This window comes from Benincasa hispida, chromosome 3 (assembly GCF_027475165.1).
Source record: "Benincasa hispida cultivar pf3 chromosome 3, pf3_genome.v1.1, whole genome shotgun sequence".
NCBI classification, from domain to species: Eukaryota; Viridiplantae; Streptophyta; class Magnoliopsida; order Cucurbitales; family Cucurbitaceae; genus Benincasa; species Benincasa hispida.
Genome location: NC_143480.1, coordinates 49,862,308 through 49,933,940, shown reverse-complemented (window position 1 = coordinate 49,933,940; position 71,633 = coordinate 49,862,308). Strand labels below are relative to the sequence as shown.

General features: G+C 33.7%; 5 protein-coding genes across 9 annotated transcripts in view; all 5 read right to left on the bottom strand.

Moving 5' to 3' along the window:
* Positions 1-1,302, bottom strand: part of OPS (LOW protein: UPF0503-like protein, putative (DUF740)) — a 2,440-nt gene extending 1,138 nt beyond the window's left edge. The window contains exon 1 of the mRNA XM_039027369.2: positions 1-1,302. This exon is cut by the window's left edge and continues 1,138 nt beyond it. Within this exon, the coding sequence (XP_038883297.1) occupies positions 1-1,128 (1,128 nt within the window). The 5' untranslated portion in view covers positions 1,129-1,302.
* A 19,149-nt stretch (positions 1,303-20,451) lies between these two features.
* Positions 20,452-38,189, bottom strand: LOC120074744 (Transducin/WD40 repeat-like superfamily protein). 3 transcript variants are annotated; one of them, XM_090312344.1, is made up of 22 exons: positions 38,014-38,185; positions 37,674-37,892; positions 37,038-37,146; positions 36,605-36,949; positions 36,462-36,517; positions 35,792-36,038; positions 35,664-35,719; positions 35,289-35,514; positions 34,956-35,119; positions 34,670-34,812; positions 34,500-34,601; positions 33,965-34,103; positions 33,741-33,827; positions 33,514-33,675; positions 26,002-26,349; positions 24,422-24,597; positions 24,233-24,351; positions 23,025-23,326; positions 22,420-22,611; positions 21,526-22,215; positions 21,015-21,055; positions 20,452-20,831 (listed from the first exon to the last, which is right to left on the bottom strand). In XM_090312344.1, exons 1-20 carry the CDS (start codon positions 38,056-38,058, stop codon positions 21,733-21,735), a joined length of 3,720 nt encoding a protein of 1,239 aa, XP_090168470.1. In that variant the 5' UTR covers positions 38,059-38,185; the 3' UTR covers positions 20,452-20,831; positions 21,015-21,055; positions 21,526-21,732. The 3 variants fall into 3 exon arrangements, with proteins under 3 accessions (XP_090168470.1, XP_038883898.2, XP_090168471.1); XM_039027970.2 differs by having other exon boundaries at positions 24,233-24,330; XM_090312345.1 differs by lacking the exons at positions 20,452-20,831; positions 21,015-21,055 and having other exon boundaries at positions 21,653-22,215; positions 24,228-24,351; positions 38,014-38,189.
* A 1,551-nt stretch (positions 38,190-39,740) lies between these two features.
* Positions 39,741-46,681, bottom strand: DEX1 (defective in exine formation protein (DEX1)). Of its 2 annotated transcripts, none has more exons than XM_039027972.2 (13): positions 46,061-46,681; positions 45,727-45,837; positions 45,493-45,575; positions 45,210-45,327; positions 44,930-45,090; positions 44,230-44,774; positions 44,062-44,132; positions 43,414-43,670; positions 42,577-42,758; positions 40,984-41,267; positions 40,765-40,882; positions 40,501-40,683; positions 39,741-40,376 (listed from the first exon to the last, which is right to left on the bottom strand). In XM_039027972.2, exons 1-13 carry the CDS (start codon positions 46,198-46,200, stop codon positions 40,059-40,061), a joined length of 2,571 nt encoding a protein of 856 aa, XP_038883900.2. In that variant the 5' UTR covers positions 46,201-46,681; the 3' UTR covers positions 39,741-40,058. The 2 variants fall into 2 exon arrangements, with proteins under 2 accessions (XP_038883900.2, XP_038883901.2); XM_039027973.2 differs by having other exon boundaries at positions 45,493-45,591; positions 46,061-46,518.
* A 1,509-nt stretch (positions 46,682-48,190) lies between these two features.
* Positions 48,191-59,897, bottom strand: LOC120073197 (mRNA capping enzyme family protein). The gene is made up of 19 exons (XM_039025879.2): positions 59,498-59,897; positions 59,334-59,373; positions 58,982-59,206; positions 58,377-58,512; positions 57,902-58,053; positions 57,473-57,556; positions 57,311-57,373; positions 56,806-56,937; positions 56,469-56,675; positions 54,670-54,792; positions 53,551-53,600; positions 52,550-52,712; positions 52,300-52,437; positions 51,313-51,435; positions 51,128-51,226; positions 50,153-50,242; positions 49,984-50,068; positions 48,929-49,056; positions 48,191-48,845 (listed from the first exon to the last, which is right to left on the bottom strand). Exons 3-19 carry the CDS (start codon positions 59,108-59,110, stop codon positions 48,702-48,704), a joined length of 2,046 nt encoding a protein of 681 aa, XP_038881807.1. The 5' UTR covers positions 59,111-59,206; positions 59,334-59,373; positions 59,498-59,897; the 3' UTR covers positions 48,191-48,701.
* A 4,534-nt stretch (positions 59,898-64,431) lies between these two features.
* Positions 64,432-69,677, bottom strand: CAC3 (acetyl Co-enzyme a carboxylase carboxyltransferase alpha subunit). Of its 2 annotated transcripts, none has more exons than XM_039026130.2 (12): positions 69,206-69,677; positions 68,538-68,899; positions 68,370-68,444; positions 68,158-68,265; positions 67,894-68,054; positions 67,605-67,719; positions 67,374-67,528; positions 67,161-67,212; positions 67,002-67,070; positions 66,395-66,472; positions 65,159-66,311; positions 64,432-64,847 (listed from the first exon to the last, which is right to left on the bottom strand). In XM_039026130.2, the coding sequence occupies exons 2-11, from the start codon at positions 68,862-68,864 to the stop codon at positions 65,160-65,162; spliced, it is 2,292 nt and encodes a 763-aa protein (XP_038882058.1). In that variant the 5' UTR covers positions 68,865-68,899; positions 69,206-69,677; the 3' UTR covers positions 64,432-64,847; position 65,159. The 2 variants fall into 2 exon arrangements, with proteins under 2 accessions (XP_038882058.1, XP_038882059.1); XM_039026131.2 differs by having other exon boundaries at positions 68,538-68,967; positions 69,206-69,631.
* Between the last annotated feature and the right edge of the window lie 1,956 nt (positions 69,678-71,633).

Here is a 71,633-nt window from a genome sequence, read left to right as displayed (position 1 = left end):
CATTCTGGTGAAAGTACGGCTTACTAAATAGCCATCCCAGGAAGCTCGTGGTTCATCAAAGGAGTAACGAGGATCGTCGAAGGACATTCGTCCGGCGTCGAGGGAGAATCTCGGATCGGTATCACAGGACCGGCGACCATAGCCGTAATCGGCGATTTCCGACTGTGTTTCTCTGAATTGACGGCCAATTGGCTTCTCCACCGGCAATGTAGCGGAGATACCGCCATTTCTGCGCTTCTTGAGCTTCTGCTTGTCTCTCCATTTCTGCCATTTCTTGCTGAAAACAGAAGCGGCCGACCAGAAACTTCCGGCGATCTCCTTGAAATCCCGACCGGAGGGTTTCTTGGGTTGAGAATCTAGATCTATGTGATCCTTTATGCTCTTGAAGTCGTCTTGTACAAGCTCGATTTCAGGCCTAATTTGTTCTTCATTCTCCTCTTCCTCTTGTTCTTCTTCCTCTTGTTCTTCTTCCTCTTCTTCAAGAATTTCTTGAACTCTATCCTCCACTACATTACCAGCATTGGATTCCTCAGAAATCTCAACTTCCGGTTCAGTTTCGTCGTCTTCTTCGTCTTCTTCCTCAGGTTCCAAAACCGGACCTCGAACAACAGAAGAAGCAGCAGCCAAATTTCTAGGTTCATCCTCAATGTGAACACCACCGCCATTACTAACCCGAGGAGCTTCATTCCTCAATGGATTCCGTTCATCATCCTGAGTGAAAAGAGTCCACAGAGTATTCCGAACCCTCACGTCACAGGATTTCCTCTGAGGCTCAAACACACCGGAAAACCCTTCATTCTTAGACGCTGAAAACGACTTAGTCCGACGAAGCTCAGGAAGAAACGCAGACGGTTTATTCCGACCAGAGGCAGCGGAGGGTCCTCCACCTCCACCAGCAGAAGGTCTGAAAATAGCCTTGAGAGCAGCGGCGGCGGCGCTGGAGTTAATCGGCGGCTTTCGAGAAGAGGAAGAAGTTGAAGAAGAAGAAGGTTCGAGAACAGCGAGACGCTCGCAGAGACATGAAGGACAGAAACCAGTGAAACGCTCTTCTGGGTGACGGTCACAGGAAGTTGAAGGACGGTGGGGTTGCGGCGGCAAAGGCGGTAGCGCCTCCGTGACAGGATTCATTTCCGGTGAGAAAGATTGAAACAGGGGATGTTCATGTTACAAAGCAGAGAAAAAAAATGAGTGAAAGAGAGAGAAAGAAGAGAGAGATTGAGTGTAACGGACAGAAAAGAAAATAAGGTTAAAAGCATCCGCAAAATTTTAGAGAGAGAAATTCTTTGAAAGGAGTGGGCCCACAAGCTGCGTGTTGCATCCCTTTTTTTTCATTTTTTATTTTTTTTAATTTCTTTTTTGTTTGTTAAAAGAAGGGAAAATTACTCTTCTAGGGACATGCGCCACTGTGAAATTACCATTTTGTACCCTTCTTCTGTACTCCCCTTACCCCAGGCCTACACTTTCTAGGTTCTGTTTGGCTAACTTTTCTTTTTTTCTTTTTCTTTTAAGTTTATTTAATGAAAAAGCAATTCATTTTTTAACAAACATTTTCTTCCTCATTCAAATTAATAATAATAAATAAAATCGATGATATATGTTTTAATTAATTAAACGATATTTTTTCTTCGAATTTTTTTTAATTAAACCATGTTTATAATACTAGAGACTTGTTAAATTACCCATGTAATTTTGTGTAGAGATTTACAATATAAGTTAGAATTTTAATTATTGTTAGATAATATATAATTAAATTTATCTTCATCAATTACCTTAAGTTTTTGAATTCATCATTGATTTAAGATGATATCAGAGCATGTTACTTAATGATATCTTAGGTTTAAGCATTACACTATTATTTACTTTCCATATTAATATCAAACCTCTTAAAATGTGGAAATGTCATTAACATAAATATAGATTAATGTTAGAAAACAACTTATATATCAATTAGGTACACATCTTATATTCAAGTTGTAACTAGGGAGAATAATTACTTTCTTGTAAATGATTATTTGGAGGTTAATTTACAAGTTTTTTTTTTTACATCCGTGAATATCGGAGCCAACAACATTTGAGACTAAATTACAAGTTCATTTTAATGTTTTGTTGAATCGTGAAGGTTTCGTTTGATAACCGTTTTGTTTTTTAAAAATTAAGCATATAGATACTACCTCCAAATTTCGTACTTTGTTATCTATTTTTTTACCAATGGTTTGAAAAATAAGTCAAATTTTGAAAACTAAAAAAAAAGTAACTTTTAAAAAGTTATTTTTGTTTTTAGAATTTATCTAAGAATTCAATCATTGTACTTAAAAAAATGCAAATTATTGTAAGAAATATGAATGAAACATGCTTAATTTTAAAAAACAATAACTAAAAAAAAAAAAACCCTAAATGGTTACCAAATGTATCCTATGTTGACTTTCTATTTTGTCTCTAATAAGTTTTAATCGTTTGGGGCACTGAGTTGAGATATGGTGTTTGGGGTGTAGAGTTGAACTCATATGTTTAGTGTTTTGAAACTTTTTTATTCAAAAATTATACTTATCTTTTGTTTGAATGAAATATGGATTGCAATTTTTTTCTTTTTATTGTTAAAACTTTTCTTTCTTTCTTTCTTTCTTTCTTTTTTTTGGGCAATGAACAACAACTAACTCATTTCATTTCTCGTAGAAATATGGTTAAATAAAATGAAAAACTAAAGCGAAATCAAAACTTTTGATCCTAGCTTAATTTTCTCCATGAGTTTCATTATCATCTTCTTCTTTTTATTCTACTTCTTATTGTTGCTCTATATTTTTACTATGTCATGAATTTTTTAAAATTAAATCTCCCCCATCATCGTAACAACCAATGGAATGTCATCACATTTCTTCAACCGTTGCACTTTCATTTCCCCTCAATTTGGAGGATCATCAGAGAACAAATCTCTATTTTTCACTAATTCTTGCTATAAAATGTTTCATGAAAAAAAAATCAATTTATGTTTTTTTTTTTAATATGTTACATACTTTTCAACTACGTATATATTTTTCATTAAAATATTCTTAACACTCATTTAATATGTGAATTAATAACGTATAAATATTGCACTTAATGTAGACAAGATAATTTATATATATATATAATCAACAACCCTACAACATACTTTAACCGTCATCAGTCTTTTAGTAATTGGAAGTGGTTGTTGAAGTTGATTATCGAAAATGATTTTTGCTGGAGTTTTTAGTCGGAGGTCGTTATCGGAGCTTGAAGTTGGTCACATGAATGTGTATTGGAGTTGGTTGTCGAAGTTTGTCATCGGAGGTGGTTTTCGAATACTGAAGTTGGTCTGACAAAAGTGGCTGTCGAAGTTGATCATCGAAGATGGTTTTCGTTGGAGATTGTAGTTGAAGGTTACTATCAGAGCCTGAAGTTAGTCGCATGAAGGTGGTATTAGAGTTGGTTGTCGGAGTTTGTTGTCAAAGATGGTTGTTTAAGCCTCAAGTTAGTCATCGGAGTTGCTCGCTTAAAGATGATTTTCATTGAAGTTTGTAATCGGAGGTGGTTGTCGGAGTTAGTCATTAAAGCCAATTGGTCGTCGGAGTTGGTAGCAAGAAGGTAGTCGTCGGAGTTGGATCACCAGAGGTGGTTGTTGGAGGCCATAATTGGTTATCGGAGTTGGTCACACGAAGGTTGTCGGCCGTTGGAGTTATCATCGTAGGTGGTTGTCGGAGTCAGAATTTCGTCATCAAAATTGTCATCAGAGGGGGTTGTCGAAGCCCGAAGTTGGTCGTCGAAGTTGTCATCAGAGGTGGTTGTCAGAGCCCAGAGTTGGTCGTCGAAGTTGTCATCAGAGGTGGTTGTCGAAGCCCGGAGTTAGTTCTTGAAGTGTGACAGTGGCCGATAAGTGAAGCCATTGAAAACATAGGAAGAAGGGAGAGTTGAGGTGAGTTGATAAAATATACCAACTCAACTCCACCAACATTTAAAGTTGGTGGGGCAAACAATGAGTTGATATATAATACTAACTCAACTTAACTCATATTGGTGAGCCAAACACCCCAAAAAATGTTTAATAGATTATTAAATATTCAATTTCTATATTTTAAACTCCAAAAATCTACTATAAACAAAAATTAATTTAATCTATAATTCTTAAATCACCGATTATTGACCCAAAAACTTAAGTTGAGGTGAAGGTAAATTTAATCATATATCATCTAATACTCCCCTCACTTGTGGACTTGAAATAAGAAGAAGACGCAACAAGTGAAAATGAATATTGATCGAGGAGGAAATAACAATGCAGGGGCTTGAACACAGAATCCCCTGAACCAACATGTTTTGATACCATTTTATCGATGTTTTCATCAGTATATTTGTAAAATTGATTCATCGATGCCAAAATGAGCTTGGTTAAGTGGTATTTACATGTGTTCTGTCTCTAGAGGTTAGAGATTCAATCCCCTATCCCATACAGTTGGTGCGCAAAATCTTTGTAGTCTTGGGTCCATGGATAAAATTCCTTTGTGCTTGTGAATGCATTTGAACCAACATGCAAGAGAACTCGCATCGATGTGGTTCGAACGTATTCCTTGAGCTCAATAGGCATTTGTATCGACGTAACATTTTTTATATCGAAGGATTGAGTTTCTCATGGACAAAAAGATAATAATAAAAGATATTAATCTAATATCAAATATAAATTTTGCTCCTCTCATGTTATATATATTATACAAATTCAAATATTAAATAATAAATTCCTTTCCATATAGATTTATAATATATTATTTATAGTGAAGTTATACTTTTCTTTCTAGTACAGAGAAGTTATACATAATGTTACCAAAAGCAGTACTAAAAACATAATTAACAAATAAAAAGGGAAAAATGATCATCAACTTTAAGAAAAACAAGAAAAATGAAACTTGGGGAAGGAAATACTGTACTTTCTTTTAATTACTTTTATTGTGAATTTTCCTTTTAAAAAGATTCCTGAGATAGGATGATAACAAAGGTGAAAATTTATTTTTTTTAAAAAATTAAAAAGTAAATAAAAACTAGAGGGTTGGGTTTTGAAGAGGAAGGGTTTTATTTTTATTTTTTATTTTTTATTTTTTCACATGGTTTTCTTACCTTTTTCCCTTTATTTCTTTTCCCACATCCTTTTTCTTTTCCTGTTTTAGGATTTTCTTTTTGGTTTTTATGGCTTTCTCAATCTTTTGCATTTTTTTTTTAAAAAAATAATTTATTTTCATTTTTCCTCCCAAACAAATAGGGTTGCTTCCCAAATCCCAATCTCCATTTTGGTTGTGTTATTCTTTGTTTCTTTTGCTTTGTTTTGCAATAACAAGTAAGAATTTGATGTTTCACCCTTAAGTTTTGCATAGCCATTCCCAAAGTACAAATCCCTTTTTTATTTCTCTCTTCTTTTTTAGTTCTCCTATTTTGTCACTTGTCATGTCCAAATAAATTAAATTACATATCTTGATAAGTATTTAAATGACCGTCTTTGCTAATAGGTCTTTAAAGTTTAAAAAGTATTTAATAAGTTTTGAACTTTTGATTTTGTGTCTAATTTGAACCTATTCGACTTTTTAATAAAATCCATGTCAAGGATTGTTATATTAAAATTTTAATGCTCTTTTAGTCACAAAATAATTAGTTAATTTCTTTATTGAAAAAATGTTGAAAATGGCAATGACTTCGTTTCAAATTTTAGCTTTTTTTTAAAAAAAACATTTGTGAAAAAAATAAGTATTAGGCAAGAAAATTATAGGCGGTTTACCAACTTAATTTTTAAAATAAAAATAGTTATTAAATGAAATCTAAAACATGAATAAATAAATAAATAAGTGAATATAAGTTTATGGTCATCTAAACAAATAAGTTTGTGATCATGTAAACATAATTACATAAGTATTTCGACGGTTCATTTCTCTAGCTCTTCATCTTGGTATTTGTGTTGGTGTGTTATCCTTCATGCTCGGGGATGGTTTGTAGCCCTTGGTTCGTTTTCTTTTTTTTTTTTTTTTTTTTCATCTTCTTCTTCTTCTTCTTCTTGGAGATGGGTTTAGTTGTTTGATTTGGTTTAATTTTTCATTAGAAAGGGGTGTGGTATAATGGTTATTTTAAATGCACCATAGTTTCCTTCGCACTAAGGTGTATGAGATTTCCTCTATCCAGTTGGGATTTGGGTTTTACATTCTAATTTTAGAGCAAATACGGTCTATAGTAGCTGGGGTTGAGAAGGAGGATTATGTGACATGTGGCTCTCTTATCAGTCAAGAGTATTTTCAGTTACTAATGATTGGGAGTTCATACGTCCTATGCATCTTATGATGCCTTGGTCTAGTCTCCTTTGGTTTGGAGGTAACGTCCCCAACATGCTTTCATTATTTGGCTTGTGATTCACAATTGGCTTTTAGAAGTGTGATCGTATTGGCAAGTTGTGTCCAAATATCTCGAGTGTATATGTTGCACTGGTAAGGTTGAGTCTCGAAACAATTTATTATTTGATTGCCCTTTTAGTTGGGTTATCTAAGGGGATGGTTCTCTTTTGAAGAAGATGTCGTCGTAGGATAACTCAATGGGACATAGGACTTGATTGGATTTGTTATATGAATGCAGATAATAGGTTGCAGTGTAAGGTCTGAAACGTAGCATGGTGGGCCAATTTATCATATGTGAGAAAGTGTAATCTTTTTATTAATGAGTCTAACTTACGACCCCAAAGGATTACTCAAATTATGTGGTTTGATGTTTTTTTCCCTATCGTTCTAAGTGGCTTGAAGCTTTTTATAAGATGATTGGCTTATCCTCTTGGAACCTATTTTCTTGAGTTGTATGAGCTTTCCAATGTAATGGGTATTTCCTTTGTTCTTTTTTTTTTCCCTTCATATCTTCTAGGGGTGTACATTGTTTGAGATAATTTTTTGGACCTACTCGAATGACCCAAATAGGATATCCAACCTAACCCAACCAAATCCTTAAAATTTAGTTTGGATCAGGTTGAATTGTCAAATTATTTAATTTTTTTTCTTTTTTATTGCATTTTTTTATCAACTTAAAATACTTAAATTTAGGTACAACACATATTAATAATTAAAATTTCATAAAACTCAAATGTTAAATACCAAAATCCAAGATTTCTATTACAAACTTCATGTAAATATTATAGAAATATATATGATTACAATGTTTATAAGTTATTATATATATATATATTTATATATATATATTTATATATATTTATATATATATATATTTATATATATATTAGAATTTCAGGTTGGGTTGAGTCCATCCAAATTTTTAAAAGTGTAACCAGACCCAATACAATACAACTCAACCATTACAATTTGGGTTGGGTAGTCCGAATTGTTTGGATTTTCTGGTCATTTGAACACCCCTAAATCCTAATATACTCTTATTGCGTTTTGATTGTATAAACCTTAGGTTGTGAGGTCTCTTGTCCTTATTACAACTCAATACCTTTGCAATATATATACACACACATATGTATAATCTTTTTAGTACAAAAATTGTAAGGGTAAAAATTAAATATTCGACTTAGGGGAGGTAATGCAATTATAATCGAGCTAAAGCTCACTTTAAATTAGGGTTGACAACAAGACCGAGGCCGAGGAAAGGAGAGGGGGATTCCCCATCCCAATTATATAAATATATAAATATTTGTAAAATTAATATATATATATATATATATATATATATACACATACATATTAAAAAAATAAAAATACAATCAGGGTCAAGCTCGAAGACGGGAATACCCTCCCTGTCCCCAACTGAAAACCCGATTATAATCTCGATTTGACTCCATCTGATTTTTGTCAATCCTACTTTAAATATGTTTGGGAATAATTTTCACGTAGCCATAGTCACTCATGGCATTGGCAAAATCACTTTCTTTCAAAAATCGATATTTGGCAAATGTTAAAATTGTTTTTTAAATGGATATTTGGGAAATGTTAAAATTATTTTTTAAATATAAAATATTTTAGAATTGACTTTTCAACAAATGTGCTTTTAGTGGGGTGATAAACTCGGGAATCACCCCACACATCTTGCCCCACTTTCTTTTCCTTTTGTAACTAAAATTTGCTCCGCTTATGTATTATTGATTAATTTCTTTAAAAATAATAAAAAAAAAAAAACTTACGATGATTGATAGTTTTAAAAATTACTTTTGAAATCAAACGTAATAATTCAAAATCACAATTAAAAAATTAGAACCAAATATCTATATAATTATATGAAAACCAATAGTACATAAATCTCTTTTTCTAAGATTACTATACATACACTATTGTAGATAACTAATAAACGTACTTTGATATTTAGTAATCAATTTTAAATTTTAAATTGTAAACAAATATTGAGGTAATGTAAAATACACTTTGCCTATGAGATTTGAACTTATCTTATATTTGGTGTGAGGTTTCAAACCTAATGCATTTGATTTTTTATATTTAAATTTAGTTTTTATTTAGTTCTTAAAATTTTAAATTGGACATTTTTTGTCCTTAAAGTTTTAAATTAATTTTTAAATTTTCCCTAAAAAAAGTTCGCCATTTGATGATATAACAAAATGAAGACATATCAATTAATGCACGATAATTTGTTATGTATTTTTAAAATAGAAAATGCCAAGGGACCAATAACTAAATATCATTTTCAAACATCAAGAACAGATTAGAAATCAAATTTAAATATTGAAAGCTACGATCACTTTTTAAGTAAACTTTACTCACAAAAAATAGAAATCAAATTCAAATTAAGCTCTGAAAACTTCATAGATTAAACTAAATTTCATTTCAATAGTCTAAAAAGTGCATTTATTTTACCTTATGATGATTTAAGAGGAAATCAAAATGTCTATTCTAAAACTAACCAAAATAAAAGACATGAATCAACCCACAACGTTTTTTCTTTTTTTTTTTAAGTACAAATGAAGTTTGACAGATTCGAGCTATGGACCTCATAATTTTTAACATACTTAAATATCAATTGAGTTGTACTCGGTATAATCATCTTTCTTATATTTAATTGTTTGTGCTAATATATTCTCTTTATAAAAAAAAAATAATAAAAAATCAGCTCACGACGTGATTTTGTTTCCAATAATTGTTACTATTAGTTTTACCATCAAATGAAGAGTTACAATTTTTTTTTAAAAAAAATATATATATATATATATTATTTATTATTTTTGGCTCCTTAGTCGGTGTTTAGATGGAATAGAGAAAAAGGGTAGTGTGGTCTTTTGGCTTTGGCATGCCTTTCCATATTCTACTGACACTACCCTAAGTTTTCTTTTACTTTTAAAGCTGCATTTAGGATTGTTATACGTTTCAAAATAATTTATGGCAATTGTGTTTTTAGAAATATCAATTATTTAGTAGACTATTATTTGATAAATTTTACATTTAAAATAAAAAAATAGATAATAATATTTGATAAATTTGAATTAGATTTGATGTGACTTAATTATAAAGATTAAATTAAATATATTACATAATGTATAAGTTGATATTTGATATATGGATTTCGAGTTAAGATCAAGTATATTATATGTTTATAAAGAAACGACAAATATAGGGTAGTTATGAAAAAAAATGATTTTAATAATATTGAAAAAAAAAACAATAAATTTGTGATTTAAGGTGGGATCTTAAAATATTGACAAAAATAAGTAGGAAACTCGTATACCAGGTACACGAGTTCATTCCCTTCGAAACATTTTTTCATGTTGTTGTCGGGTTATTGACCACGTGGAACTCGTGTACCAGGTACATGAGTTTTCTATTTTTTTTTTGAAATATTCATAAATACAATAAATAAATAAATAATAACCAACGTTAATTTTAGCTTTATGTTAAATCCATTGCCTTCACATGTAAAGCACCGTGTAGACATATACTAATGCCAGATATTTTCCTTTCTTAAAAGTATATTTTCTTTATCAATCACCTTACCAAATTTATATTTTTACTTATGCAAATCAAAGAATAAAACAAGTTGTAGTCCCCTCTCTCGATTATTCAAATACAGAAAAAAGTCATTCATAAATCTTCAAGATTTCGAAGAGAGAAAGGAAGAAGAAGAAACGTACATAGCAATTATGTTTGGCATTTCGTCTACATCAATTATACATAACCTTCGAGACTTCATTAATTTAGAATTACAAGATGAGATAGATAAAAAACTAAGTTCCCTCAATTCCTTGAAACAAAACACAAAAATTTATTGATCGAAAAAAGTTGAAGACAACATAATTTGAAAAAGAAGAAAAAAAGATAAATTTGGAGGGATTGAAATAGTAGACATGTATTACATATCATATTTGATGATTAAAGTAGTGGGAAAATCTTATAAAATCTCTCCAAATTCTCTATAAAATTAGATTTTAGAGATTGAGATTAAAAAAAAAAAATCCTTATAAAAGGGGCAAACAAAAACAATTTCTTTTATTCTAAAATCAAATTCTCTCTCAAATTTCTTTCCACAAATTGTGGACGATGTCCACGATTTTGCATGATTTTGACGTGAATGTCCGGTTTGTTTATTTGTTTGTTTTTTTTTATTTTTGCTGGGTAGTTTTTTGCTAGGGTGGCACCTAAATTGTGTATCCCGTACACGATTTATCCAAACATGGACAGGGGTTACATTAACACTAAATCGTGTATGGGGTATGCGATTTAACAACTCTAAATTTGTCAATACTTTTCAACCTACCCTATTTTTGTCAATATTTGATTAAATTATATTATTTTAAAAAGATCATGAATTTTCCAAGTTAATTATTTATAATTTTATAGTTTAAATAAAAATTTATATATTTATATTTCTTTAAATTGTATAATAAAAGTATAGAAAAATCATTGCTAAATAAATTGAATTGAAGAAATATTATTTCAATTTAAGTATTTTAATATAAGTTCATTTTTTAAAATAAAAATTACATGATGTAAATTGTAAGATGTTTTTTTTTAATATAAATTATTTGTACAAATTTAGGAAAATAGTTGTTATAAAATGTTCATTCATTCAAAGTTTTATGATGAAATAGATGCGAAAGAAAAAAAAAATATATATAAAAGGATGACATTTTAATTTTAAACATTTGGTCAGATACACAATTTTTTAGCAGAGCTAAAGTTTGGTTTAGAGGTGATTTTGAACGTAAGAAAAATTGAAAAATATTTTCTTAAAAAAATTAAAAAAAAATGTCTATTTAACTAAACATCTGAAACCAATTCCTTTAAAATTGTTTTTAAGAAAATTATTTTAAATAGAATATTATCAAATATAACAAAATGTCAAAGTCTATCAGTATCTATCGATAATTGTACGTGATAGATGATAATAATCTACCAATGTCTATCGCTGATAGATAGTATTTTGCTATATTTATGAACATTTTAGTTATTTTTTTATATTTCAAAACAACCCTTACTTTTAACTTTTCAAAAGTAATTTGAAACGGAGCCTTAGACTTTTAACAAATTTCTCTAATGAGAAATAATAATAATAAAATTATTTAAAAAAGAAAACTCTAACGGATTGGTCTTTTAAAATGGAAAAAGAAGTTAAATTGTAAATTTGGTCTATATAATTTGAAGAAATTTAGAATTAAGTCTAATATAGTTTTAAAAGTTAAAATTTAATTCCTATAATTTTATAAAACCTTATGAAATTTTCATATGGTTTAATAAAATTCTCATAAATAGTTTCTACAAATGGATCTCTATTGCAGAGACTATTTATGAAACTTTTATCGAACTTTAGAGGCTAAATTCTAATTATAAATCATAATAGTTTTATTATAATTTTCTTCAAATTATAGAGAGGAAATTCGTAATTTATCATATATATATATATATATATATATAATGTTCTCCCCTAGATGCAGGAATAGCGACATGGACTAAAATGTTACGTACACAAAAACGTATTCATTTGTTTTTTTTAATCGTTTAAACTTTTTTTTATATGTAAAAAAGCTTTAATTTCGGTCATTATAACTATTTAGATCTCATCTAGTAACATTTGAAATTAATGTTTACTTCTTCTCAAATTTTAAATTATAATTTTTACTTGAAATTTCTCGTCAAATTCTAAAATTTAAAACAAGTTTTTGAAAACTTTTTTTTAATTCTCAAAATTTGGTTTGATTTTTTAAAATGTTAATAGAAAGTAGCGACAAAATATAAAAACTTGTATGTGGAAGTAATATTTATAAGCTTACTTTAAAAAAAAAAAAAACATAAAATCCATGTCTCGTTTGATAACCAATTTATTTTCCATTTTGGCTTTTGAAAATTAAGTTTATTTCATCTCAATTTCTTACTATTATTTGCATAATTCTTAAGTACAACAATTGAATTTTTACCTAAATTTTAAAAACAAACACAAATTTTAAAAACTATTCTTTTAATTGAAACATTGGTAAAAAAAATAGATAACAGATAAAAAATTTTAGACTTGAGAAACATGTTTATAAACTCGTTTGGTAATCATTTGATATTTTGTTTTGTTTTTTAAAATTAAGCTTATAGACACTAATTTTCTCTCTAAATTTCTTCCTTCATTATTTACTTTTTACCAATGGTTTAAAAAATCAAGCTAAATTTTGAAAACTAAGACTCATTTGGTAACTATTTCGTTTTTAGTTTTTAGACAATAAGCTTATAAACGTTACTTTCACATCCAAATTTTTTCATTTCTTATCATCGTTTTTACCGATGGTTTAAAACCAAATCAAAATTTGGGAACTAAAAAAAGTAGTTCTTAAAAATTTGTTTTTGTTTTTGAAATTTTATTGAGAATTCAACCAATGTACTCAAGAAATATGCAAATTGGAAGTAGTTAGGCTTAATTTTCAAAAAAAAAAAAAAGAAAAGAAAGAAAAGAAATGATTACCAATGTGATATAAAAAAGTAGCTTTTGAAAATTTGTTTTGTCTTTAAAATTTGGCTAATAATTCAATTATTGTACTTGAAAACTCAAATTATAGTAAGAAATAAAGAGAAAACATTTAAAAAACCAAAAACCAAAAACGAAATGGTTACCAAACGAGTCCAAATGATTATCAAAGGAAGCTCAATTTTTTACTTTTAGTTTTTATAAAATTAAGTTTATAAATACTATTTTCCCATAAATTTTTGTCTTACCTTTCATTTTCTACTAATTTTAAAAAACCAAACCAAGTATTAAAAAAAAAAAAAAAAACTAATGTCTCGTTTAATAGCTATATGGTCCTGGGTTTTTGGTTCTTGGTTTTTTAAACTTATGCCAATAAATACCATTCACCTTAAAATTTTTTGATCTGTTATCTATTTTTTATCCATTTTTCAAAAATCAAGCAAAATTTTAAAAACAAAAAAAAAAAGTCTTAAATTTTCTTTTTTTTTTTAATTTGATTAAGAATTTAACCTTTTTATTTCTATAATAAAAAGTGGAGAGAAAATAAGTCTAATTTTTAAAAAAAACCAAAACCAAAGATAAAATTATTGTCAAATAGACCTAAAATTTTTTTTTCTTAAAAAACTTATACTTGTTTTTAGAGTTTGATTAGGAGTTCTAACAACTTGATTTCTAAAAACGAAAATGTTATAAAGAGGACCTTTATATATATATATATATAGTTGTCAAAATTATTGAATACAGACATAACTTTAGACTACACGGCCAAAATATAGCTTAAATGATTAGTCATTAGTTCCTTCCTTTAAAGGTTGTTAGTTGAATTATACAATGCTTATTTCATAGCAATTTTGATATTAATTATTAGCTCATTAGAAAACACACATTTTCAAAAAAGATTGGCTGAAAATTTAAAATTTTATTGAAAAGAAAAAAACAAAAACAAATGATATTGTTAGGTAATAAATTTAACATTATCAAATCGAGTTTTAATTCGTTTCCCATGATAATTTAAATCTTCATATTTTACAATAGTTATACAAATAAATTCCTTTTATTTAAATTTCATATTGGTCTTTTTTTTTTTTCAGATTAAATATAAATTTGGAATTTATTTTATGGGTATTAAAATTGGCCATTTTGGCAAAACTAGTTATAAATTAATTTAAAGAAAATCCTTTTTTATTACATTTGTAAAATGTTAATGTAGCTTTTAAAATTGATTTTCCAATGAATCAAATGCCTTCAAGGAAAAAAAAAAACCAAATCCAAAAAAAAAAAAAAGTATTTTTTTAAACAAAAAAAATATAATTGTGCTATCCTTGAGGAAGTGTTGCTCTATGCTTGCTAGGACTGTTGTGAACTTTCCTTCTTTTGTCGGTCTTTTTCATCCATTCTCTAGTTTTTTACGTTTCATTTTAACAATATATATTACATATATTACTCTATATAAAAATTAGTTTTTCTCCAAATTCATCAACGAACAATTATTTTAAAGTTGTATAAGCCTCAAACTAAGTCTAAAATTCAGGAATTCGTTAACCTATTATGAAAATAAATTCAGAAACAAAAAGTTATTATACTTATCATAAATCATAACAACAATAACGTGAACTAAAAAAAAAGATAAAAAAATGATAATTAATTTATAAATAATAATAATGATCAAATGAAAGCACACGTGCATACGTAGGGATTACGTATGATTATACAAGGTGCGGTGGCAAATATAAATTTCATGAACACGAGATCTCAGATTTTGGGCCCACATTACTCATATCTTATTCCATGTACCTGACCGCACCCGACTTTTCTTTGTTATTTTTTATTTTTTATTTTTGTTTTTCTATTACCTTTTGAAAAAATTAGATAAAATAGGAAGGAATGATCTCACGTGTGGTGGATATATACGTGGCATATCAAGAGAATATGCAGATTCATTCGGGTCACCTATATTATTATTAATATGTGACATTCTAAGTTGTGGTAAAACAATGAAATAATTCTCATTCATAATTACGAGTTACTACCAATATTGTTTTTTCCCTTAAAAAAGGGTTAATTTTAAATTTTTTAACCTGCATGTTTTGAATGACTTAAAAAAATATTTTTCAGTAATTTATTTTTTTAAAATATTTTTTTAAATAAAAACTCCTTAAAATAAAAATGCACCGGTTTTGGCAACTTTTTTTTTGAAAAGTTTTTTTAATATATAATAGAAATGTTTTTGTTAATGTCAAATAACTATAAAAGAATTTTCAGATAATGGTAGTGGTCAGCGACGGTCATCGGAAGTGATAATTGGAGGTTGGCCGATGATGGTCGTTGAGGTGTGGTCAAAGCTAGCCGATGATGGACGCCGGCGATGGTGGCAAGAATTTCTCATATAAATTAAAGAAAGATTAACTATTAAACACTTAAAGTTCATGTTTTTAAAAGTTGGTCTCAATGTTTAACATAAACCAACTTATTTTGTAAACTCATTTTTCAAAAGTCAATTTGAGGGGCTGTAAATATGTACATTTTTTTTTAAAATGACTTATTTTTTAAATGAATGAAAAGACATGCCAAACACATCTTAAATCTTTGGTATCTTATGTTTAAGGAAGCTCACCTATTTAATTAAAATCAACTTCCATTTGCAATTAATCAAATGCTTACAATACTTTTCTTTTTAGAATTTCTTTAAATAGTCAAAGCAACGACCAAGTGATATGTGGTTCACATCTTTCTACTCCGGTTGTATTAAAAAAAAAATCCTTTAAATGAAAGCTTAATAAAAGGTAACAAAAATATCATGGAAATCTAATTTGATGAAAATCATACTTCATATAAAGATTGACTCAACTTATTAATTCAAGGGTACGTTTTGGTTTTTATTCTTAAAAAGATAGCAAAATATATTAAATGAAACAATAAATAGAACAAGAATATATTAAATAATTTGTTTCTTTTTTGCTAACAAGAGCGTAGCTTAACTGGCATAGTGCTTATACTATCGATCTCTGTGGGTTGTATTAATTTAAATCTTAAATTAATAATTGTATCGATTTAAACTATAAACTTTGGTAAGTATTATAATTGATATTTACTTTTTTTTTTTCTTTGAGAACCAAAAAATACAGTCATATCAGCTTACCACGATAACCAACCATAAATTATAAGAACTCAAACATCAAGTCTCCAATTCTAATATTAAATCAAATCACTAGTAAATTTAAAATGGTTAGAGTAGATGGATGAGTATGACAAATGTAATTTTAAATTAAAGTCATTGTTTATCATTGAAAATGAAAAAAATAAAATTTAAATTAGTTGAAAAGACCTGAAAAGAAGGTGGCATAAAAGAAAATGAAATGAGAAGAAAAAAAAGAAGGGAAAAACAGTGAAATAAAATAGCTTTTTAGCACCGCAAAGTCACGAGGAAGAGGTGGCGGTTGGGGCAGCCATGGCGTAATACTCTTACACCGTTGGAGGCAATCACATGAAAGAAAATTAAATTTTTTTAAAAAATATAAAATTGAAAAAAAAAATATATTTTGTGAGGCTCAAAGGGGAGGGGTATGATGGTAATTAAGACCGACTTTGTGTGGGTGTATGTGTAAATTGCTAATTTTATGGGGGGTGGCTGGAATATATGAGGCGTAAAGTGTCTTAGTGTCCTCAATCTTTAACTTTTCCTTTATTAATAAAGCAAGAGTTTTGTTCATAAAAAACAATAATGATGATAATAATAATAATAAATAAAGCAAGATTTTTTAAATTTTTTAGGGGGAAAAAAAAAAGAAAAAAAAAATAAAGGATTAAGAGTTTGTCTCTCTCTCTCTCTCTCTCTCTCTCTTTCTTCTGTGTAAGTGATCTGTCATTTAGGGTTTTTTTTTTTTTTTTGGGGGGGGGGGGGGGGGGGGGGGGGGTGTGCTATGAAAATTATTCTTATGTCCCATAAGGATATATTTGCATGGAGATCTAGAGAGAGAAAATTTACAATTTGGGACCAAAATTCTTCAACTTGTGGGGATGATGGCCCACATCTTACAATAATCAACCACATTCCCATCTATGCTCCACTAAGATACAATTAGATTTTTCTCTCTCATTTCCAAATTTGTTGGTCTTTTGAAATTTAACAATCCCAATGATTTGAGTTCTCTTTTTTGGCATAAATGTATAGATTGGATGAGAAAAATTGAGAAGTGGATATAAGGTTGCCTTCCAATTGAATTTTCACTAAGATGAATTATATGATCTAATAAGATTTTTTTCATATTTTTTCAATGAAAGTTGTTGATTTTATTTTTTCTTAAAGAAGATTAGTATTAAGATGAAGATTAAAATTTTATTATGCTTCTTTTATATCTCCAATCAAGTGATATTACTCACCATTTTGAAGCCGAATCTTCACTACATTCGACTAAAATTGATTCATAAATTATTCAGGACATTTTCTAAAAAACATCTAGATACGAGAATGAGGTTCAGGTATTTCTTAATCCCATACGTGATCTATTGGTTAAGTCGAAAGAACAAACTCTATTACACATGCCTTAACTGTCTATGCTCAATGCCAAACCTTGTTTGAATTTTTGATGCGGAAAAAAAAAAAAAGTCAAGTCGGATCGAATGAATAAATGGATAGAGCATATAGTTTTTGAGCAATCATCAAGCTTGAAGACACTCCCCATGGGGACTTATGCTCTATGTTCTAATTTGTTTCCTCCTTAATTTCCTTTGATTTTTGGTTATTTTATTGTATTAAAAAAAAAGAAAAATCAAAGGATATTATTTACTTTTTCTTCTTAAAAAATCTTAATTAAAAGTATAGAAACCTGGAAATGAACATATAAAACTTGGTTAACCTTAACCTTTCATGTTATATTCAACAGATTAGTTCTATAAACTAGAAACTCTCTAACTTCCACAGTATATCTTTTTTTCTTCTCTATATTAATTAATTAATTAATGAGTATAATAATAATAACAATGATGAAGAAGAGTTTAAAATTGTCTTACATGGATCTTAAAAGAGTATTAAATGAACTTAATCATTTCATTTTGTTTTCTTCTTCTAGGGTAATGGACAGCAAAAGAATCTTGCAAAGATTTTTCTCACACTACAATCTATTGGAATTATTATGATCCTAAAAACAATATTAAACTGCCCAGAAAACACCAAAATAATAATAAATTCATGCATGCCTATGGATCCACACCAAGGCTGGAAAATTAAAAAAGAAAAGAAAATCAGCACAAAGAGAGAGAGAAATTAAGCCATAGAAATATAGCTAGCAGTCACATTTGTAAAAAAAAAAAATGTTTGACATGAAAAGAAGTTGAAAATATTTTTAAGTATTCAAAGCCTGCAAACTGAGATTAAGAAGATAGCAGATTTGGATTTGGCAAAAGAGAGGGGCAGATTGATTTAGCTTTGGTTTGTGTTCTTTTGTGAAGGGAACTGCAGATTCTAATGATCAGAGTGTGTGCAGTTTTTGTCTCTCCCGTGCTGCTTTATGCAGTGAGAATGAGCTTTCTTCATTTCTTTAATTCTTTGTCATTTTCTCAATGGAAATCACATACAGATTGGAACAGTTTCCCAGTTTTGAAATATCCACCCCCCACTCAATAATATATTCCAGTTGCAACCCTCCAACTCCAAACAACATATATATAATTTCACCTAACAACAAACCTATGGTTTTTCATTTAAACCCCATAACTCAACTAGTTAATACATATATTTTCAATTAAGAGTTTCAATTAATATATATATTTTCAATTAAGAGATAAGATATCCAATTTTTTTAAATATTCGTAAATATTTGGACCATATTACCTGTACTTCAACTAATCTCACAAAACAACCTGCCGGATCTTACAACATTTGAGTGTCAAGGAAATTCGTAGGTAGGTGACCACCTCTCAATCCTTTTATCAAATTCAAGCTTTTTATGTAACACTATGTCAACCTATGATGGTTAAGAGATTCAAATCCTCTAACCCTAAATGTTGTTAAGCTCGAAAAAAAAAAAAAAAACACAGCAGTATAATCAGTCCATTTTCTAATCAATGGGGCACACAAAGGCTTCATTTTGTCATAACTTTTATGATCTGTGGGAATTAACAGTAAGAGATAATGAATGCAAAGCTCTTTTAGAGCCATCAACTAAAGAATTAATTAGTTGATTGAAAGGGAATATTATTCTGAGTCCAATAGAGACCAATGTTATATCTCCTTTTTTTTTTTGGGTGTTCTTAAATTTTGAATTTAATCAACACGCCAAAGTTGGAAGAGGCTAAAAGGATAATAAGTAGAAGAAAATTAGTTGGCTCCATATTAGTACCTAGGATACCTGATTCTTGATGTGATTTAATTTTATTGGACTATATATATATATAAATTTGAGTAGAATCTAATTATTTATTAAATATAATAAAGTGAACTACATAGAAAGATATCTATAAAGAGTCCAGTTGTGTTGAAAAAAATGTAAGAGTGTGTTTGAAATATATTTTCAAGTGTTTAATTTAAAAAATAAGTCATTTTGGAAGAAACTAAAGTATTTGATAACCACTCGAAATAACTTTTCAAGTCTATTTTAAATAAATTTTTATCAAAAGTATTTAAATAAAAATGATTTTTTTTTTAATTTTTAAAAACACTATTTTTCGAAGTCAATCTAAACAGACAATGAGAAATCTAAAACTGAAAAATAGAAATGAGGCTCTGGCACAAGCTGAATCTATCAATAATTAGTGCATAAAAGATTTCACAAAAGAAACAGTCATAGCCTGATTGCATGAATCTATAGCAGACTGAAAACAGTATAATCAGAATACTAGGTAACATAATCTTGGGCTTATGAAAGTTACCTTTTCCGGTTCATAATGAGGGTAAAATGGTGTGGAGCACATATTACAGCGACAATCTGCTAGTGGTAATAAAAACTAATGAGAAGCAGATAGAGCATAAACATGCGCCTCTAAAGATTCCAAAAACTTCTCCATAGCTATAATATCAAATAATGTTGTCTAATTTAATGCCTAGATTATTATTGCCCATAATTAGGCAAGGCAACCCATATCACTCAAAAAGTGAGTCCCAAGTGACAGTTCCAAGTGGAATAACTTCTTTTCCCTTGGCTATTTTTGATGTTTATTAAGTAAAGAGAAAATGGCATACAATAACAAGTCTAGCTGTGAAACAAAAGAAGGGAAAAGGGAAAAAAAAAAAAAAAAACCATCATTACAAGTGAAAAATGAACACAAAAGGACAATCAAATGAAATCCCTTTACCCCATTCCTTTACCCCACATTCATACAGCTCATATAAATCAGAGGCTTTTTCCTTTCCCATTTTGCTTTCTGATTAAAAACAATGTATAAATGATAACCCACTTTAACAGAGAGCCTCCACATTGGACCCCATATACATGTGAAAATTTTCAATTTACAGAGAATGAGGCTTATTGTGTTGAAAATATTTGTTAATGAAGTTGTAAAAAGGAAATTCTGGAAGGCTTTAGGTTGTGTGAACCGTTTTCTTTTTTCCCTTTTAAATTTAAAACGGGAAGGAATAAGAGAAACAGAGATAAGTACACTCAACAGATTTTAATCCTATACCCCCAAAAGAGGAATTGAGTATGTCATACTCATTCACATTCATATCTTTCAATGCCTGGCATAATGCGAGGGATTTTCCATCTTTTGGCCCATGAAGATTAGGTAAATAATAATAAAAATAATAACAACGACTAATTAAAATAGTAATTATTGATTACTGATCAGAGTGTGTGTGTACGGGGGGAGGGACGATAACCACTAGAGGTTTTCTTTTGAGGATATGCTTTCATGGTCCCTATTGGTTTGTTTATAGTGCCTGAAATGGTCATGATGAGCCCAAATTCCTGCATTACATGAAATGGATAGACCTCTTATTGCCACTTCCTCGAGGCAACTACTATGATAGGCTTATTAAAAAAAACTACACGATTATACGAGGGGAGTGAAGGAATCCCAAGATTGGCATGTTACAATGGAGAGAGAAAGGCAAAGGAATGAGCATACTAGAGATTAGTTTCTAGACATACCTTCTTAGGGATTTGTATATATTCCAACAGGCCTTCGGTATCTGTAAGTTATTGGAGAGAGAATTATTCACTAGCATACCTTGAGATTCACAAAAAAAAAAGGTGCTTCTAAACAATTTAAAATCAGAAATACATGAAAATCACAACTACGAAACGTGTTAAAAGTGAAGGGGGAGAAAAAGGAAAGCTTTTTTTTTAATAATTTTTATTCAGGGGGAAAAAAGAAAAGTTGGTCTTTGCCTTTTCCTTTTTCTTTATTTTTTTTAATTACCCCTTCATTATTAAATGTTATAAAGTTTGGAGAACAAGAACTATGCCTACAGAAAATGAAAGAAAATAAGGAATTATACAACTAAAAATGAAAAGAAAAGAAAAGGAATAACGCAGTTCATTTTCCTTTTCTTTTCAGGGAAGTATGGTTCCTCTTGCTAATAACGACTAACGAGCCCAGTAAAACATTTGTAAATTAGTCCCTCTTTAAAAATTATATACTATTATTCAGAGTTCTCACCGTTGATATCATTGCTTGGCAATAGGAAGTGGCATCTTTGGCAATATTCTGAAGGGCTCCGTCCTAAAACACGAACTCAAGGCAAGTGCGATAAAACAAGCGGAAGAAGATTTTAACTGCCAAAAGCTTGAATATCCAAAGAATTACCTTTGAATTTGTTTACCATAATTAGGCGGAACTTCATTGTACAAAGGTATTTATAGAAAACTATGAATTCCTACCAAGATTCTTCCTCAAAATTTCAACCTTTTCAGAAAGATTCTTAGCAAATGTTCCGAACAGAGGTTCAAATCCTGTAATAGTAACATCTTTCGTACTTTCACATTTATCTTTGTTCTTGCATTGCGCCAATTTGGCAACTGCATTAATTTTCTCTATAATTGAGGGAAGTAATTTGGCTGCTTCATCATACAACTCCAATCCAGATTCATGTAAACTATCTTCATGACAAGCGGGGGCAACTAATCTTGAGAAGAACTGAACTGCATTCTCAGCTGCAGCATCCAAACCAAGTAGAACTTCCCTACAACTAGTTCGTTTCTCCTCCAGTTCACTTGGAGCTGGAGAACTGCCATTATTTCCTTCTGTCAGCTTTGCTCTTTTTGACTCTTTTTCACCTGGATAGCTTTCATTTTGTGAAAAGTGCAATGACTTTGAGCTTAGCAAGGTCTCTGTCGTTCTTGTAAAATCCTGCACAATTGGCAACTCATAACATGAATATTGGTCCATTGAAGTCATTTTCAAACTAAAAGAATTAATTTCTGAGAAATGAGAATCTTGATCGGCCGAAGTCCCTTTTACTCATTCAGAGCCTTCTTTCTTTTCTTTTCTTTTTTGTTATAATAATAACAATAATAAGAACAATAATTTTATTGTTAGTTAGAAAGAACCTACCAGTTCTTGCTCTGCCAAAACCTGACTTGGCATTATCTCTGATGGAGAATGATTAGTAGCTTCGTCAACGTAATTCAAAGTTGTACAACCATAGTCATAAGGCAGCATTCGAAGTCTTTTGCTGCTTCCAAGACAGTCCTTCTGCACAACATATTTGGAAGAGTATCTTCTCCTTGCTGCTGATTCATTCTTCTGCATAATAAACACCCATCAATTAAATGATATAATTCGGATTAGAAGTAATAAAAAATTCAGTTATATTATGAAACTGGTGAATACGTGCATTCCAGGTTCGTTAAAATTCCTCTTCCCATCTACTTTGTGATTAGAATTTGTCACTTATCTTTAAACAAGATAAGAAAATTAGTTGACGTTATAAGACAATTTCTTTACATCCGGAACATTTATCTGAAAATATCTTCAGCTATGAAGAACTATTAGCTGTTGCAGATATCTTAGACTAATTGAATGCTTTAGTTTGTCTGAGAAGAGAACAGAGATTTAGGAACAGAAGTCCCAACATACTTGACAATACAGCTTCCCTATTTTGGTTGAATTCCCAAACCATGACTCGATTATTTTTACGGACTCAAATTTCCACTAACCTTATGTGACGTTGACAAACTGCCATAATGTAGCTTGAATAGATCACCATCTTCAGCCTTAATGCGGCACGGAATACTATCTCCAATTGCTTGCTTTTCACTTTTCACATTACTGGAAAGCAGCTCTTTCATTTCCCCAGAATGAACCTCATTCATTCTCGTGTGAAATTCACGCTTACTAGGTGAAGAATTATGAAAGATGGCAATCTTACTAGAAGTCAACTCTCCCCCAATATCTATATCATTACTAGCTTGACCAGAAGAGCATCCGTTAAAAGCTGGTAGCTTTGCTGCATCTTGTACTGCAAAGCACAATCCCCATCAGAAAAAAGATAAACAAATTTCACTGCAATGACTCGGCATAATAGTAAATAAATACAAGTGAAATTATGTATAAGAAGACTTTCTACTGTCGGATGATTGAATTTGTAACCTAGTCTGCTGTTAAAGACCGTCATGTCTAGACCATAAGAGTCAGCTTGCAAACCAAAGCAAACAAAACACAGATAAATGAGAAAAGGCATTCAAACTTGACGGTTGTGTAACGGTTCTTATCACGCAAAACATTGAACAAAAGAAGTAAGCTCAGAAGCATTTTAACAGAATGAAAAACACCATACGCCTCACTGCTATAACCATTCCTTCTGGCTGTTTTCTATTGACTGGAGGTTTTTTCCTTATAGAATACATCTACATTAAAGGAAAAATAGCATCTTATCTTCCAAAAAACAGTTGATCGAGGAAGTAAAAAATCAACTATCCCACATACCATACAAGATCAGCGTATTTTTGTTGTATTTCCAAAAACATAATTGCCTTCTAATAACATTATCCGGGAATCTCTTGCATTGGAGAAACTGATTGCCTTAGAATGCAACTCATGCTTCAAAACGATTGCTCTTGGTTTAGGGTCAGAAACTAGTCCCTCCCTATTACCCTCTATATTGCACACTAAGATAAACCAAACTATAAAAACAACCAACTCAAGTAATTAAAAGTAACAAGCCCAATGACATGTGAAAGCAACTGATCCTTAAGAAAAACCATCCAGATTTTTAAGGGTTATAGGTTATAAAGCATTTCTCCTAATGATAGAAGCTGCAAGTATCTTTTCATGCAAACATTGAAGTCATTTACGTCCAAGTGAATGAATTTTCAAGATAGTCTTACACCAATCAATATTAAGCAAAAAAGGGATGTGACCTTACGTCCATTAGTGGAAGACGCCGATTTTCTGTCCATAAAATTCTGCATTTCAGGAGAACTTGGTAGATCTAGACACACGTTATAAATGGAGAGCCAGCGGCTTTCCATGGCAGGATGGCCACTGAAGTCAGACATCACTGTAAGCATGGAGAGTAATAAACAGATTCATCCAAAGTTTATTGAACAATTACCTAAAAGTTTCTTGAGGCACATGAGAATCATTAGTATTGCTATTGTCAGAAGAGTTTCCGGATAAGCTGCTGGTGCAGGAGTTAACAGATCCAAGGATGTGGTCAGAACAAATTTGAAGTTCTGGAAGTAGAGGTGCATTTCCGTGATCATCAATAACCAAAGAACAGCAACTTTTCTGTTTATGTCACAGAAACAGAAAAATTAGACTGCATGAAGATAGGCCAGATTATATACTTATGCAGGGTAGCCAATAAACCACAAAGAGTTACTAAGTGATTTTACATCGGACATGCAATCATACAGAGATCAAGGTTGATTCTAGATGGTGAGACAACCATCCTGAATCATTGAGAGAACTTTCCTATGTGGTACACCTATGAATTGAACATGACTTAATAATGAAACTCATCTATGAAAATAGAACTCCAGTAATATGATATAATTACCTCTGAAAGGCTGTGTATCCCATGTTCAAGGACAAGTACATTATGCACAAATGTTGGATAGTATGTGCATGTCCATTGCAGGAAGTATTTATGTGAATGGAAAAAGCATTTCTAATATTAGATATTACATTAATATGCATTCCGTAGATAGACATATTTCACATCTATAAGAGATATAAATAATACTGTACGCAATGATATTAACATCTGGATACTGAAGCAAACAGGCCAGTGATTGGAAGTGACTCTGGACAGAATGACTGCAAAAAAATTTGACCACAAAAATCTAGCATTCACAAAGTGTGGACCAAAAAGACAGGGCATTCCTTAGTGAACATATTGATGGCTCTCAAGGATCTAGGATTAGGACATATTTGAGAGTAATTTTTAAATGGTTAAAATTACTTTTGCATGTACTCCAAAACATGTCTTTAATCATTCGAATTTAATTTGATGTTTATTTTATACTTCTAAAAATGGTTTTCAAGCCATCAAAATTAGTTTAAACTAAAGCATGTTTTAGAGTGATTTTGAAAATGACAAAAGTGATTTTAACATAACTCCCAAACATGCTATAAATTGAAATTTGAATAAAAATTACATATGCACACTTGTTCGTAAAAGGAATGAGAATGACATATTTATCAACTTATCCTTCACATCAAACTTTGAAAAATAAATCAAAAACAAAACACAAACAACTACATGCAACACATCCATGTTGAATATTCGTGCTTTTGCTTGCTAGATTATGCTTAACAAAAAATAGGTATAGAATCTCCACAAAAGAAGAGAGAAATCCAAAAAACCATAGGCAGAACTTTTTAACAAAAGAATTCGAGCATATTTATTCCAGCATAATAGTTACTACCGTAAGATGACCAGAGGAATGTAAGCCAACAAATGTTAAACATGGCAGAATGTTAGTCAACAAGTATTGATGTAAACCATCAAATGCTAACAAGTCCTTAGGAATTCAAGCAACAGAATATATTCGGGAAAACACGGCTCAATCTCCTGATATGTTGAACAAATATATCTCAGAAAATCCTAAATTCTTATTAAACAAAATTGTGGCTAGTACTTTATTATGTCATCCGACATTTAACTAAAGATTTTGGAACTCCACATACCTGCAAAGGTGTGGACTCATGATTTATTTGGGCATTGTCAGAGTTTGTTACTTTATATTGTGCCCATCTGGGCAGTCTTGAAATGCTAAATCTAAATGTTGCCTCCGGAGCAGCTTCTCCTTGATGAAGCACTCGAAAACCATCTTGCTTGGAATCATCACCAGAATTGGTTGCATGTTGCTTTGCTTCATCTCCATCCTCTTCGTAAATCATGATTCTACTAAAAGGTATAGGCTGAGTCATGCTTCCTGGAGACAATGGACCAGAACCTTCATTCATTTTCTGATGCATACTTGAAGATAAAAATGCAGGAAGTCTCCATACAAAAATGCAACCATCTCCCCCTATCTGTGTGCATAACCAGAGTAAGAAAAATAAGAAAACATTTCAACACTAAAATATTTAAATGATTTTATTGTAATCTCAATTAGTATGTCTAAGAGAGTTTAACTTGCATACAATGGTGAAAGTTCATACTATAAACCGCTCAAATATGATAGAAGTTCCAATTTCACGATGCATATGGTTGTTCTAAATTGACTATCCATCTTTCCAAGGACAAATTTGAGACTTTCAAGAAGAAGTTGGACGAACCAACTGGAGTTCTGTCTATGTAGCTTCTTATCTGCAGTTGAACCTTTTTTCAGATCCCAGACTAGAAAATAGGTAGAAACCTCTAAATAAATGTTATAATATCCAGTTAAAAGAATTTAGGATAACTAATCTAACAAAGAAAATGAGCGATCAAAAAAGTTTTTGTTTAATACTGAGACCTCAATGTGGTCACATGGTTCTAAGTACGAAGGAAAAATATACCATTGTTAATTGAAAATTTAAGGTTCTTGATTTACAGAGATATCAAAATAAAATCTCTTTGGCCACCCTTCCCTATTCAACATGCTCTACATCCCCTCCTCAACTTCCGTTTACAAAGAAGGAAACTGATTCACGAATATTTGTGATCTTGGCAACATATTTCTAATGCTTCACAGTATTGACTGTAATTCTGAAATTTCAGCAGTATCTACTTGGAGTGGGGGGAAATTTTCTTATTCACGCACTCAATCATCACTATGATGTAAATCAGTCTGTACGTTGGTGTCTTATGGTTTTTAGTTTCTGTTTTAACATTGCCTTGTTTTTCTATGTTTTTATCTTGGTTAAAGGTTAAGTTACTGTTTAGTATAGTTACGGTTAGTAAAGGAACAAAGGCTGGGTTTGTAGCCTTTAAAATAGGGGTTAGTCCCTAGGATGTAAGAGGTATCTCCAAAGATTAATACGGAGAACTCTCCATGAATTGTCTCATGAAAATTAGTTTGTGATGAAAAATAGAAGAGAAAAGAGAAAAAATGGCACACACAGATTTACGTGGAGAACCCTAGAACAGGAAGAAAAACCACAATATAGAATTTTATTATTAGAACTGATATACACTGGATACACAGAGGCTACACATATAAATAGGAAAGTAGGAAACCATAGAGTATAGTAAAAAGACACAAATGCCCTAGGGTTAAATCCTACTTTCAATACAAATTGGGGCGTAGATATCAGTGAGGTCCAACTTGCTAATATAGGAGTCAAAGGTCTGTCTGGGAAGTCCTTTTGTAAGAACATCTGCTATTTATTGACTGGAAGGAATATAGGGAACACAGATGTTGCCACTGTCAAGTCTCTCCTTGATGAAATGTCTATTAATTTCCACATACTTTGTTCTGTCATGCTACACCGGGTTGTTTGCAATGCTTATCACAACTTTATTATCACAATAGAGTTTCATCGGACGATCACTATCTTGATCGAGATCAGTTAGAACCTTTTTCAACCAAATTTCTTCACATATCCCTAGACTTATGGCCCTGTATTATGCCTCGACACTGCTTCTGGCAGTATCACCTTATTTCTTACTCCTCTAAGTAACAAGGTTACCCCACACGAAGGTACAATACCCAGATGTCGACTTTCTATCTACCACAGAACCTGCCCAATCAGCGTCCGTGTATGCCTCAATGCACCGTTTGTCAGACTTCCTGAACATCAACCCTTTACCAGGAGAAGTTTTCAAATATCTCAAGATGCACTCCACCGCTCTCATATGTTCTTTATAAAGAGCTTGCATAAACTGACTGATCACACTGACAACATAAGATATGTCTGGTCTGGTATGAGAAAGATAGATCAATTTCCCAACAAGCCACTGATATCTCTCCTTGTTGACCGGAGCACTATTATTCAAGTTACTGAGTTTAGCATTAGCTTCCACAAGAGTATCAACTGGTTTATAGCTCGTCATACCTGTCTCCTTAAGTAAATCCAAAGCATATTTTCGTTGAGAAACTGAAATTCCTTCTTTCGACCGAGCCACTTCCATTTCGAGAAAGTACCTCAACTTTTCAATGTCCTTAATTTCAAATTCCTCAACCATTTTCCTCTTTAACCTGGTAATTTTTGAAGCATCATCACCTGATATGCCAATGTCATCCACATACACAATTAGAACTGCAATTTTCCCTGATACTGATTTCTTCGTAAAAGGGTGTGATCTGAATGTCCCTGACTGTACCATTGTGATTTTACAAAGGTAGTGAATCCGCCAAACCAGGCTCTTAGAGACGTTTCAACCCATACAAGGACTTCCTCAGTTTACATACTCGGTGATTAAACTGTTTCTCGAACCCTAGAGAAGGACTCACGTAGACTTCTTCTAATTCTCCATTAAGAAAGACATTTTTCACATCAAACTGGTGGAGAGGCCGGTCTTTGTTAACTGCAATTGAGAGAAGAACACAGACAGTATTTAACTTCACTACCAAGGAGAAAGTCTCGGAGTAATCTATTCCGAAGGTCTGAGCAAAACCTCTGGCAACCAATTTTGCCTTGTACCTGTCAATCGATCCATTGGGCTTGTATTTAACGGTGAACACCCATTTCCACTCAACCGCCTTGTGTCACCTTGGAAGAGTAACCCGGTCCCAAGTGTTATTTTTCTCAAGCGCCCCCATTTCCTCCATAACTGCAGCTCTCCATTCAGGAATCTCCTTCGCTGCATGTATACTGCTTGGCATCGTAATTGTGTCCAGGCTCTTAGTAAGGGCCTTGAACCCAGAAGATAAGTAACTCTGCAGTGAATACTTTGTGCAAGATCTCGTACCTTTTCTCAAGGCAATAGGAAGATCAAGAGAGACATCATGACTTTTCTTCTCCTCTAATTCTCCACTGCATTCAGCCTTCTGCTCATGAGTCTTATCTTCTAAGAGATCTCTTCCACCTTCAACAATGTTATCTGCTGGAGTAGATTTTTAACAACTATCATCACTTGCATCAACGTCTTCATCGTATACAACGTCCTTGGTACAACTGTCGGTACTTTCACCATTTTCTCTGTCTTTACTTACATCATCTTCAACACAAGCATCATTTTCAACACAAATGTTACTATAATTAGGGGTAGGAATACTAGTATCTGGAACTGATGTCGGTTCTGACTCATGGACTGGAGTCAGAGAAGTGATAGGCGACACTATTTCCTTTTGAAGATTCTTCCTATAGTACGTGATCCATGAGACTTGTTCAGTAGGAAGAATGGGTTCTTTGACACTTATGACAGGTTCAGGAAGGATGCTTCTGCTCCCAGTTTCAGGTAATACTGACGAACTTGGACCCCAATTAGTCTCTTCACTAGTACTCTCCCCCTGAAGATGACTAATGGGAAAGAAGGATTGATCTTCTAGGAAGGTCACATCCATTGAGACAATATTTTCGTGAGGAAGGATGGTAACATTTGTACCCACGGAGGATACCCCACAAAGACGCATTTCTGAGCACGAAGGGTAAACTTGGTACGATTGGGACCATGGGTATATACAAACACAACATACCCAAAAACCCAAAGTGGAACATTAGAGATAAGGCGATTATCGGGATAGGACTCCTTGAAATATTCTAGGGGGGTTTGAAATTTTAAGACCCGGGAAGACATTTGGTTTATCAAATGAACTCCTGTCAAAACAACATCTCTCCATAAATAGGGCGGAGGTGAGGCTGACAACATAGGGGAGCGAGCAACCTCGATAAGGTGACGGTTTTTCCGTTCAGCTACCCCATTTTGTTAGGGAGTATATGCACACGAGCTCTGATGGACAATCCACTTAAAGACTAAAAATTCTCGGAAAGAATTATTAAAAAACTCCCGACCATTATCACTTCAAAGGATAACTGAATAATCGACCCGTGTGCCAAGCAGAGTCTCCTGAAATCTTCCCCCTTTGCCTTCAATTACATCGGAAAACGACTTGTAAACCTTATTTTGGCCATCCCCCCTCATTGGTTGTCTGCAGATTCCATTATCAAGAAGTGTATCCACGGCTTCTTGTACCAATTTCTCCTGACACATTTTCTCCCCTCCTGGCGTAGATCTACTTGTTGTTAATAGATCAATAAGAGTATTGTTCCGATAGCGATTTTTGTGTTAAACTGGGTTTCTACAGTAGTGTACAACTGTTGGAAAACCGTCGAGACTTCAAACTTATCGGTGAGAAGGAAAACCCAAGTTAGTCTAATGTGGTCATCAATGAAGGTTACAAACCAGCGTTTGCCAGTGGTGGTAGTAACAAGTGATGGACCCCAAACATCGCTATGGAAGAGGGTGAATGGCTTGGAAAGGTTATAAGGTTGAGAGCTCAGCGAGACATGAGGTTGTTTAGCCCGAATACACACACACAAGTCAAGTTAGAGAGATTAACATAGTGAAACAGATGGGAAAATAAATATTTCATATAATGAAAACTAGGATGTCCGAGACGATAATGCCATAACATTTAATCACTTTCAGAAGTAGAAAACATGATGAAAATAAACTAGTCCTATCACATATCCTAGAAGAAGCATCTTCAGTAAGGAAATAGAGCCCCCCATCATGTTGGGTAGTGCCAATCGCCGTCCTCGAGTTCAGATCCTGAAAAACAACAGCATCAGGTGAGAAAGTAACTCGACATTTCAAATCTCTTATAATCTTGCTAACAGATAATAGGTTATAAGAAATTTTAGGAACATGCAGCACATCTTGTAGAGTTAAACCCTTAAAGAGGGAAAGACGGCCTTTCCCAATCACAGGAGCAAAAGATCCATCAACAATTCTAATTCTCTCATTTCCAGCACTTGGACAGTAAGAAATAAACTGGTTGGAGGAGCCAGTTAAGTGATCTGTAGCCCCTGAATCTAGAATCCACGGCTTGCTACCAGTTATACTAATAAGGCCAAAGAGGATTGAATTGTACCTGACTAGGCAATCACGCTCACACCCACTGTACTAGAGTTGTTTTGGCTAGTCTCCTAATTCTGAGGTTGAGGACCTCCATTTGTTGATTCACTTGCCAGTGCTCGTCCAAAACCTGACTAACACCATTTACCATTAGGTGGACGACCATGCAGCTCCAGCACTAGTCTTTGGTGCATCAGGGCTTCTTGCAGTGTTCACGCCGGGGGGGGCTTGTTCATAGCACTGGACTTGGCAAAATCAACGTATTATTCATAGCACTGGACTTGTCTTCCTCGAGGCGGATTTCAGAGCAAACTTCTATCTGGGATGGTATTGGACGATGTCCCAGTATCCAACTCCGTACAACGTCAAACTTAGAATTCAGCCCCGCAAGGAAATCATAGACTCGGTCGATTTCCTCAGACTCGTAATGTAAGACTTCCCCCATAAGAACAGTTCCAAACCATCTCGCGACATAAGTCCATCTCTTGCCAAAGAAGAGACAACTTGTTGAAGTAAGCTGTAACATCCATCGTTCCCTGCCTGTATTCGTGAACTTGTTTGCGTAAAGTATAGAGTCGGGAAGTATTCTGTTGTTTGGAGTACAACTTTTGAATAGCCTCCCAAATATCTCACACAGTGGCAGCATACAGTAGGGGTTTTCCGATCTGAGGTTCCATACTACCTACTAAAATAGACCGAAGTAAAGAATCCTCTCCCTTCCATATACGTTCTTGAGGGTCACCAGTCTCGGTTTCGGTATTTCACCCATTAGGTATCCGAATCTATGACGACCCTCGAGGGCTATTTTAATGGATTGAGACCATGAAAAGTAATTATGACCATTTAATTTCTCCCCTACAATAAAGCCTGCAGAATTTCCCATTGCCCCAAAAAATAAATTTGTTGTAGGTAAAGCAAGGAAAGAGCTTACCGAATTTCCCGAGTAAATTGGTAGATTTAAAGGGAGGTCCGACTGGATATTTGAGGTCATTCCAAGCACTTCTCCGAGAACAGCTATCTGTTGCTGAACATACTTGTTCTACTGTTTAATCTGAAGTTGGAGTTGAGTAAATTGGTCTTGGACTGTACCGCCTTGACCTCGAGGGTAGTGTGATGACAACTCCCCAACCTCAAATCTGCTACCCATAGGAGCTTTTTGACTGAGTCTGCCACCCGAGCTCGGCTGAAACGGGGGCATGGTACGGTTGGGATCAGTGGAAACCGGTCGGGATTGGGCATCCGGGATCAAAGTGTTGCGGTTGGAATCGGCTAGGTTATGGCCAAGGTGATCCACGTGCGCGCGGCTGAAACTGGTCTAGGGGGCTCCGACAGGTTGAGTGCCGGACGGATCGGGCTGGAATTCTACGATCGGCGCGTGGCTGTGACCGGTCCAGAGGGTTTTGACAGGTTGAACGTCGAGCGGGTTTGGCTGGGAGTCGTCAACCGGCTGAGGAATGCTCGTGGATGGCTCGGCACGACGCTGGAAGCCACTAACTGCCTGGCTCTCGTTCGTCTAAGTCGCGCGCTAGGGTTCGTCCGATAGCCATCCCAATCGTCCGATCGTCGAGGGTTGCTGTGCACGTCTGGTAGGGTTCGTCCGGTAGGCTGGTTGCCGCGTGGATCTGTCTGGCGGTTGTCCCAATCAGCTGGCTGGTCTCCAGGTTGGACTGCTCCAATTGGCTGATGAAGATGGGGTAGGACTGTCTGAAAATACCACTTTATAGTGTTTTGTACAACAATGGTTATGTCGGTGGTTGTGGTGCCAGATTGCACTTGTGATTCTCCTGTTTGGTTTTCCTCAATGGTGGCCAGGGTTTTGTCTCCATTGTCTGATACCATGATGAAAAATAGAAGAGAAAAGAGAAAAGGCACACAGGATTTATGTGGAAAACCCTGGAACTGGGAGAAAAAACTACAATATAGAATTTTATTATTAGAACTGATACACTGGATACACAGAGGCTACACATATAAATAGGGAAGTAGGAAACCCTAGAGTACAGTAAAAAGACACAAATGCCCCTAGGGTTACCCATTCAACAATTTGCACTACATTATCAGGTAACTCCAATATCATCTTTGGAAATATTGGCAATAATGTTCTTTCGTCCCTTCCTATGGTTAAAATCACAAATAAAATGAGAACTTAAAAGGATTAAACAGAAAAGTAGTCAGAGTCAAGTGTTGAACTAAAAGCATGTAAAACAGGCTTTCTAGAAGAAGTTGCACAAGACCAAAAAGATCGAACGTACAGAAATAATGCGTTTACAGTCTGGTGTGAAAATAACGCCAGTAATAACTTCACCGTGCCCCATTGCCTGTACAACCATTTCCCCAGTAATGAAATCGTGCATGCATATAGACTTGTTCGAATAGGAACAAACAAGGTAACTGCAACTTGGATCCATTGCAACCTGTACACAATTTTAAGTTCAGCACAACACCAAGACGAAAATCTGACAAACATAATTGAACTCACTTTTATTGGTTCTCCAAAATCTTTCTCGAGCCTGAAAGATCTTATTAGCTTCCCAGAAGCAACATCAAATGTATTGATCTTCTTGTCCTACACGTTGGATAACTAACGGAGTCAATCTAGTCCCCATAAATGGTATTTATTGACTATGAGAAATCCTTGCTGCACATTATCTGATCAACGGATAATCTCAACAACTACCACTGCAATGTAATTAACATGCATACCTGCCCAACTGTAACAACAACGTCCTTTTTAGGATCTATAGCCATATCATAGACAGTACCCTGAGATGCCATTTGGTGATGACTGCGGGAAATCATATGACCACTATCTGTTGTCGTGAAATCACGGAAAATCAAAGACCTGCATGTAAGAGTCAGTTATGGATGGTTGGTGAATGCAGTTCAGTTTTGTGCTTTCATTGGCTCTTGAATCAAGTCAATTATTTATCTTATATTACGGAGAGGGCATAAGAAAAAATCTCTGAAAGAATGAAACATAAAACACTACATAATAGAGATTAGAGAATAGTGATTATAACAGTAGATGAGGGCTCTCAAATTTCATCCGTATTCTATGAAATAATTTCTTTATTTTAATACAAGTATCGATTTGGTACTATCAAGTATCAAAAATGTCAACAGCAGGCCCAGGATGTTCAGTAAACAAATAGTTAAGTAACTAGCAGCAAGTTATAACAATAAGCTTCCTATATTAAATAAGTATTGTGTGCACAAAGTAAAGCTTTTACAATTACACCTGTCAGCACTGCAGCTTATAATTTTGTGTCCATTGCAACTGATCTTTACTGAAGTTACAGCTGCTGAGTGATCAACAATAGTATCAGTGAGATCAAAATTCCTGACATGAAAAAAAAGTAGCATTAAGAATACAGATCGAAAACTAGGAATATCAATAAAAGAAATTACCTTTCAACATTGTAAAGATGGATAATTCGATCTCGACTTGCTGAAGCAAGGTAGTAATAACTTTGTATAACTTCTTTAGATATAGCATCATTTCTACTCAACAAGCTAAAGCTTAATGATAGGACCTCTGCATCATGAGCACCCTACAAGAATGAAACATATTTCTTATTTAATTGATTAATTCATAAAGGACATGGACGCCTGCCACCCAAGTAGTCAATGTTGGGGGGTTTCTACGAACTTCGTTCACTAAAGAAATCAATAAATTACGGTTCCAATGGCTTGCCTGAAGACATGTATAATCAGAAGTTAGCAGGTTAAATATGTGAATGTTTCCATCACAGTCACCAGCAGCAAGGTATTTTCCATCTGAACTTGCTGCCAGAGAACGAAAGCCTTGAGTGCTACAACCAGCCTCCACAGTTTCTCGTTCAAATATTCCAGCACTTTCTGTTACCAATAACCCAATAAAAACAATTTAAAAAAATGTGACAACCTTGACTTAGTATTTAGAAAATTCACAAAATAAAACATTGCGTCGAAATTTAACGCTTAATAATCTTTAAATCTTCTTTTATATATGTGTTAACAACTTATGGAGGGTTAAAATAGATTCTACCAAAGCGTGTAGTGCTTTGATTGTCTATTGCATCTTCTGAATCCGGTTCCAAAGCTAGATCCCACAACCTTATAGTACCATCTGCCGAGCATGTTGCAAAAGACATTCCTCCTGAACAACCTCTAGCAACACAAGCAAGAGACGGATCGTGCATGTTCTCACAACAAAGAACCTTGATATCCCATATGCAAGCAGAATGCGAAACTAACACACAAGACCTGGTAGCCTGAGAAAATGTACAAAAAAAAAAAAAAACGAACGAACTTAAAAAACTCCGACACTACTCTGGAACCCTATAATAAAATTGATGCTACAATTAGTAAGTTAAAAGTTGTCGACCTTAATTCAAGTCTCAATGTAATAATTAATAAGCACCTGCTTTGGATCATGGATGTCCCATATGTTAAGATAGTGATCTCCATAAACAACCACTGCAAAGCAGAATCATCCGTATTCAAACAAGGGGAATTCGATTACACTGAATTCATTACTTAAATGCTCACCAAGCTTTTCTGAGGTTGAAAAATAACATGCAACTGCATCAGGAAGGGCAGGTAAGTTTTGTGTAACATTTCCGTCATCTTTAATGGGATAAACAATATTGCTTGCCCCGACGAATTGCTTGGATCTTGAATAGACTAAACTTCCACCATACTGAAGATTCTCAGCGTCAAAAAGTTGTACTATTCCGTTGCTGCATGCACAAGCAATTAACTTGCTAGATGCAGATACAGCGAAACTTTTATCGACCTGAAGGATATCATGCTTCAAAAAAGTTAGGAAGCAAATCAGATGTGAGTTCAAACATGCATCCAAAAGATATTTTTTCCTTCAGATGTCAACCTCAAGAAACTTGTATTCATATCACATACATTCTGATTCATGGATGCTACTGCAACTATTATGCAGGTGTCAATTTAACACCCCATTTTATTACCGCGGTATATAGCCAGTAGGTTTATATAAAAACGGCAGGCTACTCTACTTCGTGGGACCAAAAGTGCAGATTATTGGGGGATCATTGATCCTCCACAACTGAGCACATTAGCCTCTGATGGTAAGTTCCGTCTTTTAATTTTGAAAGAATTGTAACCCTTCACAAGTAATCCTTCCAATTCTGAAGATAAATAGGAAGCTGAAATCTTTAAGATAAGATGCAGAAGCCCCACGTACCTTTAAATTGACGGACTTTGTTACTGAAAATCCAGAGTTCACCAGGCAAAGGACACCTATTGATAAAAAAAAGGGAACGAGAATAAAACTAGGCTCAAAAACTTCAATCGAAGAATATACGTGCCATGCGGAGAAAAACTAACCTGTTTCAGTCAATGCATACATCGGAAAAACTTCACCTGAGCTACCGTCCGCCAAAAAGCCAGAGGTAATTGAAACAAATGAGCTTCCTTGATGCGGACCAAGATTAACAGGCTTTCCATGCAAAGACAGTGAACTTGTCCCTAAATTAAAGTGGGTCTTAGGAGATGTAATTGTCCAGAATTTCAAGTGCTTCTTCCCAGCGGTTAAAATGGATTTTGAATCTGATGAGAAGGAAATAGATGAGATGGCCGAACAAGATGAACTTGCTTTGAGCTTTGTTAACAACGCTGTAGTCCGCCAGTCCCAAACATATATGTATCCCCCAACAGACACTAGATATTTCCCTGACAAGAATAGCGAATTATTTAAGATGGAAAAAGGAAAAGTGAACAAGTAGCAACAGAGCCGAAAAGCAAAGTAATGTAAAACTACCATCAGGTGAAAAAGCAAGACAAGCAACACCATACGGATGACCTTTCAGTTCTGATACAAAGGCCATGCCAGCTAAATCCCACACAAAGACTGCAGGTTGAGGCCCTGACTGCAAAACCAAGATAGAATATGGAGTAAGAAAAATATAATAGAAGCGATTCGTTTGAACTTTCACCATTGCAAACTGCAGGACAGAAAAAGCCCATGTCTCAGCTTTTGATTATTTTTATAAATATATATGAATAGTCTTGAAGGCGTCATCCTCGTAGACAAATTTCTTAATCTAAACTTCCTGAGAAATGAGAATGTGAACTTCCATCATAATGCAGTCAATGAAATTTGAAGGTTGTTTGGTGCTGGTGCTGACTACTTAAGCACCAAATATAAAATAAGTTGGTGACAGGGACACCAAATCCCCAGGATGCACATAAATCATATCAAACAAAATCATATGCACCCAGATTTTTAAAGCAGGTAAAATCATTTGGCTAAACAGAACCAATCTATCGAATAAATCTACTATGGTATTTATATGTACAATACCTAATATCTCACATCAACATTATCTCAATAATCATGTCCAGTTCAGTTCGTAAAACTGCGAAAACAAATAAACAATGTGGAAAAAGAATTCACCTCTCCAGCAGCCACGAAGCGGCCATCCAGGGACATTGCCACACAGCTCAGAGGTTTGCACAACCGATGAGGCACCACGAGATGCGATTGAGTACCAGAATCAACATTGTGCACAACCACAACGCATCCGGCCACGTAGACACAGTTTGCAGAATTGACGTTGGAAGCCAATCCATTGTTGTTCTTTGTAGTGGTACCGATAATTTCCTCCAATACAAGCTACCAGAAGCATAAAACAGAAGAGGAGAATGACAATTATGAAGCATGAAAGTGGAGGATTGGAAGTAATGGCCTTAAAACAGAAAATTGAAATGAGAAACAGTGAGGAAGAGATTGATACCTTTGAAGATGAATCGGTTCTCTTGAGTTTGCGATTCGGTTTCATATCAAAAGAAGAGAAGAGTCGCTGATCGGCTTCGAGAATGGCATGGAGGTTTTTGCTCAGATGGAAAATTGTGCAAACAGTCGGGACTGGAATGGAATTGGAATGGATGAACGACGGCGGGAAATTTGCAAAATTAAAAAGAATAATAATAGTAATAAAGTTTCAAAATAAAATTAGGAAATATGTGGACAAGTGGGTCCCGCTTTATTTTCCGTTTCATCATTTCCATGGTTTTCTTAACTGGGTGTTAGAGAGAGGGAAGGGAGAGAATTAAATCCTATTTTATCTTCTATTTCATTTTAGTCTCCAATCTTTCCAAATATCTATTTTGATCTTTTAACTTTAATTTATCATGTATATGACTTACCGTCAGTAAAAGCAGAGATTTTGGCATTAAAGTAATATCCAAAAATCTTAAATTTCTATGTAATATTGATGTCACACATTTAAACTACATATGGCATAGGTGTTTAGTCATCTAAATTTTAAGTCGTCATAATTATATTAACATATTAACGACATATTGACCACATCAACCAGAATAGAGATTTTTTAAAAGTTTACGAAGTAAAATGAACGTTTTGAAAGTTTAGTGATTAAAATAGAACAAAACTATAGTCAAATGCTTGAATTTTTCGGAAAACAATAGTTTATTTGATATTTGTCAACAATCTTTTGTTACGATAGCTAATCATATTTTTTATATTAATAACACATTAAGTGGGTTCGTGAACTTCACTCCTTGTTTGGACCAAAGAGTTTGTGGATCCCATTTGGTGATTAATTTTTTTTTAAAAAAAATAATAATAAATAAATAAATAAAACTGCTAAATCATTTCACTTCAAGAAAAATTGATCAAAAGCTCGAATCAACATTATCTTAAAGGTCGAGCAACTATTTCTCATCCGAATATGAGGAGCAACATCAGAGAAATTTTGTGGAAAACAACAATACATAGACGAATGAATTCATCGAGTGGATAACAATAAAAAGCGAGCAAGTCAAAAACAACTGAAGAATACCACTCTACGTGAAACTCTTGTAGACTTGTAACACAAAATAAAGAGGATTTTGTGAAACTGTTCCTAGAATATTACTTTGAGATCTTAACATATTCCTTATTCAATTTGTAGATTACAGAAGAAATCATTTTTTCAACAAATCAAGCGACAACCCAGAAGTGAAAATGCAAATAGATCAACATTTTGGCATCAACAAAGTCCAAGATGCTCTTAAACAAATGCAACTGTTCAAAGCACTTGGGGCAAACGCAGTACAAATCTAGGTTAGTCCCAACAAAGGCATCTCTAAACAAGGTTCTAGTATCGTGTCAAACCTAAGGCATTTTTTTCTATAAAGTTTTAACAAAATGACCATAGTAATTATTTCAAAGTGTAAGGACCCAAAAATGATGAAAGATTTTCGACTTGTTAGCTAAATGTAATGATAGTTATGTGATTCTTGCTAAAGTTTTGGCAGATTAAAATGTATCTTGATGACATTATCTCTAATAATTAACGGTTGCTTCCTGCAATAAATGTTGATTAGTCCAATGAAGTTAGAAGTTTATTGAAAGCTTTCGTCAACCTTTTAGACCTGAAGGGATAATTTGTGACGTTAAGGAGACCAGAATTTTCAATCATCCACGTTTCTGCAATTCAAACAAGAACAAAATATGAAGTGCAGGGCAGGAGAAGAGACATAGATTGCATATAAATATATCAATGTATCGCCTACTTAATCCCTTTGATCTCGAAAAGGACAAGATCTTGCAACACTTTCTGATTATCTACCTTCCAGATGTATGTTCATAAGAAACCCCATTACTCCATCATCAAAAATTCCCAATCCGTTTCAAGTACGACGTGTCGGTAGATTAGATGAACAATCAACACTAAACGCATGGTATTACAAAAATTCGCGCATCATCCAGCTCTTGGTTTAGGGATACCTTTTTCATTCATGTTAATCTGTCTCCGCATTTTGTATGGGGCAATGATCATAGGTTAGTGTTCCGCGAAAATGATGGCAATGGTACGGGCTCTTGTGGGCGAAAGATCATGAGCACACCAAACATTCCGAGCATTGGGAGGACGAGAAGCCACTTCAGGAGCTTATAGTAATACATGTGGAATGTGAGGGAGAACTCATCCGAAAAATAGAGTCCATTCTTGTCAACCATCTCCACCAAAACAGTGCCTGTTGTCCTAACACTGACAGTTGGAAGTTTTATCCGATGTTTGCCCGGTTCTTTGAAGATTTGGTTTTGTTTTATTTTCCTCTCTCCCTGGTAATTGCCAGGAACCATCAAGGTTGTCTGCAAGTTTTAGCATAATATTAAAATCAAAATCACAATTCCAAAGAGAATGAGTAAATTCTCAAAGAATAACTGCGAAGTGCAAAACTTGAAAATAAAAGCATGGAGGTTGGGACTGAATTACAGTGACATTATATGGTGCTTGAGTCCCTGATGGATTTCTGTAGCGGTCTACAATCTCAATCTCCACCCAGAAGTTCTTGCCTTCCTCGTCACGGAAAGTTCTAGATGATTGTGAAACAAAAACACCTTCACGATTGTGCCGGACTGCAATGTTGTTTCTTCCTTGATTAGTTGATCTCCATGCCTAAATCAAAAGAAGTAATATCAAGCTTATGTTGGAGAGTGGGAAAAGAATTCAGCGATGGAGATTCAGATCATTATATACCTTGAGAGGATGATGAGGAGCAGGAGTTGAAAAGCAGAAAACATTTCCATTCATGGTGGAGACAATAAGATCAAGATCATCTCCACCATCAACATTGTCAGCCAGAACCATGCTATATCTGTAAGGGAAGAAAGCATAGATAGTGAACTCTTGATGAAGCGAGAGCTGAGGAAAAAAAAATTTGTTTATGATACCAATAAGTTCTAGAGCATATCTTACGAAGTCTCGCCAATGTCAATAACATCGGCACATGATGTAGGTCCATCAATGAGATACAAATACCCATCGAACGATGATGTGACAAGAGTAAGCCCCTTCTTTTTGTCATCGCGTTTGTTCAGATCAACAAGAAGAACTTGATTCATCACTCTTCCATGGGTTCTATATGGGTAAGGACGAATAAATGACCCATCCTTGCCACTGAGAACATATATATTTCCTGATACCGTCGGTACCACCACATCAGTATGACCATCCCCATCAACATCACCAATGGATGGACCCTGAGAAAATGAGTTTACGCATAAAATCTTTGCCAGATAAATACCATCCTATAAAAGAAAATATCAGATACTTTGCAACAACAGAGATCTCCAAGAAACGGACACACGACTCCAGATCAGTAACCAGTCTGACTTTCTAATTGCTTAAAAAAGTTTTTTTAAGTGCAACAAAGTGTTTCTTAAGCACTTAAAAAAGTGAATCCAAACAGGCCCCTAATCCTCATTCACAAAGATCTCTCTGTCTCTGTCTCTGTCTCTCTCTGGCAACTGGATCTGTTATTATCTTCCATTTTTTTCTCTCGCTTCAGCACTTCCTATTCTATTAACTACGGCAATGCAGTGACACTATTATGACTATGTTACTTCTCAACGTAAATTTGCCAGATAAATACCATAAAAGAAAATATCAGATACTAGGCAACAAACAGAGATCTCCAAGAAACGGACACACGACTCCAGAGCAGTAACCAGTCTGACTTTCTAATTGCTTAAAAAAGTTTTTGAAGTGCAACAAAGTGTTTCTTAAGCACTTAAAAAAGTGAATCCAAACAGGCCCCTAATACTCATTCAGAAAGATCTCTCCGTCTCTGTCTCTCTCTGCCAACTGGATCTGTTATTATCTCCTTTTTTTTTTTTTTCTCACTTCAGCACTTCCTATTCTATTAACTACGGCAATGCAGTGACACTATAATGACTATGTTACTTCTCAACGTAAATTTTTGGTATGAGCATTTGGAGAAAAATGTTCATCTCAACACAAGCCATCTACTCAATTCAATTTCTCCAAATAGTCAGCACTCAGCAGTAAAGCTCATGAACCTATGATCGAGACGTGGCTGAGAAAAGCCAATGTGCCAATCGTTGACTGAAACAGTGCTCAAACTCAAAATAATAATAATAATAATAAACAGAAAAAGAAAAACACAAAGGATTAACAATTGAAATGAATTCCTTCATTTTTTAAAAATTCAGATGAAAAGATTTTCATCATCTGAAAAGTTAAGACATGAAAGTAACTCGAAGTACAGCAGGAAATGATGTAACTGTAATTTAGTGAGAAATGCAAGCTAGATCTAAACATTATGCATTCCTAACTCAAATTTCACAAAATGAACATCACCTCAAGGTAGCGTGAACAGAAGACAGAACTCTACTTTCCATTATTTTGCAAGAACACACATTTTGATAAAGCGCAAGCATCCAAGTTTTGCATAATTTAACCTAGGTCATGCATGAATGTTACACCAGCTGCTTGACATTGACAACCTTTAATGTAGAGAGTAACTAGCAAGAAACAGAAGGTGAACACCTGTGGGATAAGGCTCTTTAGATTCGTCTCCCAAATTTCTTGACCTTGAGCAGTCCAGGCAGCAACATTTCCATGCGTATCAGCAGTCACAAGTTCAATTTTCCCATCATCATTGATATCAGCTGCAACAACAGCTCCCTGAATATCAGCCATTTCAAGAGGAAATTTTTCTCTCACCTTGCCTGCACAAATAACAATCAAGATTCAAATTTCAGGAAATTGGGAAGAGAGATTACATGTGAAAGATTGCAATTTCAAGAATGAGTGAACAAATTCAATGGTTAGGTACTGCGAACCAGCAACAGCATCATGGGCTGCCCACGCAATAATGCATAAACAAATTTAATCAATGGCTACTTAAAAGGACGTACAGAACCATTAGGATACAATTCAAGAGATAAGTTCTATCTCCTAAAAAGGAGGAGGAAGAAGAAAGATTGTGCAGTAAACGCCTGCAGGGGGTAATAACTGCACTCATTGAGTCATCACCTTGAAGCAGGACCACGCACTAAGAAGAAAGACCACACGGCTCAAAGAAAGAATAACTGCAGAATATCTCAAATCAAGTTGTTCTCCATCATTTATTGGGCAAAGAAAGTGCCAAGCATCAGAAAGACAATTTAAAGTCGAAGAAACACCCATAAGCTACTTTAGACCTGTACATCATTTTAAGGATAAGATAGCCATTTAAATCTTTTTCAGTTTGCTAACAAAAGGAAACACAAATCAAAAAGAAAAATTGATTTTACAGTTCCCAATTTTATATGGCCTTAGGAGCATAGTAATAAAAGCCTACACGTATAAGAACAAGAAAATCAGTATTCAGAATCAGATTACCATGATGGTCCAAGACATAGAACAAGCCAAAGGATGTGCCAACAAGAATATCCAGATTCCCATCACCATCCAAATCAACGACAGTAGGGGAGGAATATATATATGCACGAAAGTTTGCAGAGTCTGTGCTCAAGTCTAGTTCAGTCGTCCACTTCACTTGCTTTGTATCCAGATTGAAAACAACAATGGCCCCAGCTACATATTTCCCAATATCAAGATCACCCAATTCTTTCTTGTGCTCTGGGTTATCATAGTACCTATTATTATAGAGGGTCATTAATTACCTCCACAACCGATAACCATGCCAAAATAATAATTGAAGCTTCAAGAAACTACAACACACGCACACAAAGCCAATAGGCAATGAAAGTATACAGCCTATTTACACCCAGAGCATCATAAAAATTCTAAGTAAATATACCAAGTTCTTGATGCCCCAAAACGCTGCAAAAGTGCATGAACGTATATTCATGTACATTTGAATATACGCATCGAGAAACTAAGTCCAAATAAAACATAAAAGAGTCCCAATTTGAGTTCCCTCATTTTCATAACCATTACGATCTAATGTGTGGGAAACTAATTACAATCTAATGTGTGAAGAACTAAAAGCACCAAAGAGAAGAGCCAGCATCGAAGAGAACTCACTCATGATCAAAAAAGTATGAAACGGCTACAACCATTTCAGATACCCCATCGTTGTCAATGTCAGCTATAACCTAGAAATTAGAGTACCATTTCAAGATTGTTACAATGAGTCATATGACTAGTAGGGAATCACACAGAATTTCATCTGAAGTATAAGAGTTAACTTACAGGAGTGCACAACAAATGTGCATCAATATCCACATATTCCTCCGCTTTTTCATGATTATCTTCAGTCCACTCCTCATCTCCCCACATGGATTCATCAACATAATCATCATAGTCATAATTATACTCATCAGCCAGCTCATCATTTTCACGGAATATCTCAAATGATGAATCAGCCTCTGCTTCCAAAGCTTCATCATTTTCAACTGTGGCAACATGCCCATCTCCACTACCGCCTGCCTTGGACCTAGAACCATCGTCTTGAGATTGTTTGGAGTCACTAACTTCCAAAAGCCGTCTACTCGTCCCAGTTCCATTCTTATTATCGAGTATTCCAGTTGTAGCATTCATAGAAGCGTTATTGGCCATGCTTGTAGGCAGGACAATATCCTGTTCAACCTTGCTGTCATTCACCGTACTATTATCCACTGTATCTGAAGTATTCAATATTTGAGTTGGTATCGTAGCCGAAGTATTTAGTTCAGTCACACTTCCATTGATCGCGGTCTCGGTTGTATGGTTAAACTCTGAAACACTTCCATTTGTTTCTACAGGGACAATATTTACACTGCGATGTCAGTTACCTCATCTCATGAGATTCATAATATTGTTTTCAGCCATAAAATCAATATCCACATAGATGAAAGGAAGTGTTTAGAGAAAGTAAGGCAAATTAATAGTCTGAGGGATGAGATATAGTTACGAGAGATTAATTTCGTTTTAGTTGCTTCTGTAACGAGTTTTTCATCATGAACATCTGGATGAGACCGGTCCACTGGATCTGGATTTAAACTCACATACCAATTCTTGCGCACACGGCGACGTGGTATCTCTAACTTATCTGTCATCATATATCCTGACACCCTAACAACAATTGACCTTTTTAGGAGGGGAAAAAAATTATATATACATGTCTTTTTTAAAAAAGAATTATAGAAAATGTAAGGGATGGTTTGTGTGTGGAAGGTTGCAAAGATAAGCACCTGAAAAAGAGTACTTCTCCATTGTATGTGGCCAAAGCTATTTCCCTCACACCATCTTTGTCTATATCATATAGAAGAGGACTAGCGTGCACAGTCGACTGATGGAAAGCCGGCCACCCTAATCGAAAATGCATAAGTTTGACTAATAGGTTGCTTTATCAAAAAACACAATGCACAACTCATGCTCTCCAAAGATTTCCATATTTAAGCAATTTGTCTCCATCAGGAACGAGTCATCAACTAGAGAAATTGGCACTCCCGAAATAACTACCACAACTTTTACCTGGCATTTTGTCTCCATCAGAACCTTCTAGAACTTCAAGGTAGTGAACAAAAGATGGAACCACTATCTCAAGCTTCCCATCACTGTAAAACAGATAAACTAGAAAAATAAAGCTTAGGTAAAGAGGTCGCACCCCACGTGTAATTGTCATAGCATTAAAACTCTGAGAAATCCTTTACACATTGGTTAAGCTTCATGCCAATAAGGAATGTACTAGTGAGAGGCTTACTATACCTGTTAATATCACCGATCAAGGGGGTAGCATATATGCTAGAACTCACTTCCGTTTGCCATCTTAGCTCCAAATTCTTTGGACATTGTGTATTCAACAAAGCATCCTCGTCTCTAATCAAAGATCCAAAGTCAAAAAAGTCAAATCTTTAAAATAAAACGAATCATTTCCCCAGAAAAAACCTCCAGTCAATTCTACAGCAACCGAAACACTTGAACCAAAAATCTCGATTGCAGTTTAAGCTTAAAATTCAATGAAAAGGAAAATAAATAACTAACTAACTGCAGGTCACGGAAGACGAAAAATGAAACGATTAAACAGCGATAGAAAACTTACATCTGAGGATATCCAAGGGCATCATCGGTGGCTTCTCGTTCCCGAAATTTGTTTTTCTTAGCCTCCTCGCCGTGAATGCATTTCAACGGAGAAAAGAGAATTAAACCAATCAAAAGAGCTGAAATCACCGAGAATTTCATGAATCCGATGCACCGTAGCCTAACGAACAAGAGAAAGAATCGAAAACTCGAATTCGACTCAAAGATATATGCAAATTGAGGAAATGAAGCCCTAGGAGACTCTCAATCGAGACTCCGCAAGATTAAACGCAGAGGCAACAACATCAAATTGCCAAAACCCCAAAAAATGATCTGCGTAATCCAACTGCAGTGGCGTTCTTTCCGCTTGCGAGTCTGAAATGGATAGATTTTAGAACGAAAAATGTTGATTTAAATTTGTCGGGTTTATTGACATTAATACCTTTAATTTTTACATCATAATAATTTCTTTTTTCTTTTACAAGAAGAACACAACAGCAGAATATTCAGTTGGATAAAATTTTTTGCTTTCTTTTCTTTTTTAGGAAAATAAATATTTTGTTTCTAAATTATGATTCATGATCATTTCTTTTTTTTTTCCTTTTTCTTAACTTTGTGTAAGATATTAGGGTATGTGATAAAAATAGTTACTTTCTTGACAGTTTTCTGTCTTTATTATTTTCAAATTACAATTGAATGACATGTGGGATAGTAATTGTATTGGAGAAACTTCAATTTGAAATTCTTCAATTAAAATCTATCATTTAATCTTCTTATTTTCATTTTAGAATATTACGCGACAATAGTTAGGAGATCAAACTCATTACCTCTAAACGTAAATATCTTAACCATTGAAAGATTCAAGTTAGTCTCTATCCTTTTGTGGTTGTAAGTATTTTATTTTTAAAATTAAAAAGTGTCAATTGATAAATGATAAAAAAGATACACAAAACTATGTAACAAAATGACATTCATATTGATAATTGACAGAGAAAGATAAGCATCCTTGTGCTGGCCTAGGTTGAAGTCTATAGCCTGCGCAATCAAAGTATTTGGACAGTTAGTTTCTCTAGATCTTCATTTTGGTGTTGGCAAGATATCCTTCGCGTTTGGAGAGCTTGCCCTTGATTCAAGTCTTTGTTGTAGTTGGAGATGATCGTTGTTGTTCGATTTTGATTTGACCCTTGGTCTAATTATACAATAGTTTAGTATTGTGTTTATATTGGATGCGAATAAATCACTTTGTGCTAAGGTTGGTGATTTTCTCCGTACTAATGGAACTAAAAACTACCCTTCCAACTCTAGAGAGTTGGTCGATCTCTTTCTGTAAATACAATCAATTGTGGTTAAGATTGGAAGGGAGAACTGTGTGACCTAGTTCTTTTGTCACTTGGAAGTGTTTTCAATCGCTAATGTCTTGGAGTCCTTATACCTTAAGCATCCAATGATTTGGTCTAACCTTCTTTGGTTTAAAAGTAATATTCTCAAACATTCTTTCATTGCTTGGTTTGCGGTTTGGAATTGATTACGTATCGAGGGGTAAGATCTAGTAAGTCACTTGGTGTGCTATTTTCAATCATATTTGGCATGTACGTAATATTTGTGCAATTTTCTATGAATTTAGTTCGTTTTTTGTTTTTGTACTCATCTTAATTCCTCTTAATACCCTAAACCAACTAGATTTTACCAAAGGAACCAACAGAAGAAAGCACTGATCTCATTTGTCGTCCAACCAAGCCATATGACCGAAACTTTGCATCTCCATTCAGCCAAACAATCTCCAACTTGTGATTTTCTTAATAAACAATTGCGGGAATTCATGTGATTTTCTTAGTAAACAGTTGCAATGAGAATGCTAATAAACATTGTCACAAAAATGAACAAAATGAAGCATGTGATTGGAACTTACGTTTTTCATTCTGACAGCAAAATCCAAGAAACTGAACGAAGTTGACATCTTTCATTTTGATAGAAAAACAATCTCAAAAATGTGAGTGTTTTAAAACCCACTTATAAACCCCATTTTCTGATTATTTTCTGGATAGAAAAGGCAAACAAAGCAAACAAAGCCATTGAACAATATCCAGGAATTGAAACTTATCTCTCAGCTCAAGAACAAGTTCAAAATATGGTAAAGGGAAAACAGAGGACAAAACAGAAAGAAAGAAGAGACGTTCATTAAGTAAAGGCTATTCACAACAGTAAAATGTAAAACCTTGCTATAAAAACTTGGCTCAGATTTACTTAAAATGACTGCCTTCGAGTTGCTGCTTAGCAATTGCTAAATAACCAAAATAAAAATAATACTAATATACATGATGATCCTAATCCTACACCTCTTCACCTGGAAAACTAGAAGAAATGGATTTTCAAAGCCCTAATTGAAGAAGACATCTATCAAGTGCAATCACTGGATCACACAACTCACCAGCTCTTGCACACACTAATGGATAGCACAAAGGAGAAGCTGCTAATGGCGGACATCTTGGTCACCCTTTAAATAACATATATGCACAACTCTACCATGGAGAGACTCATAAATGAAGATGCCAACGGAGATGGAACAAGCAAGACACATGTAGGAACCCTTTTTTGAGCATCATCTCATCCGAACATTACCGACTAATACTGCCCAATTTCTGTATTTGTGCACCATCTAGCTATCACCTCCGTCGTGTTGAATTCGTATGTTGGGCCGCTTTACTATCATTCCTTATCCTATCTGCATACATGGGCAAGCGTATGATCTCATGAATCTCTTTCAACAAATCCTCCTCTGTGATATTGTCTCTAATGCTCCGCATGACCTATTTCAAATATCAAGAAATATTAATTGATGCAGGTTTCAAATTATCAGCAAAACTTCATGTCAAATTGGCAGGAAATGAACCTTTTTATAAGTATTGAAATCATTAGGCGTTGTTTTGTCTGTCCTGATGCGCATGCACACCCATACTTGCTCGTCAGAATCCCAAGAGCACTCAACAATCTTTCCTGAATAAAAGGAGGGATCGCCATCTGCAAAAGTTTCAAAATAAGACTTGAAATTAATATACAATGAATAACTATATCCTCCCCAGTCTATCGAACACATGAATGAAACAAAAAAAGATGTCAATTTACTCGTGTCTCTCAAAAACAAAAGATTTTAATACATTATTTTGAGATGGTTCACATTTCTATAAAGAATTTATAAAGACCAGGTCAGCTTCTCCTTGTTTTCCAAAACTTCTTCAACCTTATCAGCAGATTTGGAGCTGGAGACTATTATTCGATTTTGCACTATTTGCGGTCTAAAGTAGAATCTCATTCAACAAATCCAAGGATTTTAAACCAATGAACTGCCGGTTATCCTGGAATCTTGGCATACTTTATGAAATCTTGAGAAAGATAGATAGTTGCCAGCCAGAATTAGCCACATATGCAAGAGCTTGTGGTCATCAAAGCCCCAGAAGTCGGCCAGACAACATTCAGATACATAACCCAGTAGAATCTATAAAAAGATAAATGAGTACAAGTGTGGATTCGTGAATTTAATTGAAGATAGTTTTTTAGTCATTAGATTGAGTTGAAACATTGAGCCAACATCCGGTGTAAGAAGAAAGGTTCTCGAGTTAATAGAAGAATTTGCTTCATGATCTAGTCCAGCAGGTTCAACTTAAAAGGCAGGTTAGACACTCCCTTGTAAACTTCTCAATACAACTCTTCAATTTTGAAAACAAAGATAAAATGATAAATGAACCTCACAAATAATTTAAAATTATCCCCCAGGTCTTTGACAATCAAGATAAAACTTTCTTCACACAAATTTTGGAGTTCTGAACAATTTGTGGCAAGTGCTTATTTAAGTTGCAAATAACCGTATAGATCATTAAAAATGATTTAAATGATAATAATGAAAAGAGAACTTGAGAATACAAAGTAAGAGAAACTATTTGCATCAACCTTTGAATTTAACCCTATTTCCTTCCATGGTCTTCCTCTTTCCTCGTTCAAACAAAATAAGAACCTGAGAATCATCTTCACCCAACTGTCCACACAATAACTTCAAATTACTTCAGCGTCAACTTCAGCAGCAACAATTAAATTAAATGCTAAAGAAATTACTCACAACCTCGAATAGGAAGTCAACTGAGTTCATTTCTGGATATTTCCACTTTAAAAGACCCTCATGAGTTCGAGGAACATAAGCATCATCCCACCCCTAGAAAAGAAAAATGAAAAACCATTTCAACCCAACGATGTAACAAATTTCTGAATAAAAAGTAGCGAAAATATCAATTTATACACCCAAGTTTCCAAGTTAAAACAATTAAATTCTACACTAATAATAGTAACAAGTAAAATCAGAGACTTCCATTACCATTAGTATTTTGTTTCAAAATCATTAATGCATAACTTCCACATGTCTAAGACCTCTTCAAATAAAGAGATAAACACAATATTAGAGAAAAATGATGGAATTGCTTAGCAAATGTCATTAATATGAGCATCTTTCATCCTCTTCCTCAATTTTGTTACCTATTCAAAAATAACTACGTGATAGTTTTTCATGCTACTTTGGTAGGATTTGGGAAAAAGAATAATGTTATTTAGATAATTCTGAGTTAATTTTAGAGAGAAATCAAATATAAACAGTTATGAATCACTAGTCAGAGAAAATTAATTTACTTATGAAAAGCATAGGATTTTAATAGAGTCAACTTGAAAAGTTTAAGGGTATAAATGGATTGTTTCAATATAAAACAAACCTTCCCAATCCCAGCCCCAAACAAAAGACATGAGTGTAAAATGAAATATTTAAGAAGCAGAGAGAAACAATGTTATTAAATAGAGATGTTACAAACTTACAAGAGATTATAGACTCATAAACTTTGAGAAATAATACTACCATATTTCCTTATGGGTAATTAATAATTATACTATGACTGTATATCTGAGACAATTTCTATTAGTTCCTTGGGCTATTAATGCAATTGCTTCACTTTGCAAGGAGAAAACAAGATTCCTGGAATTAAAAAAGAGTTCAAATCCTACCAAAAATGAAAAAGACATCGGTTCATATTTTAAATACTAAAAATTCAACTACCTGAAATATTAGACCGTCGGCATCATGTGAAAGCCTCGGTATGAACTCCTTCAAAAGTTTGGTAACTGTAGAGAGCAACCAAAAATCTTTTCTCCTCACCTAATGAATATTTATTATTTATTTATGTTGAATCAAATAGCCACATCCAGAAGAAAAGGAATAACAAGAAAAGTATGGATACAAACCCTGAATGGCTCTAGGTCATATCTATAATGAGGGTTCCTGCTTTGGTAAATATTCTGGCGCTCATAATTGCGAGGTTCAATCACTTCTTTCTCAAGCATCTTCCACCGTTCGTAGAAAGGACGCTACAACAATGGCAAGCTATTAGAGCTATAAAAAGGAAATAACTTACCACTAAAAGATATATGCACAATTAATTGCACAGTATGGGAGGGGGGGAGTAAATAAAAAATTAATTAATTAGTTAAAATTTAAAAAAATATATATTAAAAATAAAAAAAAATAAATTAAGACCCTTGGCCTTAACCAAACAGTCAAGATGGAAGTTTATAAACACGGTCAATTAAACATTTCTTAAATACATATTACCAGGTGCATCTTGAATTGTAGCAACAGGTGCATAGTTGCGTACATGAATGAGAGATATTTATAGAGTATGACACATTCTAAACTCAGGTCAGAATAATGCAGGAAGGAAATGATCAGCCTACCACAAAACTAGGAACTAAAAGATTTTTTAACCTATGGGCAAAAACACCTTTTCAACAAGATGGTAGCTTATGTAGCAGACTAATTCCCAAGGCCCAATTCCCAACACTAATCAGATTATAACAGAACTTTTCGTCAGAGAAGTTATCTTATTAGTGTGAAAGAACGACGACAAACAAACACAAGAAAACATCATCGAGAGCAAAGGAACCAACGCCTCCAAATTGATTATTTAGCAAGATTTGAACTGGAGAATCCGGCGTCAAAGTTTGTAATCACATTAGTCTTGGAAGTTGTGCAATGCAAATAGAGGTGGCAAAAACCCAAGGTACAAACAAACATATATATACACACATATATATGCATGCCAATTGAGTTTAAGCAACTTTTGCAGTTAAAAACTACATAAAGAACATAAGGTTTCCTCCCTTTTAAAACACACACACACAAGGTTCCTCCATGAGGAGCACTTTCATCGTTAACAAATATATAAATCAAACCTCAATGACTGGAACTTGATTAATTGTCATCATATCATATATAAGATATCTTCTCTCTTGCTTCTGCGAGTCTGGCATAGTATCAATTATCATTTCTCCATCAAGTAGTGTATAGTGGTGAATCTTCTCAACTTGGCCCTTCAAGCAAAAATGAACAGTGTTTATCAGATTGAATGCAGATACAATTATAAAAAATATATATAATAAATAAATAAAATAAGATCTCCAGTGAAGGATCGGGCTAACATACATCATTTGCGTTTCTGTATGGAAATCTCATTTGGACTCTTCGAAATTTAAAACCCCTGTCAATCAAGTAGCATCCATCCATGGTAATTAGCATCATATATCTTGTTCCATCAGCTTTCCATGTGGCATAATAATAGCGTTGCCTTAGCAGTTGAAGATTGTCTCTGCATGCCATAAAATAAAATAGAACTCAATATCATGAGGCTAAATTTAAATAGAAAACTAAATAGGACCATATAATTAATGGCAGTGTACAAATGATTGATCAATGGATTCGTTGGATAAATTTTTCAGGATAAGAAGAATTTGCATTACCAAAAGAGACCGAGTGTGAGGCAAGAAACAGGGTCGGATTTCCATGATTTAAATGCAAAAAAGAATAAAAGGCAGTGGCATATTTTAAAAACATGAGAGAATGCTTCTAAATCTCTTATATAACTCTAGAAGTTCTGTGTTCAATATCGTTGAGAATAAAATAACACTTCCCATAAAGGGGTGGGTGTGGGGAGGGGGTGCCACAAACAACACTTCCCTTTATCATGAAAAGCACCTTCTCCATCGTAAAGCAGCAGCAATTGTACCAAACAAGTGCATGCAGAAAAACTTTTTCAAAAATGTCCCAAATCACACTAGCAAACAAAGAAGATCACAACAGTTGCCAAAAATATCAAACGTTTCTACATGACCGAGGCATGCACCAGCCCTCGATCATAAATATGCAACAGGGGTTTCTAGATGCTATGAAGCATATCTATTGATTTTCAAGTATAATTGCTTCATCGTACTTTGTAGTAACTATTAAATTTAATAACAAAATTAGAATAAATTAATTTTCCAATTTAAAAAAAATACTTGCACAAAGCTAATTGCTAAAAAGGGATTCTGACTCACAATGCAGAGAATGGCGCAAGAAGAACAAAGGCATCTAGAAGTGAGATTAATTAATTAATTAATTTAGGAAAATCACATAAATGAAGAATAAGGAAATTTTATGTAACAGACCTGTTAAGAGACACTGGATGCGACCCTGGAAATTGCAAATTTGCTCTTGTCTGTAAAATAAAATAGTTAAAATATTACATCAAGTGCAACCAACACAAAAAGTGGGCTATGCATCAGCAATCTAAACATGCAAGTGCTTCAATTACATAAATATATCCTGTGGATACATTCCAACTACAGTTTTTGATGAAATATTGTTGCATAAACTCATGCATGTTGGCTTCAGCAATAAGTTCAAAGAGAAAAAATTTCATTGTCCTATTTGAAAAATCGGATATGAACATCATACTCATTTCTCAATGACGTAGATAAGAATTGAATAGAACAACAAAAAAAATTATATCAACGTAAAATATATTCCATGCTTGCCAACAAATAACCCAACTGCTTCCAAATTAAAAATCCTCAACACAATATAAGTGGGGATCATTACAAAAGTCGGTAAAAATATGATTTTTAAATATGAGTTGCAGAAAATAATACAAATGACCAACAATCCAACCAAAAGATAATTTTATAGCATAAATTACAAATTTAGTCACCGAACTTTGAGGCTTGTATCTATTTGGTGCATGAACTTTCAAAATTATAAATTTAGTCTTCGAGCTTACAAATTTATTGAAATTCACAAATCTACCAGACAAAAAATTGAAAGTTTAGGACTCCATTAGACAAAATTCAAATTTATATCTAATATATTTATTAATTTTTAAGATTTTGAATTTGCTAGGGACCAATTAGACACAAAATTGAATGTTAAGAGATCTATTAAACACTTTTGAACTTTAAGTATAAAATAGACACAAACTTCAAAGTTCAAGGACTAAACTTGTAATTTAACCTTTTTTGAATTAATAAAAAATGGTTATAAAAATAAAAATAGAACATGTCCCTATATCTTTTATTGCAACTTTGTAAATAGATGGTTCAAGTGAAAATTGCATGATCGTCTAGTAAGAAGGGAAAAAAACAGCACCACATGAAATTATCCACCGCAGTCTTCTGTCTTAGGTTCAATGAAGGAAGACGTGAAACCAAGGATTATCTTAGCCATAGTCTGATATTTGCAGGCATAGAAGAAGATGGGGAAAGATAAAGGAAAAGGCTTAGAGAGCATACTCCAGCATTCAATTTAAGCATTTGATAGCAAAATTGCTTCAAAGCACGTTCTTGGTCCTCAGGTATCTCATCACCCAAAATATCATCATTTGTCATCACTTGAGCACCATCATCATGATTTTCCTGGAAGAAAACCAAAAAATAATAATAATTCTTCAAGAAAAATTCAAATAAGCTAAATCCAAACATTAATTAGGGGCATGTTTGATAGGGAATTTGAAAGCATAAATTTGAAAACAAGAGATTCAATAGAAACATAGTTGTATTTCATGTTTATAGATATATGTTTGCTAATGTATTCAAAAATTGAATTCTAATTTAAACAATTACTCGAAATGTATTTGATAACGCATTTATAAACCATAAAACTAGTTGTAGTTACCCAATTAATATTAGGTTGACTATCAACTAATATTAATTAATTTATGAACATATTTCATGTTAAAAATCTTGTATAAATATTATTTTGTTTCATATAATTTGTAATACATTACCACAAACATATTTTGATTTCTTAAAAAATGAGTTGAGTCTACGACATGAAATACTATATTTATTAACATTTTTTTATCCTTTTTAATATAATTCTGGATACACTAAAAATATAAAAATGTTGTTTTTATAGAATGTGCATTGTTCAGATCACAAAATCCAAAAATAGTATCCAAAATAGAACCCAGATTACCTACCAAACACATACATATTCACTTAACTCAGTAAATCTAAAAATATAAAACAGAATCTAGATTCTCTATCAGACCCATAGATCTGAATTGGTCCTCCCCCTTTGTACCATAACAAAACCCTCTGTTCTCTATCTAGAAAAAGATTTTGTCTCCAAACCTACAAATGTGATGAACGTTCTCTTCTGATTTCCTTGCCAGAGAGAGTTCAAGAAAGACTATATAGAGTACCATATTAGTCATAGCTTGGGACATGGGAAGGCAATGCACCATGTCTAAGGTCTGATCTTTCCATGAACTAGCACACTGAGTGCAAGTGTATAGATGAGTGGGATGGAGCCTAATGCCAGAATTAACAAAAAGAAACGGAACGAAGTGGCCTCCTGGGTGGATTCCATTTGCAATCTAACTATTCAAAGTAGTGGGTCAGAAAAAGATTTAGATCCCTGGAGGCTTGAGGCAAAAAGACCTTTCCTTTCTTTTGCTTTTAGCCTTTAAAGCTAGTTTCCTTCACAACTGCTACCTAAACAATTGGATTCTGATCTTGTATAGGGGTTCAGTCAGGGGAAAAAAAAACCAAGGGACTAGCCCACACATGTACCACAAGACCCAGGATTCCATTTCCACCCACCTACAGAGAGGCTAAATTTATGATTCACACTCACGTGCCAAAAGGAACTTTGTTCCAATGAAAAGGTGAAAAACAGGGCAAAAGTTTCAAATGGTACTCTTCAATTACAACCATTTCCTCTGTCATATTAAAGAAAAAAGGGTAAATGTCTTGTGACTCTATCCATCTAAGGCTATGCCATCGGAAATTTAGTGAGAGAGTAATAGAAGTCTTCATAGGAATTTTGCAAATCTATGAACTATACAAGTTTTGGATCCTAATTAGGGTACTCTAGATACAAATTCCTAATAAATCATCATTTTTTCATATCCAGAAAATATGATTTCATTTTTACTTGAAAAGATAATTAAGCACAAAACTCCATATACTCATCACCAACTAGAGAAACTTATATACGATTGTGTACACTTCTTAGGTATCGGCTCCATTAATATGAAGAAATTTCAATTATTGATAAGAATGAGTACTCCTTAAATATTGCATACATTCAAAGGAGCAGCAGGACCTCCATCATCGTCATCATCTGGAACTGCTTCGCCATTAAGATCAAGTTCTGAAGATCTCTTCCACTCAGGCGTGGGTGGACAAACAACAGCTTCAGGTTTTCTTTCATGGTAAAAGGCATATAATGCATCAACGTAGTCTGGCTTGTAAATTCCAGGAGGGCGTGCATCAGAAAACATTTTAAGAGCCTGTACAATGAGGATAACCCAACACCCCCTCTCAAGGGGTAGCAAATGAGAGATGAGTCAATGAGACGAAGAGAGCAAATTTAAAAAGCAATCATGACACTTGAACCATTTTACCGGTATACTAACTAACCTGGGTAACAGAAATGGACAGTGCACGCACAAGATAATTTATGATCATATATCCAGTGCGATTATGGCCATGTGTACAATGGACAAGAATATACTTCTTTGAGTGTTTCTGACGAGAAAGGAACTGAATGACCTGAAAAAATAAATAAATAAATAACACATGAAACTGTGTGGACGCCACATACCAACATACCTTTTTTTCCAAATCAAACAGATGCAGTGGATAAGGTATTCTAAGACCTAATGGTCATTGCCAGGACATAGATGCTACTTACTAAGGAAATTGGTGGACACTGAGATAGAAATTTGGTGCGGTAGCTAGACAGTAATACAACAGAAACAAGTATTGATATTGTTCAGTTCCTTATTTCACGTTGTAACCAATATTCCAAGAAAAAAAGATTAAATAAAAGCTAATCCATTCCACTCAAAATCTTATGTATGAAAGCACTTCTAAGAAAATGACAAAAGCATCTGTGTGTGTGCAAAAAAAAAATGGTACAAACCTCATAAACGAACATATTGACAGACTTGTTGTCAGGTACAGAATCCCTCCCCTTGCAAGGAATCTTCCCCCAAAAAGAACAAAGATCACGGAAAATTAGTAAAGTTTAATCCCTACAAATAGAATGTACAATTAAGATAGCATGCCATATTCCAAAACTCACCTTGACATACTTGATACCCTCTTTATTCAAATCTGATGTTGTATAATAACGATAAGAATTTGTCAAATCAATCACCAAACCAAGCTGAAATTTTAGTTCAAAATAATCTGTTATTTAAACTTGGTAAAATGAAAAAGAATAACAAATCCTTCATTACCATATTTTGTCATTTGGTTCTCCTTATGCATAAGAACAACTGGCCATATAGATTTCTTTTGTCTTCTTTATGTTACTATTTTTCATGAATACTTTATTCTTATTAATGGACTGGAAGATAGACTAAAGATTAACAAGCTACGTCCCTTTATCAAAAAAGAAAATAATAATAATAATAAAATAAAATAAAATTGCAGTTCTTGTCTCTTTCTCTGGTGTATTTTTTTTTTGTGTGTGCATGTGTTTGGGGAAGCTGAGAAAACAGAGACTTACTTTTCTTCCCCAGACTCTCTGCTGATGGATCACTTGCTTAAATGAGTATCTTTTACCAGGTGTTATACAATCATTGAAGGATTCGCCCAGAGGAACCTTGGAAGGAATCAGGCAACAAATTTCTTGACCAAATGCAGGGCAATCCAACCAACCTACAGGTAAAAGAGAGGTAAAAAAATGGTTGCTGCATAAAGCATAGAAAAGAAAGTTTCTTGACAGGAATGTTTGCTTGACATGATCCATGTTTTAGCATGAGCACTCAACTTAAAGTCTCAACTCAAATATTAAAACGAAAAAGATCTAGAAAAAATAAATAAATGGAACCGTAATCCTTTTGTGAACCTCCTCTTATTTGATCAGTTGAAAATTGAGATATTTACAAATAGGTACATGCATAGGAACCGTAACCTTCGTAAATCTTTAAAGCATGAGTAAAAGAAGGAAAAAGGTGAAATCCAAAGACAAAGAGCCTCACCTGGTGGAAGTCTGTTTCTATCAGATTTCTGGTTTTTAGAAGGGTAAAACTGATCCCGTGCAGGTTGATGGTATTCATGCACCGGTCTCTCGAGAGAGCGATCTCTTTTCAACCGCCTTTTTCTTTCTTCTCGCTCCTAACACAAATGAATAGATGCACAATCAAGCTGTACCGCACATCCAGGTATCAATGTGTATGCATGAATATTTCTTGAGTTCATGCAAGTACAATATACTAGTGCACTCACAAAAAGACAAAGTTTCCTCTTCCAAGTGTCCAAAAATATCTTCTTCTTCTTTTTTCACCGCTATATTCTTGCATTTTTCTTAACGAGAGCTGGTATCTTCGAATATCAAATCTTACTAGAAAGAGCATAGAAAATCAACAAATTTATCTCTATCCGCTACTCCGTGTATATATTTCTAATGAGGTGTCGTAGAAAGAAAGAACAAATAGGAAGTAAAAACAGAATGTTCGCACAAATTTTCCTTCGTTTGTACCATCATTCTCAATAATGAAAATTTCTGTTTCATACGGAAGAAAAAAAACAAAAAGAGGAAGAAGAAGAAAGAAAGAAAGAAAATACAAGGCAGAAACACACATACACGCCGTGCTATACTGACAGCAGTCTGTATATGTTCCTCTGGAGCACTATACACCTCTTCATGCCTCTCGAACGTCTCTTCATCCTCTTCAGGCACCGGCGAGGCATTTAAGTCCATGGAAACAATCATTCAACGTCCACCAAGCACCATTTACTCCAAACCTCACAATTCCTCAAACACGGGAAAGTCGTGAAGTTCACTAGTAACCCAATAATTGCCACAACCCTACAAATCCAAAAGAACCCCCAAAACAAAACAAAATTAAAACCATTACAACTACCGGTATCTCAAGTAGAAATATGAACCGCATTACTCGTATAACAAAACCCACAACCCTAGCTAATAAAACAACCTGAAAGGAAGCAAAATCCCATACTCCCGATGCTTCGATTCTGCAAATTGAGAGCAAATAAGCAACGGGAGAAGAAAAAAGAAGGCAATAAAACATAAAAGAACGCAAGAATAAAAGAATAAAAAGTCGTACAAAACGAAAAAAGAGAAAAGAAAGAATCAAACCTGGGGAGGCAATTGCAATCGAGTAGCAATCGCTGCGGAAACTAGGATCCAGCAGCAGCAGGGTTGAAGATGGAAGTAGCAGAAAAGAAGACGAGGGAAATCAGAAATCCACCAGGGCGTAGTTGAAAGAAGATTGTGAGCTGAAACAGAGGCATGAAAAATCGAAGGAGAAGAAGAAGGAGAAGAAGGAGAAACCTACATAATTGGCCTCACCCGCGAACTGGAAGTCGCATTCGAAACCCTAAGAAAGAAAGAGAGAAAGAAAGAAAGAAATAGAGAGGAGAAGGAAGAGAGGAGATGATAGTTAATAATCAATGTCACGGGGAAGAGAGAGGGGAAGAAACGTGGGTGCAAAAAGATGAAGGACTCGCAGCTACCAAATCAAAAAATTAAGGAGGTTGAGAAGCTACGATTATAATTTAGGTATTAAATGATTTTTCTTTTTTCTTTTCTTTCCTTCTTTTTCCTTTTTCCATCTCCATAATTAAAATATTAAATTTTCATTCACAACTCGATACCAATTCAAGTCGTTGGATGGTAAAGTATTACATTTAGGTAATCATTTGATGTTAATTTTTTAGTTCAGGATTGGAGATTGAACTTCCGATCTCCAAAAAAGATTGATGCATCAATTATGATTGACCTATGCTCACTTTTGACGATTTTATTTTTTTATTCCATTTTATGTTGTATTTTGAATTGTTTTTTATAATAATAATTAACCAGCCACAAATGTTTAACACAATTTTTGTTATGATTTTCTTTTACCAAAATATTAAAGTTGTAACATTTTTCCTAAAAAGTAAGGTTAAATTTTCCAATAAAACCGAGTTTATATGAGAATCGTATCACCTCCTATAAAGTCGAAGATTAGATCCTCCAAACTTTATTAAACTAAAAATATTTGATTAACGGTCAAAGTAAGTATAGCTCAACTGATTTGTACTATAAATCTAACATAATATTGTTGTTTGAATAACTAAAGCACGAAATATCGATTAGTGGGTTTAAAATTTTAAAATCATGGGTAAAAGCGAATATATCTCAATTGGCATTCGACTGTACTAGTAACCATGATATTTGTGATCTAAGTCCCCCAATCCGTCTGTATTGTAAATATGCGGTCACGAATAATCCAGCCAGAGTAATAGGAATTAGACCTAATACGATTCCAAATAGAAAAACTTCAACCATTTCAATTTAGTTGAACAAGGAAAAAGAGAGGTAATATCTATCCTTAAAATATCAATCGGTATTGCCCACGAATCTCAATGACCAAGAATTGGAAATTGAATTGACAAGGTAGAGAACTCTACAATATATAGAATATATGGAAGGAATACCACCAGAAGCCACTGGTAGAACACCTGTAAAGAGACCCAATCTTGAGTGAAATAAATACCGCGGCTTGATGCAATAAGACTTGATGAAGGCGGTGTTGTTTGCAGGATAACGACAATTGCCTTCAAGCTAGGAGCCCAAACTATGTGACTGAATAAATCCACCTCGAGATGTTGCAGGTCGAGGAATTTTAATCATGTAAAAGATAAATAGGTAAATACGATACTTGCTCACATAAACATACTTTATTTTTTTACCAGCTAAAATAGCTCTATATTTTCTTTATGAAAATATCTAAAATCTGCCTATATTTTTTTAGTATAATAAAATTGAGAATTCAAACCACATATTTCTTTCTCATTAACACATATTAGATATCAATTTAATTGTGCTTACTTGGACAAAATTTATATGGACAATTGTTTTAAATGACAAAATTGCTTAAAATATTTTTAAATGTAACAAAATATTACAATGTATTAATGATGAACACTGATAGTCTATTATCATCTATTGATGTATATTCGTATCTAACTAATAAATAACGACATTTTGTTATATTTATAAATATTTATATTTATTTTTCCATGTCGGAAAACAATCCAGGTTATATAGATTTTATTGGGGTGTCAAACTAAAGAAATTTTACATTTTAGCTTTATACGAGTGAAGGCAAGGTACAAGAAATCTAATATCTTGACAAGAAAAAGTTGTTGGATTTATTTTTATTGATAAAACGCATACAATAAGTACACATTTCACTCAAATGGAAATAACTAAACTTGTAAGTTTCTTTTCAGATTACAGTAATTTTGTAAATATCCATGTTAAATAGGTCATTTGTGACCATTCATATGATCGTAATTGTAAGTATTCATTTTGGATTTAGCTCTTGATTATTTATTTTTATTTTCTAGAGAATCCTTTTAATTTTAAGTAGGAATAGAAGATTTGAACATCTAATCGGTTGGTCGATGGTATATATAATATTTAGATGGGATGTTTTAAATGAAATTAATTTGGCGAAAAATAACAAGTTAAAAAAAAAAAAATATTCCACCGATAACATTGCACCAACATCTAAAACTTTTATAACTAAATGTATATAATTTTATAGTCCTGTTCCACAAAAGTAGTATCATCATTCAATTTATAATTTTTGAGAACAAACTAAATCTCAACTCCTGCTCATTGAACAAGAAAAAAGAAATAACTAAAATTTATTTAGCATGTGATCACACGATATTGATAAAATCCTTGCAACAAACAAAATTTGAATCGCAGCGTCAATACAACTTTTTTTAATTCAATAATAGGAAGATCGAGTTGTTTTGGTTTGGGAACCGACATTGAAACTATGCATGTGCGATGAGTAATAAAAAAAGCAAAGGGAAATCAAAAAAATTAGAGTATTAAACAATGGACATCACCGTCGGGAAAACATACAGTCGAGTAAGGCAAATGACCTGATACAACTTTACTATTGTTTTCTTAAAAAAAAAAAAAAAAAACAATGACCTTTAGAACGCAATAATAATTGGCATCTTATTCATTGAGTTATACTCAAATTGACTGTCACACACTTAAGTCGGGGATGAAAAACTAAAACAAATATTGATAAATATAGATAATATAAGCTAAGGGAGTCTCTTTCCTTTTTGTTTGTGTGTATTTTTTGGTCCCACAACAAATATACTAAAGTACTTAATAATCAAACCCGTGTTAAGTTATTACACCAACCACTAAAAAAATGGAAGAGAAGACTTATATATCAAAGCTTAATTATTAAAAATGCAGCTCCTTTATTGTTAACTTATAAGTATCATTTTTAGTAAGCAAATAATTTATGAAAATTGTACATTTAATTCTAAAAATTACAAGTCAACCTGGTCCTTCAAATACTATTTAGTTTTAAACCTAGCTACTTGAACTAAATTGGGTATGACACATTACGTGGCATGTTACATTTTTTACATAATAATTAACTATTGGCAAAATGGGCCAACTCCAAACCAAGTTATTCGGTAGAGAAGAAAATGTAGTTTCAAAGTTGGATTCAAGACAGTAGTTTGATACAGAAATTTTATCTTGCACGATACTTTTTGTAACAAAGACAATAATTCGATACAGTAATAATTTACTGAATAAGATCATTGATCAAAGTGCTTCTCAATACTTTGTTGAAGTAACAGTTAGTAAACGTTTGGTGATGTTATTGTTAAAATAATAGCAATAATAACCACTGTTGATGTCAAAATTCGTCCAAGAAAAAAAATTATGACAACAATGTTAAATATATTTAGAAGAAATTTACGTGAGGTACTTAAGTCAGAGGGTGGAAGAGTGCTAGAGTTTTAGGATTCTGAGAATGAAAGTTGACATACTTTATCGTGAGTTATAATGTTGTATTTATATGATGACATAGGTATCATCCACAGAGGAGGTACATTAGGATAACCCTTTATCTTCGGACATACGATAGGGCATGACTTATTGGCCATTTTGCAAGGCTCAAGCTCAGGCTCGACCTCTCCCCTCGGTCCATTTTCGCCTTAGGGTGATACTATTAGGATGCATGTCCTTGTTAAGTATTTTGTTAGCCTTGACCTCAACCTCTCCTAGACCCATTATGGTCTTAGGGTGCTATTGTTGGCCGAAATCTTGTCATTTTTTTAGTCAGGTTACTTATGTTCTTATCTTTTGTCGATTATGCCATACAATCCAAAATCACTTATAACAATAATAATTGATAGTGACATAATTATTTATATAGTGATATAATTTTTTATACTTTCAAAAGGTTATACTCTAAATCATTGCCATTTCATTTCAAGTCTCAAATTCATCCAAAATTCTAAAGAATTTCTACTCCCCAAATAAGTAAATTGCATGTTTGGAAGGTATAGAGATATTTTTAAATGACAAAATACATTATTATTATTATTATTATTTTATATATAGTTTAGTAAAGAGCAAGCTACAACAAATACCAAACTATAATACAAGAATTACAAAAATGACATTTGTGAGTGAAAATCTACTATCAATCATCTCCCCTTAAGCATTGAGAAATTCAGCAAAGATATGATATTTGCCAAAGTGCATTGCTGAAATTGCATAAAGATTGCAAAGGATAAGCAAGAACGACAACTTTTGAAATCACGTAAAGAATACTGAAAAGATGGTTGCAAAATCTTCTAAAAGTAGAGTTTTGTTGAACTAGTAGATTTTTTTTTTAGTTCAACGATATCTAGGGTTGAAGATATAACCTTTTAGTCAAGAGTATATTTCTAAACCGGACGAGACAACGCTTTAGTACAGTTAAAAGGGTAAAATATGACACATTCCAAGATACAAGAGAATTATCTCATAGATGAGAGAGATGAAATGAAATGAAACAAGTCGAAAAGAGAGAACTATCAAGTATGGCTGAGCTGACCTGCTTGTTTGAGCCCAAGTAGACTGTAAACCAGCATACCTCAAAGGCAATTAAAAGAGAAGCTGCTAGTATTGCATTTGGAACAGACCATTAAACCCTTTGGTCCAAATTCCATGTTCCAACCAGGATGTTTAGTTTCTAAACAATCATGATCAATCATCAAAAGTGGGAAAATGTATCATTTTAAAAAGTCTGACAAGCATTATTAGCCTCCAAGACACTCTTGCAATCTATACAAAGCTATTCGGATCTATTAATGTTAAAATAAGAAACACAGCAACAACAAAACCAGAAGCCAGATAAATAACTTAAAATTCAAGAGACCTAATTTAGAAAAGAAATATCCCTGAGAACAGGAGAAATGAAAATATAGCTCTGCCGTGTCCTTCCTGCTCCTGTTCATGCTAAATCTTGTAACCTATCAAAATCATGCGATGCCGTATTCAGGTTAGAAGCGGAAACGGCTAACTTGGTTTTCTGGCCATTGTGGAAGCTCTAACTAATTTCCAGTTACACCAAACTTTTTCTTCTTAAACATGGTCCTGGTCATGCATACTGGTGATAAACGCACTGCAAAAATTTGAAAAGTTAATAAGTAAAACTCTTCAACTAACTCATTTTGCATCCACTGGCAAAGAGCTGTTCCATCATCCATATTCTACGTACCTCCTCAACCTCAAGGTTAAGAAAATGTCACAACTATTGAGATAATTGTATTTTTCAATGTTGATCAGAACATGAAGAAAAGGGAAAGAGTAGGTTTTTTTTTTTTTTTTAAATAAAGATTTTGATGCACCAAGCCATTCAAGTTACTATGTACTTCTCTGCATCAAAATGTGTGCGTGTTCCTTTAATGTGGTAAAAAAGATTGAAAAACTCACATTAAGCGAAGGTATGTTCAGCACCCGAATTCATCTGAATTCTGGCATCACCGTACACCGAACTATCACCTTCTGTACGATCAAACCCTGATTCTGCAGTTGCTAATATCTCCTCCCTCAGTTTTTCATGTTTCTTCTTCAAGTCTGAAGATTCCAATGCAGCAGCAAGCTTCTCCTTTATTTGTTGCTCCAGAGACCAAATTCTATTTTTTGAGGTTGCATCTGGTGTCTTTCCAGCCTTAGCTACCTCCAGTTTCAGTAATTCAATCATATCTTTTAAATCTGTTCTGCTTGCAACACTTTCAATTCCCTGATTAATTTCCTCATTTAACATTTCTATCTTTGGTTTGAATAGTGATAATGAAGACTTCTCGCTAAGGACCTGTGCTTTTGATGTTAATACCTCAACATCTAAACCCAAGGAGTTGAGGGCATTTACCAACTCCCCTTGCATTTCCTTCTTTACTTTATCAATTTTATTTTGCAGTTCAGGGTCTAAATCCTTGTACGTAGATGCCCCTGAATTTTCGATTTCAGCCCTCAGCAATTCATATTTCTCTTGTACATCGGGTCGACTCAGAACCTCTGCAAATTTTTTGTTGATTTCCTGCTTCAATGAGGCCTCCTTAACATCCCTCACTGAGAGAGCCTTGGATTGAGACAAGTCCTTTAACATGTCAAGTTTGTTCTTCAGTTTCTCGTAGTTAGGAGCTTTAGCCAACCCCCGGTTGAATTCATCTCTAAGCTTCTCAATTTTTTCTTTCAATGCTGGATGGATAAGTTGGTCTTGAGATTTTGCTTTCGAAAACTCTTCTCGCAGCGTGGCAAGTCTGTCCTTTAGTCCCATGGCCTTTACTGCCGCAGAAAATTCAAAATCAACTTCTTTCTTTAATTTTTCAATCATTTTATTAAGATCCAAATCTGAATGCCCAGTGGAGGAGGATTCCTTGGCTTTCAATATTTGTTGTTTCACTTTTTCCACCTTACTTTCTAGTTCCTGAACTGAGGTCTTCCCAACTATTGGTTCTTCCTTCTTTTTCATGTTGACTTTCCTCTTTGGGTCAATTGGAATGCCTTCTTGAAACCCACCAATTTTACGGAATTTCAGCATTCGATGCTTTAATAGTTTTTCCGTGTCCATCATCAAAAGCTCCTGAAATGACGTGCAAAAAACCTCATTAATGTATAGGCTACCATGAGCAGGTTTCATTGTTTTAGAAGAATTCAAGGACCTACATCCATGGTCTCATTTATCGCAAATTTTATTTGTTGCGAGGTCCAAGTAGGATCTGCATGTGCGCCGCCCAAAGGTTCCTGTGAACAACCATGCTTGAAATTATTGGAGATACAAAATAATCTTTAAAAAGAAAAAGGGGAAAAAAAACACAGACCAATTTTCATCAAAACAATGAAATATACAAAGGGAACCTCAACCTGAAGCTAAAAGAAGTTACTGAGAAGCATCGATTCAAAGTTAATTCAATGCACAATGATGGTTGAAAAATGTTACGAGTTAAGTTTCTTCAAAAACAAGAAAAGAAAAAAGAAACATACAACATATAACATTTTATCAAAACAATAGGATGCAAGAGGAAAGCCTAAATTAAAGGCTCAAGGAAGTTATAGAAAAGCCATTCAATTTAGAGTTGCAGTTATTGTGGTGGAGAGGAAGAAACTAAAAGAAAAACAAATTAACTTTAGAAACGTTTGAATAGCATTAAATGTTTTACTTTCACCTGTACTCATTTCTAAGAGGTTACAAATGGTCCTGAATTCAGGATAGAGTAGACAAGAAAAGAATATGCAATGCAATAACAAGATATGTCAAGGAAAGCATCATTACTGGGATTATGCCATCGGCAATTTGTAATCTGCACAACTCCGATGCAGTAATTTTTAGCTTCTCTGCTGCCTGCAAATAAATAAATAAAGAATAATAAATAAATAAATAAACTCGTATAAACCTTCAAAAGAGGACACTAAGCGTTGAATGTATAAAAACCTTTGGGGAAGCTTTTGCACTCTTCCACAAGATTGCAGCACAGGCTTCGGGACTAGTATTAAGATTAGACAAAAGAACAGAAGGAGAAAAAGTGATCAGCATGCATAACAAATTTTAAGATTTACTGGTCATCAATAAATGGTAACCCAGAAATTTACTAGATATCATAGTGAAGTTGTCTTAATTTACTAAAACACTAGGCATGAAATGCACCTCGCGACATAGAAAACTGCATTCTCGAGCATTAGCAACTTATTAGCACAACCGATCGCCAGGGCACCACCAGAACCACCTTCTCCAATGACAATTGAAATTATTGGTACCTTGAGACCAAACATAGTCCTCAAATTATGAGCAATAGCTTCACCCTGCAAATGAATGAAGCAAATCAGTTCTCCAGATAAAAGAAGAGCTTCTAAGATAAAAGAATACTTTGTCACATACTTGACCCAGTTCCTCAGATTTGAGGTCGGCAAAAGCACCTGGTGTATCAATGAAAGTAACAATTGGGAACCCGTGGTGATCTGCATAGTACATCATGCGAAGTGCCTTCCGATAACTGTTCGGAAGTAAGCAAAACTTATAATCAGGACTAAATATCCAATACCCAAACTTCAAATTCTCCAACAAGTTAGCAATCGACTAGCATTAATTCATATTTCTTTTCTACTTCAAAACTCCTGTACTATTATATATAGTGTATAACACCATGGGTCTCTATGACTCAACATACCCGTGTGGTGTAGGCATTCCAAAATTACGCTGAATATTTTCTTTTGTGTTTCTCCCCTTTTGATGACCCATGAACATGTACCTTCTCCCATCTATGGTTCCTATACCAGTAACAATGGCAGGATCATCATACCCTGATCGATCTCCATGGAGCTCAACAAACTGTAAGGCAGAGATGTAAAAAATATTTCTTGCATTAACATGAGCAAATCCACAATCCAAATCTTTCAATATCACATTCATCACAGTATAAAGAGCACCAAACCTTCTCAGTGATATTGAACACGTGATCAAGGAAAGTTGGCCTGTTAGGATGCCGAGCTATATTGACACGTTGTATAGGAGTCAAATGAGTGTACAAGTCCTTTAAAGCCTGAAGCCAGCCACGAGAAGTAATCAAATTCATCATGTGAAAAAGAATTATTTTCAACACTTATTCGAATAAGAATTCTTTGAATAGTAAGAACATTAACAAACCTGTTGATATTTATTTTCTAAGGAAATAATCTGATCACTGAAGTCTAGACCAGTTTCATGAGCCATTTTCCGCACCTGTATCCAGAATGAAAAGACAATCATTGCCAAAGAAGATGACAGAGATCCCACTAGAAGAAGCAACAAAGATCAGTAAAAGGAAATACTAACATCGATAATCTTCTTCTCAAGAAGAACAAGTGGTTTTTCAAAATCAAGAGTAACGGGCTTCTGCTTCTCTTTCAAAGGCTTGAAATGTGAGAGATGAGTTAGAACTCCACCCTTAACATTCTGATCCGCATCATCCGGCCATGGATACTCGTGTTTTTTCCCCTTCCTTAACTTAGCACTTACTGACATATCCTTCCTTCTTGGGTTGAATCTCGCTCTCCCCAGTGCCCTCAAAGGAATACCACTAACGCCATTACTCGAGCTTCGAAGAAGATCAGATGCCGAAGAACTAGAGAACCAAGCTGGAGGAGTAGAAATAGACGCCATTCCCTTCTCCAAATCGCACACGAATTAATTTTCAGCTAAAAAACAGAAAACCCACCAATGAGATCTCAAACAAACACAATATATTGCCTCCGGAATTATAAATCTGAAAGCAGAGGGGAAAAAAGAATGCAGAGAGCATTAGAAACAGAACCCTACGCTTCGAAAACCAACCAAATTGATCATTCAGCTAAGTATGGGAGGAATTGAACAAATCCCAAATCCGAAACAACCCCATTTCCCAATCAAACAAACAGAATCAACCCAGTTAGATTGATGAATGCATGAATCGAAATCGAAGCCAAGACTCCCAGAAAAATGACTTGATTGTTTAAGAAAATTACCCGAAATTGGCTGGGAAAGGCGTGAGATCCCCGGAGGAAAGATGCGGAAGAAGGATCTGTCTTAAAAGAAATGAAGAGGAGGAATCAATCTAGCATCGAAGAGATCGACAGAAACGAGGCGTTGTGTTTTGGGGTTTGAGATAAAAGAAGTGGCGATAGTTCTTAAGAAGTGAGTAAGAGAAGAAAAGGGCTTTGTGGTATTAAGAGCCAGTCTTTTTCGGTTAGGCAGTTGAAGGAGAAGAAGGTCTTGAACAATGAAAATGAAGGGTTTTTTTTTTTTTTTTTTTTTTTTTTTTTTAGCCCTGGGATTGGCACGTGTCTACCCTCCTCTCGCACGTGCCTTTCTTCTTCGATGATTTCGATGCTCTTCTTCCTAGGGCTTTTCTCTCACTATCTCTGTTTTCTCATCTGTTTTTTTGTTGCCTCACCACCTGCTTTACCTTCCCCCAATTATTGGATTATTTGATAAATTAATTTAAAAAATTGGACTAAAAATGTAATTTGATCGTTTTTCAAGTAAGTTTCCTTTTTAATTTTAATTTTTATTATTTTATTTTCTCATGTTTCTCTCGTTCTCAACCATCATTTTATTTCCCCTTCTAAGACTCCCTCTCGTCTATATTTTATCTCTGATAACAACAATCCTTCCCTTCCCTATATTTAACCTCCAATGACGACTAACAAGATTCATTCCATCTTCTTTTGGTAATCTGTGACGCTTGATGACAACAAATAAAGTTTTTTCAGACGTCAAATGAATTCAAAAAAGAGCAAAAAAGGGAGTTAGAACTAGAACAAGAGTGATAAAAGAAAAAAATAATATGAAAAAAGGTTGGGTAATGCAAGCAAAAGATTAGAGAGCTTTTTTATGAAAAAGTTGATAGATTTTTATTTTCTCAATAAACTTTAGTTTACCCTACAAAAATATCCCCAAGTATTCCCCCATGTTCTATTTCTTTTGAATAAGAAAACTATATAGGACTTAATTATAAACATACTCTAGAAAATATGAATTTGTCATATTTACTGTTATCGTTACCATAATCTTTTAGGGTCAAACAAGAATGGTAAATGTGATAGATTTTGTGGTTCTTATGTTGTAACAATACCATAACTGTAACGATAACGTAGTTTTCAAAGACAATCGAACTGTTCACCATCTACTTCTCAAATGGATCACACTTTTTTATTACAAATTTGGAATGTGATCCAAATGTCATACTAGTACGAAACACGAGTAAACAATGTCAAACGTAATCAAATAGAGCATACTTTTCAGATTTTCATTGATTTATTACTTTTCACATTAGATAAATGTGGCCTATAATCTATTTGTTTGCACAATCCAAATACAATCTTCACATTTTTATAGGTACAAATAATATTTCACATACTAGTTTTTTACCTTTGTAGTTTTACAGATCTAAAAATTTGGGGGATACGAGAGGGTCCTTCTTTAAACGCTCCACCTTTTTTTTAAAAAAAAAAATAAAAAATAAATTCAACTAGAGAAATAAGAATCCCAACATCTCCCTAAAGCTTTCCAATTGGAAAGGCAAAAAAACCTAAAGGATATTTTAAAAAAATTCAGCAGTGTGACGGACTACATAATAAGCGATCTGATTGCTAATACGAAGACATAAAGAGAGCGACATTTCCCAACCTGTTCATTACAATTGAACTCTCATCAATCGCATTCTTCACCTCAGTAAAGTAAAACCTGTTGAGTAGACCATTATAATCACGAGTCTATCATTTTAATATTGTAAATAGGTATTTAGTTGTTGAGTAAAATTTGTGTAACTTAACTTAAAAAGTTTCTCTCTTTTTTTTTTCTCTTTATTCTCTCTCCCTCTCCCTCTCTTCGAATACTACATCAAGAAGCTAAGAAAATGTTAGAATATGAATTTGTTTCATTAAGATTGATGGATAAATATATCAATTATCATTTTACAGGTCGATGGTTCAATTCCTCCCATATTGAACTAAAAAAGTTTATTTAATTCAAATTATGATGTCTTTTAAGTACTATACACAAATCAATACTCAAAGAAATATATAGTTAGTACTATACATTAATTTTTACCAATTATTCAAACTTAAGGTTTCATAAATATAGGTTTAATTAAATCTCATGCCGAACATCATCTCAAGATTTAATTAATTTGAATAGTGAGTGGTGAAATATTGCAACGTGTTGTTTGGAAAGCAAGTTTTTAAAAATCTAACAAATAATTATTTTATTATTTTATTTTTTATTTTATAAAATTGAGTCTATAAACACTATTTCAACTTCCAAATTTCTTCTTTTATTATTTTTTTTATCGATAGTGTAAAAAAATCAAGCCAAAGTTTGAAAACTAAAAAAATGTAGCTTTTCAAAAGTTGTTTTTGTTTTTGGGATTTGGTTAAAAATTCAACCATTACA

Coding starts and splice junctions, on each gene's coding strand:
- DEX1 (XM_039027972.2), bottom strand. CDS start 46,200: ATGAAATTCTCGGTGATTTCAGCTCTTTTGATTGGTTTAATTCTCTTT. Junction 43,671..44,061: donor TCATACTTTTTTGATCATGA/GTGAGTTCTCTT, acceptor CTATAATAATAG/GTACTATGATAACCCAGAGC. Junction 42,759..43,413: donor CTATGTCTTGGACCATCATG/GTAATCTGATTC, acceptor TTATTTGTGCAG/GCAAGGTGAGAGAAAAATTT.
- LOC120074744 (XM_090312344.1), bottom strand. CDS start 38,058: ATGAAACCGAATCGCAAACTCAAGAGAACCGATTCATCTTCAAAG. Junction 36,950..37,037: donor TCTTGCTTTTTCACCTGATG/GTAGTTTTACAT, acceptor TATTCTTGTCAG/GGAAATATCTAGTGTCTGTT. Junction 24,598..26,001: donor ATGAGTCCACACCTTTGCAG/GTATGTGGAGTT, acceptor TGACATAAACAG/AAAAGTTGCTGTTCTTTGGT.
- CAC3 (XM_039026130.2), bottom strand. CDS start 68,864: ATGGCGTCTATTTCTACTCCTCCAGCTTGGTTCTCTAGTTCTTCGGCA. Junction 67,071..67,160: donor GTGCAAAAGCTTCCCCAAAG/GTTTTTATACAT, acceptor ATTTATTTGCAG/GCAGCAGAGAAGCTAAAAAT. Junction 66,312..66,394: donor CGATAAATGAGACCATGGAT/GTAGGTCCTTGA, acceptor ACGTCATTTCAG/GAGCTTTTGATGATGGACAC.
- LOC120073197 (XM_039025879.2), bottom strand. CDS start 59,110: ATGATTGTTTCCATGGACTTAAATGCCTCGCCGGTGCCTGAAGAGGAT. Junction 57,557..57,901: donor AGAGAGTCTGGGGAAGAAAA/GTAAGTCTCTGT, acceptor CTAAAATTTCAG/CTTGGTTTGGTGATTGATTT. Junction 50,069..50,152: donor CAGTTGACTTCCTATTCGAG/GTTGTGAGTAAT, acceptor TTGTGTGGACAG/TTGGGTGAAGATGATTCTCA.